The 52,363-nt window shown below is 44.1% G+C and overlaps 3 protein-coding genes across 3 annotated transcripts; all 3 read right to left on the bottom strand.

Moving 5' to 3' along the window:
- Positions 1–1,532: 1,532 nt before the first annotated feature.
- On the bottom strand, positions 1,533–4,409 carry LOC116753084 (PRAME family member 12-like). Its single transcript, XM_032630613.1, has 3 exons — positions 4,123–4,409; positions 3,101–3,673; positions 1,533–2,091 (listed from the first exon to the last, which is right to left on the bottom strand). The coding sequence occupies exons 1-3, from the start codon at positions 4,407–4,409 to the stop codon at positions 1,533–1,535; spliced, it is 1,419 nt and encodes a 472-aa protein (XP_032486504.1).
- A 20,065-nt stretch (positions 4,410–24,474) lies between these two features.
- On the bottom strand, positions 24,475–27,339 carry LOC116753028 (melanoma antigen preferentially expressed in tumors-like). The gene is made up of 3 exons (XM_032630487.1): positions 27,053–27,339; positions 26,047–26,619; positions 24,475–25,033 (listed from the first exon to the last, which is right to left on the bottom strand). The coding sequence occupies exons 1-3, from the start codon at positions 27,337–27,339 to the stop codon at positions 24,475–24,477; spliced, it is 1,419 nt and encodes a 472-aa protein (XP_032486378.1).
- A 15,057-nt stretch (positions 27,340–42,396) lies between these two features.
- Positions 42,397–45,300, bottom strand: LOC116752984 (PRAME family member 27-like). Its single transcript, XM_032630352.1, has 3 exons — positions 45,014–45,300; positions 43,990–44,562; positions 42,397–42,970 (listed from the first exon to the last, which is right to left on the bottom strand). The coding sequence occupies exons 1-3, from the start codon at positions 45,298–45,300 to the stop codon at positions 42,397–42,399; spliced, it is 1,434 nt and encodes a 477-aa protein (XP_032486243.1).
- Positions 45,301–52,363: the final 7,063 nt, after the last annotated feature.

Here is a 52,363-nt window from a genome sequence, read left to right as displayed (position 1 = left end):
CTCAGCAATCAGACGTACCCTGTTGGTTACTCAGGAGAACCCTGACAAATACAGTCTTACCACAGGCAAGGAGGTCACATACACCCACAAGTGTTTTGTTATACATTATACATCCTGATTATCTGACGGCAAAACATGCTATTCTACTCTTCCCTGTTGGTGAGAAATAGATTTTATGGGAATAACTTCAATCTCTCATTGATATAATCTAGCTCCTGAAAGGATATAATTTTTTTTTTAATAAATTTATTTATTTTTGGCTGTGTTGAGTCTTCGTTGCTGCTCTTGGGCTTTCTCTAGTTGCAGCGAGTGGGGCTTCTCATTGTGGTGGCTTCTCTTGTTGTGGAGCTTGGGCTCTAGGTGCACAGGCTTCAATAGTTGTGGCACACGGGCTCAGTAGTTATGGCTCGCAGGCTCTCGAGTGCAGCCTCAGTAGTTGTGGCACATGGGCTCAGTGGTTATGGCTCGCAGGCTCTCGAGTGCAGGCTCAGTAGTTGTGGCGCATGGGCTTAGTTGCTCCACGGCATGTGGGATCTTCCTGGACCAGGGCTCGAACCCGTGTCCCCTGCATTGGCAGGAGGATTCTAAACCACTGCTCCACCAGGGAAGTCCTGAAAGGATATAATTTTTAATGAGGTATAAAAACACTAAAACCACGTTACATGCCTGTATGATTTTAGTAGTTTGCTAAAGTAAATTTGTATAACTTCCCTGGTCCAACTGGATTAATTCAGGAAGGACCATTACTCACCATGGATCCAGAGGTTCAGCTTATCTGCAGTGTGGATGACCCCTTCCAGAACTGGGAGCCATGCCTTGTGCAGTAAAACCCATTCCCCCCACACTGAAAAGTCAAGAACTGAGAGTTATGGACCCACCAGGAGAACCGTGAGGACTGCTCATGTCCAGGGTCATGGCCTGAGCCAGCAGTGAGGGCCTTGCCAAGAACTCTTCACTCCAGTGGTTCATTGACCACTGAGTATGTTCCCCTTTGTTTGTATTAACCCACTGAACAGCCACAGAAATAAGCAAGGAAGTATGAGATGCTCCAGACTAAAGAACTGGTGGGAATGGTAAGATCAGAGATCATAGACAATTCAGAGCCATTGTTTTCTTCCATCAGTATCTGGATTCCTGCAGTATAAACTGAGAAATCAGGATAATACAGCATGGAGGGCAGCAGTCAGTTTACACTGAGGATCTCTTTATTTCTGACCATTCGTTTACAACAATCTACCCAGGGATAACTCCAACACGTGGGTCTCAAGACTCAATCCACCTCCAGAAATTTAGGTTCATATTTCTGACTCTATAAGACACATTTCCCCAAAACGCCTATTACCTGTCAGAGTCAACTTTTCCCTCTGCAATCCTGCACCCTCCCTTAATCACCTTCTCTTCTCCCATTCACATTGAGCAGATGTCTGAACCCATGGGTCTGTTTTCCCTTTATGATTCAACTATGTCCTAGATATCAGTTTCCAAGTGCTCAGAAGAAAGCTTTTAGACGTACCCAAGTAGTTAGGGGGATTTCAGCGGTATACGATGGGCTGGGGATGAGAGAATGTGTTATCTCCACAGTGCAGACAGGGGCTGGAACTAATCCAAATGATCCTGGGACGTCCTAAGACTCTCAGAATCTCAAACAGTTCAGCCCGACACTGTGCAAGTCTCCCAGGTTGGAGGATTCGCTGAGAGCTGTAACTCTCCTGAGGGACAGGATACAGCTCTTGACTTAAACTGGGCAGCCCGGAGGTGTGTCGCAGCAGCTTCTCCATGACGGCCATGGAGATGAGGTTTCCACGCAGGCTAAGGAACATGAGCTGGGAGCAGCGGCTCAGGGGCTGCAGGATGGTCTCGAGGTGAGAGTCCATGATCCCACATTGCTCTAAATACAGTTCCTGGAGGGTGGCTGCAACTTTCTCCAACAGAACCGGGAGGAGCTCAGGACTAGAGTAGGTCAGGGTGATGCCACTCAGATCCAGGCCCTTTAGCTGACTGATGTTCGGACACTGGGACAGATGGCTCAAGTCTGAATCCGAAAGGAGGCAGTGAGTTATCGCAAGGTTGTCCAAGGGGGTTGTCAGACACCTGGGGAGAAACAGAGCAATTAGGTCTTGGAAACTGAGGTGGAAGTTGACCTCAAGTAGGGAGACAACTGATTTGCCCAGCCCCAAGTTTAATCTGATCATCTGATAACGATCAATACCCAGAATGCCCAGTCTCATTTTAACCTGAGTCCTTTCACCTTCCTGTGTGACTGAGTCAAGTTGAAAGCTCTCTTTCCTCATCAGTCAAGCAGAGAAAAACTTACTACACTTCTTATGAGGATGAACGAAGATAATGGAGTACACTAGAACATGCTCAGGGGAGAGCCTGACACTTTGTCTCAGTAAAGAGTGGGCATCACTGAATTTTAATAGTAAGATACATACATAAAATGCTTCCTACTCAGGTTTCCTTCAGCCCACGTTTGGGCCACAGGCACGCATATCTCAGGCCAGGTAAGGCTTCTGGGTGATGTGCATAGTGGACCCACCAGGGCAAGATCTCAGGACATCAATTGAGGTTGCCAGTCTGCAGGGGCTCAGTTACATTCCTGCATCATCTGCAAACCATCTACCAGTTTTTATTCTGCTTCAGGCTCCTGCTCTATTACCAGCATCTCCAGAACCACGCATTATCCATATATTAATTACCTTATCAGGAGGAAAAAACAACCTTTTGCAAACAGGGAATTTGAGATAGGCTCATGTGGTCACAGCACTGGTGAGCACAGAGCTTCCATTTAGAAGTGCTCAGGCCTGATGGAGTTTTCCCTCTTCAATGCCCCCTTCCCTTAGTTATTTTCTTAATTCATCTAAACCAAGCTATCTCTTCCTAAAGAAGAAATCATATACCCACACCACTAGATCCTAACCCCTAGTCCATAGCTTCCTAGCAGGGTGTCCCTCTCTAGAGGCTCTATCCCAGTTTGGGTCCCTACCTTGATTTGCGCGGTTATGCGATACCACAGTTCAGGATAGAGAAGCAAAAGGGACAGTGCTTTGGATATTCTAGTGTTGTGTTCGCTGTTACCTGAACAATGGTGCACTCTCACCTGAGCATCTGGTCCAGGCATCCTTCAAGGAAGGAGTGAGATTCCAGATGGAGATCCCGGAGGTGGTGCAGCCTGAGGAACTGAGAGGTAATTTGGACAATGTGCCGCTGTTCCTGCCCCGCAAGTGCAGACATGTGGATGTTGGAGAGAAGGAGTCTCTGCACGTTACCCATCTGGCCCAGGAGAGGAGCAAACACGGCCAGGGTGGACAGATGCCAGGTGCAGTTCACTTGCACCTCCTGGATACAGTCCAACTGTACCATACTCAGGACCTTCATAATATTTTCTATGGGAAATGAAAGGATCCTCAGCTTCTTACAGCACAGGTGTATGGAAGCTTTTCTCTGCTCCACCCACCTGATGAGGTAGGTGAGGAATCCATCCAAGGTCCTTTCCTTGAGATGAAGTTCTATGAATACCTCCAAGGGAGCCCTGGGCTGTTTTGTCCTTGACCTGTCCTCAGCCACTTGTGCCATCAGTGAGCTTGAACATCCATGGACCCTGTATCCAGACCACATCCTCCAGAAGTCCTGGCTGGTATTTCTTAAATCCAGCACCCGCAGTTTGCACCTCCTGTGGGAAAACAGCAGATTGGCAGCTATGGCTTAAGATCCACACATAATGAAACCACAGTCTCAGCATTTAGGCAACACTCAGACTTCCCACCCGAGCTTTTACTTCTCATCCCTGACATCACCTGCTGTCTTGCCCTCTTCTTCCCTCTCTGCCTCACATTCCTCCATCTCCTTTCCCCTCCCCTTCCATCCTTCCTGGCTTTCTACACCTATTACCCTTACGCATCCCTGGCTGAGACATGTAATTTCAGGCTCCCCTGCATCTTAGGCTCTCATACACTGCTGGAAGGCATTTCCCCAAATGAGCTCAGCAATGGCCAAGTCTCTGTGTCTCTTCATTGGCATCATCGAAGCCTCTGTTCCATCCCTTGTCCAGCCACCCTCCTGACTTCAGCTTTCTCTTCAGAGCTGCCCAAAACCTTACTAGGCTCCCTTGATCAGACTCACCTGGGATGATCTTTCTGTGCAAGCAGGATATCAAGCCCAGCCAGCACTGCTTGTAAGGTTCCCAGATGAGGCACCTTCATCAGGCCCCCCAGAGGCAGGCGTACAAAGGGCCAGGCTTGCACCATGGCCTTCAGGGTCTCGCTGTATCTCCCATAGAAGGCCTCCATGAACACCGGGGGGAAGAGCTCTGTGGGCAGATCCTTCAGAGCCGTGATGGTCGAGGCCTCATCCCTCAGCAAGCTCATTCCCGCCAGGTCCAGGAGTCTCAGGGGGTTCTGGACGCTCATCGTGACTCTGCTCCTAAAGGAATCCTGTGGAAACTTGCAGGGAACAAGGCATCTTTCTCAGGTTAAGCATGAACACCCCTTACTCGGTCTCCCCACCCTTCAGAAGTACCAACTCAGAGCCAAAGTCACTGCTCTGGCAGTGGTGGAAGAGCCTCAGTTTCGCAGAATTCCACTCTGGGCTCAGTGGGCCCAAAAGCCACAGCTTTGCCCTTGTGGGTGCCAGAACAAGCTTCTCACAAGTACCAAGGAGGAAGAAACCCCACCACTCGTCCGTCCATTTCCATTCACTGCTTTGCTCAATTAGGTTGCACTGGGAAGTGGGTACCATGAGCCTGAAGGCTGACCCCAGTCTTTTTCGGGGGAAACCTTTCAGACCACCACTTAGGGCCCTAAAACTATGGGAATAAGAGCATCTTGTGGCCCAACACAGTCTCCAATCTCAGTTTCCACAGTTAACTGCACTGGGGAAGATGAAGCAGATATGCCTAAAATGAATGTCATTTGTGCAAACTAAATCTTTTTTTTCTTTTTTTAATCTTTTGGCCACACCACAAGGCATAGGGATCTTAGTTCGCCAACCAGGGATTGAACCCGTACCCCCTGCATTGGGGGCATGGAGTCTTAACCACTGGACCACCAGGGAAGTCCCTGTGCAAACTAAGGCTTTTTAATGTAAAAAAATAAAATTCCAAACAGATGTTTTCATTAAAAAATAAAATCTGGTTGGTTAAGAGATTTTTAAATGATATAAACCAAAGTACAAATCAAGATGTTTGGGATTAAGGCAAAATTACACTTAGAGGCAAAATCAAAGCCTTACATTTGTACATCTGAAGAGGAAGAAAAATCTCCCTGCCATCCATAGCTACATGCCATCATTCAAAACCTGCTGACCATAGATAAGATGAGAGTGTCTTTAGCGGAGGTCTGTAACTTACCAGCTCTGATGTGACAGGGTGCTCAGACCTCAGATGGGGTAGAGAACCCAGGCAGTGACTCCAGAGAAAGAAATTTCTGCATATCTTCTTTGATGCCTGAGGCTTTTATAGGCCTTTTTAATCACATCTTCCCCCTTCGCAACTACTGCCATCCAATCAGAATGCGATGCCTGGTTGGATTCCAGACTGTCCATCAGGTTAATCCTGATTGGATCTTTGCCTATAACCAGGTGAATTGATTGAATCTGGTATTCATTCAGGAGGGAATAAATGGGGGGAGGGGATTGGAGGACTCAATCATTGATTCACTGCACAAACGCTGATTGAGTTTTACTAATAGGGTCAGTTATAGCCAAGAGTGTGTGACAGGGAAGAGATTATTGGTTCCTGACATTGAAAAGATAAAACAAAACTTGAAAGCATCATTGTTGGGGAATCTTTGGCCAGATCAATGTGATCAAAATGTCCCACAATTAAAGCGACTTCAAAAACACATTGGGGTCATTCCCAAAGGAAACAACATAAACTCCCATCTGTATCAAGTTGTCACTTAGATTTTACATCAGAAACATAACAGATCATGAGCCTATTCAGGGAGCAAGGGAAATGCAATTGGAGATGTTCACGATCCCCCAGGCTAAAGTCAGGGCTCCTCTGAAAGACGTCAGGTCAAAATCACAATAAGGAGGAAGGGTGGGCACTGAGCAGTGTGGAGTAGGCCATTCCTAAAGGCACCCTTTGAATGACCCAAACAGTGTGAAATATTTTTTTTCTCTTGGGGAAGAGGGAGACTAAATGACTTTTCTCTTGGTGGAGTTTAGCAATTAAAAAGGGAAACAGTGTTTGGGGTGTTTCCTTACAGAAAGATGGGCTCAGCACAGCAAACTGGCATGAAAAGATTAAATATGAGAATGTGAGCAGAGGGAGAGGCTGGGAGCCCTGGGAAGTCAGACATTTCCAAGACTGAGACCCCTGAGGGTGGGCACTGTGGGCTGTTCGGGAGCTTGGATACAAGGGGAGACATGAACGTGGATAAGGTGCACCAAACCCTGTCCTCATCGTGGTGGCTGCTACCAGTAAACATTTTCTTTTAGGTTCTTCCCACAGAGGACGCTCCCAGATGGCAATTAGCTCCAGCCATTTTCCTGGGGGCTTGGTAGCCAAATCATAATCCCATTGGCCCCTTTCCACATATATTATGATAATTACTATTTCCTCAAAATTAGGAAAGTTCAGCAGAAATTCTGACCAAAGTGACATCATTAGCCACAGAAATAAAATTCTGCTCTTCTCATATTAAGCACTCTTCACAAATACCAACACCATTCCCTACAAAGTTCAGAAGCTATGTTTGGTTTTTAAGGATCTGCTCATGGGTGACACCCACCCTGGGCTTCATCACATGGAGATTGTTTTGCAGTTTCAGGATGCAAAGAAAGTGTGACCCTCCCTCCACCCCTAAGAGTTCTTCTTGCCTTCCTTTCCTCCATTCACTGCGATGTCCAAGTAATTCAATTGTAAAACTGCCAAAGAAGGCTAGGAGTTTTGAAGAGTGTTCCCCACCTTGGTATCTTTCCGGAAGATTCCTTTCACCACATTCCTGCTATGGGTATAAATGCCTTGTGCATAAAATTAGGTTAAACTGGATTGTACTCAATAGGTATTTTAACTCCCAGGCCACCGAACCCTTTTATTAATAAGCTGCAGTAGAGTGAGATTAGTAGCAATGATGATCACAAACCTCTCTGTTTATTGAACACGACGTGGTGAGCAATGGTGTCAGCACTTTTCATCCGCTACCTCGATTAACCTTCACAGGAAATGAAAGGTTCACTGCTCTTTTCCCATTTTTAGGCTGGTGGATTCAGGTGTGGTCTTGGGATAGAAACCTGCCCACTTCCACACTGTGAATAATTGGCAGATTCCCTCAGGTGACGGGTACAGAAGGCCCCCCGAGTTGTCAGACAACCTAAGTGGTAGGAAGGACTGACTGACGGACTTCAGGTTATGTCAGTGTAAATGGGCAAATAGCAGAGTCCAAGCCGGGGATGTCTCTATAGGATCATAGCTTCTGTGAGATCCAAGGAGCTATGAGGGGTCAAAGTGTTGGAATGTTCTAGAAAAAAGCCCAGACCTCTCCCTTCCCCCTGGGTAGAGTGTAACCTCCTCTGACCACCTCCACTCAGAGCCTGTTTGCTCAGGGGACACACTGAGCATCGAGGAGGAGGGAGCACAGGTGCCGTCCAGGGCTCCCAGGGTCAGGTGAGGAGCCTGGATTTAGCATTTCTACCCTGTGTTCATGACCTCATTTGCAGCCCAGGTCAGAGCAGCCCTCTGAACCCATCAGGGGTACGTCCTGTCCTGCTTTTCCAGTCACAGGATCTCAAGTGAGATTCCAAAACATTGCTCCAGGGTCTTTGTTCAGGGGTTTAGAATGTTTCTGTGCATCCAGTTCCCTTTCCAGGATGAAGCAACTCGGCAGTCCTCTCTTTCTGCAGCCCACCAACATCACCTCTTCTAGAAACTGGAGGCTGGCTACAATGCTGGCACACCCTTCCACTGGGATCAGCAGAAATCCAGGAATTCTGCTTTAATTCCTCTGAGTTATTTTGGAGTTTATGACTAACCCCAAGGCATAGAGTTCCCCTCTGGATCCATTGAGGCACCCAGGAATGCTGGGGGGAGACCCCCCCCCCCAGGTTACAGAGGAGGATCTTGACTCTTCTGGTCTTCCTAGAGATAACAGCTGATGGGAGGCCCTGGGGACCAGTCCCCTGCAGAGGCTCTCCCCTCCGTGGCTCTCTTGTTCCAGCCCTTGAGCTGACAAAGTTCTCCTCAAGCCCAGTACGTCTTTTTTCTCTCCCAACTCAGATCCCTTCTTGCCCTGAGATGTCTTGTCCTCTGTGCCTTTTTGAAAGTTCAGGTCTCTGTGTTGGCCTTCCTTGACCCCTCTAGTTCTCAACAGGCTCTGGTTCCACTCTAGATCCACTAATATCTTGCTATAAACAAGGAGCTGTTGATCTTTCTTCCTCATCAATAAAGGTTTGATGAGAACATTGCCCTGGGTCCAGGCAATTAATCCCGAGGGACAGGTTTGTAGAGCCATGGTGGGTGGGGAGGATGTCTGGGACCCTCTCCATGAGGGATTGGACCATAGGGACTGAAGGAAGGAAGAGGGAGAGGGCAGAGAATTTCCAGAGGACCTGCTGTAGGGCCCAGAATGAGGGAGGGAAAAGAGAAATGGCAGCTGAGCAGGAGACCATGTCCTTAGCACTCACAGGGCTGTGTCCCTTCAAGACTGGGGACTTGTGTCTGAGGCCATTGGGAGCACTGAGGGCCAGCGCTTGGGACTGGGAGTTCCCAAGAGACTGGATTTGCTTGGCCTGACCTGCCTTAGGCTCCAGTGGCTACCCCTACCCCCAGCCCAAAGTCACAGGGTCTGTCCAATGGGCAGTCTGGAGAGAGCGGGTAAACAGCAACCATTCTTGATGCAAAGACGACAAGCAAGTTAGGTGGGAAGTGGAGGGTCCCCGTCTTGGTATTTAGGCCAAGGAAAGGGATGCTCTTTGGAAATTTTGCCATTTAGCGTCGTCACGCAACACAGCGTCCATACTTTGAGAATTGTGCTTTTCAGGAGGAAATGAGAAAGGAGGTCTGACACTGTCTTTGTCATCCAAGCGACACCAGATTGTCTACTTTGACCCATAGAAAGGTCATGGGAAATAAAAGTCAAACCAGGATCCATTGCTTGCCCAGCACAAATGAAGGAGGAGCACAGGGACGACCTGCAATGGCCTCAGGGGCACTGGCCTCCCGTGTGTGGGAAAACTCCTCTAATGACCGGGTTGAGGACAGCAGGAACCCATCGAGGTGGGGACCCTGTGGGCACTTTCACTAGGAAGTGTCTAGCACACATGACACCCCCTAATACCCAATACTGCCTCCTCACTGCTTTCTACTTGATCCATTTAAATGTACTTATTTATTCTTCATATAACTGAAAATGTTTACCCTTCTCCCCATTCCCCCTGGCCGAGTGCCTGGCAACCACCATCCTATTCTGTTTCTGTGAAATTGTTCTTTTCTTTTTTGATTCTACACATAAAGATTCCATATAATAGTTGTCTTTTGACAGGATTTCCTTCTTTTTTTTTTTTTATTTTTTTTATTTTATTTATTTATTTATTTATTTTTTAAACATCTTTATTGGGGTATAATTGCTTTACAATGGTGTGTTAGTTTCTGCTTTATAACAAAGTGAATCAGCTATACATATACATATGTTCCCATATGTCTTCCCTCTTGCGTCTCCCTCCCTCCCACTAGGATTTCCTTCTTTTTATGGCTGCATAATATACCATTATGTACATATACCGCCTTTTCTTTATCCATTCATCCATCAAAGGACATTTAGGTGTTTCCACGTTGTGGTTATTGTGAATAATGCTGCAATAAACATGGGTGTTCAGTTTTCTCTTCAAAAATCTAAGACACACACAGTGACAATAGTTAATAGAACATTGTATACCTGAAATTGCTGAGAGTAGACCTTAAGCATTCTCACTCCACACACAAAAAGAATTAACTATTAGGTGATGGGTGTCTTAATTATCCTGATCTTGGTAACCTTTTCACAGTGTATGTGTGTAATATCTCACATCATCATCATTGCACAATTTAAATATCCACGATTATATTTGTCAATCAGAAAAATGTATTTACTTAGTATCTAGAGTGTGCCAGCTGCTACTCTGGATGTCGGGGAAGCATCCAATGAATGTGACCCACTCTTATGTTAGGTCACATGTAGAGACCTTACATTCTATTGAGGTAGGCAAAAAACACATAAGCTGAAAACATAAATTTAATACAAGCAGAACTGTACCTAGACCACAGTAGCGCAGGAGGGTGAAGGGATTAAAAACGCCACCCCCAAATGTGCCACATTGTTATGCATATTTTTGGAGCTATAGGCAATCAAGACACAGCCAATTGAAACAAAGAAAACCTTTTCCCTCTCTCTGCACTACCTAAAAGAATTTAGAAAGGGGGCCTGGCCAGAGAGAGAGAGTTATTACCAAGAGATAACTTTAACTGAATGAGGTACCTGTATGGCTGGACAAACATCTAATCACCAAACACCTGCTCTTCTGTGAATCACCCTCCTCCCCTTTGAAGCCTGGGGCCCCTCTCGCATTCTGTGTCATGAGATCACACGTAAGCCTCCATTGCTCAGCTTCTCCTGGGGTCTCACTGTGCTTGTGGGACTCCTGAACCTTCCCAATTAAACTTCTTTTTCTCTTGTGTTAATCTGTCTTATGTCAACTTGATTATCAGATCAGTTGAAGAAAGTAGAAGGTTAGAGGAATTATTCTTCCCCAACGATAATAAAAATGAATGTGCAAACTGAAACTACAACACAATCTTAATAATCAGAAGAAAAAATTATGGTTATCCCCTGACCTTTAAAACAGTTAAGAACTCTTGGGCTTCCCTGGTGGCGCAGTGGTTGAGAGTCCGCCTGCCGATGCAGGGGACACGGGTTCGTGCCCCGGTCCGGGAGGATCCCACATGCCGCGGTGCGGCTGGGCCCGTGAGCCATGGCCGCTGAGCCTGCACGTCCGGAGCCTGTGCTCCGCAACGGGAGAGGCCACAACAGTGAGAGGCCCGCGTACCGCAAAAAAAAAACAAAAAAAAATTAAGAACTCTTTTGCTGTGATTATAAATATACAGATAAATAAAAACTAGTCAACTACCATTGACTTAGCACACTGTAATTTAAGATGTTGAGAATTAAAGTGTTTTATTTCCTTGTGAGAAACTTATCAGAAGTAGTGTGAGCAGTGGCTGCCTCCTTCTCATAACTGATGACAGGACATCCGCATCTTTTCTATGCTTTGTAAATTGTCATCCTCCTTACTAAGTTGGTATCAGCCTCCCACATTTGATCCTTTGGACTTCCAATGTCATGAAATTCCCCCAGAGATCTGTGAGTGTGAACTTTCTGACCAGTGTCACCTCGTCTGGAGCTTCTTCATTCTTTTCTTCACACACTTTCCTCTTTCCTGCATCTCTGGGAGATACGGGCTGTGAGCCTGAGAGGAACAGAGACCATGGAGAGAGGGGATCCCTTGACTGGTTCAAGGTCACACATGGGAAAATGGAGGGAGAAGGGTCTGGATTTACCTGCATTTTATCCACATGAAGCACCTCACCAGTGCAGGTTGGCTCCATTTGAAGGAGAAAGGTCCTGGATCAGCAAGTCCCTGGAACAGCAGATGGGAAACATTCCTAACAGTATTAATATGGTGTACCTGATCAAAGCTGGTTTCTGTTTCCCGGCGGAAACTCATAAGACCGTGGGGATCAAGGACCAGATTGACCAGGGAGCTGGGAGGAGTTTGTTCTCCTTGGGCTGGGAACCCAGGGGATCGGGGTAAGGTTTGAGGCCACACCCACTGGACTCTGGATCTCGGGAAGGGAGAGGATGAGCTGCTGAGACCAGGACCCACACCAGGGCCTGCAGTGCAGGTGAGCCCTTTCCCTCTATCAGGTGCAGAGTCAGAGAACAGCTGGCTCTGGGTTCCTCACATATTCCTGTGTCCCTCCTCTAGAGAAGTCTCACCTGCAGGACAGCTGCACCTGTCCCTGTGCAGGAGAGGACCCCAGCACCCACCTGGGTGCAAAGTCCATAAGGGGACCAGAGGCATTTGGCAGTGGGTGGGGGAGTGTGGGAGAGGTTGTCTCCCTGGCTCTTCCCCCTGCCTTGAGTTCACGGCAGGTTTCCTTCCCTCCAAGTCCTCCTGGGATACTTGCACCTGGAAGTCAGGCAAGGGTCAGCCAAGGTCCAGTGTGGAGGAGAACTCTACTCAATATTCTTTCATAACCTATATGGGAAAAGAATCTGAAGAAGAATGGATGTATGTATATGTGTAGCTGAATCACTTTGCCGTACACCTGAAACTAGCACAACATTGTAAATCAACCATACTCCAATATAAAATAAAAATTAAATTCCCGAAAAAGATGAACTACTGACATAGTAGTAAATTATGTCCCAATAAAGAGTTTATATTTTTTAAATAAGACACTTCACATTACTTTAAAATTTTTTTTATTTATAGTTTTGGAAAACATAACAACTTTTGGTAAAAATGTGTCATTTATGTCACAGGTTGGTACTGTTATGCATAATTGAATTGATAAATGAGTTTTAAATATTTTCCCATTGTAACTAGATGACAAATATTGACAAATATAACCCAGATACTCAAAAGCTCTTTAGGATCATCGATATATTTTTAAAATATAAAGGCATCTTGAGACTGAAAATTTGAGAACAGTGGCTCTAGGAAGAGAATTTACCAATAATGAAAGCAGTGGTTTTTCCCTACTTGTGAGAAAAGTGAAGTTTCTTTCCCCCTTGTACTGTTATTTAATCCTGCACACACCATCCAAACATGCGAGTTATGGTCTGTGTGGTGAGGGTGAGCACAGGGTGGTACAGCCACACTCTGTCTACTGCTTCTCCGCTGGCTATCATAGTTCACACAGCTAAGTCAGTCAGACATGCAAATATTTGTGGGGTTTTTTTCTTTTTCACTGTAAAAGCCCTGTCTCCTTATTTTTTTTCATTTTTCTTTTGGCATATTTTCCTAGAAGAATTTTTCCAGTTTTATTGAGGTATAATTGACCTATAACATTGTATTCCTTTTCCAGTGTACAACATAACGATGTGACATGTATACATTGTGAAATGATCACCACAAGAAGTTTAGGTATCATACATCACATCACATAAATATGTTTTTTTCTCATGATGAGAATTTTAAAGATCTACTCTCTTAGCAACTTTCATACACAACACACAATGTTTTTAACTTTTGTCACTGTGCTACGACAGACACATTCCATCCCCTTGACTTATTTATTTTGTGACTGGAAGTTTGCACCTTTTAACCACTTTATGTCTTTCCCCATAGGTCTTTCTTTACTTATTTCACTTAGCACAATGCCGTCACGGTCCATCCATGTTACCGAAAGTGGCAGGACTTCTTTCTTTTTTATGGATTTATGGCTGAATAATATTCATATATATATATAAATATATACATTCATATTTTCTCCATCATCCATTGATGGACCCTTAGATTGTTTACATGTCTTGCTACTGTAAACAATGCTTCAGTGAAACTGTGGCTGCAGATTTTTTTTGAGATACTGATTTCATTTCACTCATATATACACCCAGAAGTGGAATAGCTGGATTATACGGTAGTTGTATATTTAATTTTTTGAGGAACCTCCGTACTGTTTTCCACAGTGGCTGCATCAACTTACATTCCCAGCAACAGTTTCAAGGGCTCTCTTTTCTCCACGTCCTCATCAACACTTGTTATCTCTTGTCTTTATAACAGCCATACTAAATATTCCGAGGTGATATCTCCTTGTGGAGTTTTTTCTCTTTTTTTAAATTTTTATTGGAGTATAGTTGATTTACAATGTTGTGTTAGTTTCAGGTGTACAGCAAAGTGATTCAGTTATACATATACATATACATATGTCCATTCTTTTTCAGATTCTTTTCCCATATAGGTCATTACAGAGTATTGAGTAGAGTTCCCTGTGTTATACAGTAGGCTCTTATTAGTTATCTTTTTTATATATAGTAGTGTGTGTATGTCAATCCCAAACTTCTAATTTATCCCTCCCTATCCCTTTCCTCCTTGGCAACCATAAGTTTGTTTTCTACATCTATAACTCTATTTCTGTTTTTAAAATAAGTTCATTTGTACCATTTTTTTTAGATTCCACATATAAGTGATATCATATGATATTGGTCTTTCTCTATGTGACTTACTTCACTCAGTATGACAATCTCTAGGTCTATCCATGTTGCTGCAAATGGCATTATTTCATTCTTTTTTTGGCTGAGTAATATTCCATTGTATATATGTACCACATCTTCTTTATCCATTCCTTTATCAATGGACATTTAGGTTGCCTCCAGGTCCTGGCTATTGTAAATAGTGTTGCAATGAACACTGGGGTACATGTATCTTTTCAAATTATGGTTTTCTGCAGATATATGCCCAGGAGTGGGCTTGCTGGATCATATGGTAGCTCTATTTTGAGTTTTTAAGAAACTTTTATGCTGTTCTCCATAGTGGCTATGCCAATTTACATTCCCACCAACAGTGTAAGAGGGCTCCCTTTTTTCCACATCCTCTCCAGCATTTATCGTTTGTAGATTTTTTTGATGATGGCCATTCTGACTGGTGTGAGGTGATACCTCATTGTAGTTTTGATTTGCATTTCTCCAATAATTAGCGATGCTGAACATCTCTTCATGTGCTTTTTGGCCATCTGTATGTCTTCTTTGGAGAAATGTCTATTTAGGTCTTCTGCGCATTTTTTGATTCAGTGATTTGTTTTTTTGATATTGAGCTGCATGAGCTCTTTGTATATTTTGGAGATTAATCCCTTATTGGTTTCTTCATTTGCAAATATTTTCTCCTATTCTGTGGGTCGTCTTTTCATTTTGTTTATGGTTTCCTTTGCCGTGCAAAAGCTTTTAAGTTTAATTAGGTCTCATTTCTTTATTTTTGCTCTTATTTTCATTACTTCATGAGGTGCATCAAAAAGATCTTGCTGTTATTTATGTCAGAGGGCGTTCTACCTGTTTTCCTCTAAGAGCTTTATAGTATCCAGCCTTACATTTAGTTCTTTAATCCATTCTGAATTTATTTTTGTGTATGGTATTAGGGAATGTTCTAATTTCATTCTTTTACATGGAGCTGTCCAGTTTTCCCAGCACCACTTACTGAAGAGACTGTCTTCTCTCCATTGTGTTGATATACTCTTGCCTCCTTTGTCATAGGTTAGGTGACCATTGGCACATGGGTTTATCTCAGAACTTTCTATCTTGTTCCATGGTTCTATATTTCTGATTTTGTGCCAGTACCATACTGTCTTGATTACTGTACCTTTGTGTATAGTCTGAAGTCAGGGAGCCTGATTCCTCCAACTCCGTTTTTCTTTCTCAGGGCTGCTTTGGTGATTTGGGGTCTTTTGAGTTTCTATACAAATTGTAAGATATTTTGTTCTAAATCTGTGAAAAATGCCATTGGTAATTTGATAGGGATTGCATTAAATCTGTAGGTTCCTTTGGGTAGTATAGTCGTTTTCACAATATGGATTCTTCCAATCCAAGAACATGGTATATCTCTCTATCTGCTTGATTTCTTTCATCAGTATCTTATAGTTTTCTGAGTACAGGTCTTTTGCCTCCTTAGGTAGATTTATTCCTAGGTATTTTATTATTTTTGTTGTGATGGTAAATGGGATTGTTTCCTTAATTTCTCTTTGTGATATTTTGTTGTTAGTGTATAGGAATGCAACAGATCTCTGTGCCTTAATTTTGTATCCTGCAACCTTACCAAATTCATTGATTAGTTCTAGTAGTTTTCTGGTGGCATCTTTAGGATTCTCTATGTATAGTATCATGTCATCTGCAAACAGTGACAGTTTTACTTCTTCTTTTCCAATTTGTATTCCTTTTATTTCCTTTTCTTCTCTGATTGCCGTGGCTAGAACTTCCAAAACTATGTTGAATAATAGTGGTGAGAGTGGACATCCTTGTCTTGTTCCTGATCTTAGAGGAAATGCTTTCAGTTTTTCAGCATTGAGAATGATGTTTGCTGTGGATTTCTCGCATATGGCCTTTATTATGTTGAGGTAGTTTCCCTCTATGCCCATTTTCTGGAGAGTTTTTACCATAAATCGGTGTTGAATTTTGTCAAAAACTTTTTCTGCATCTATTGAGATGATCGTATGGTTTTAATTCTTTAATTTGTTAATATCACATTGATTGATTTGCATATATTGAAGAATCCTTGCATCCTTGGGATAAATCCTACTTGATCATGGTGTATGATCCTTTTAATGTGTTGTTGGATTCTGTTTGCTAGGATTCTATTTTGTTGAGGATTTCTGTGTTTATGTTCAACAGTTATGTTCATCTGTAATTTTCTTCTTTTCGTGATATCACCGGTTATGGTATCAGGATGATGGTGCACTGTAGAATGAACTTGGGAGTGTTTCTTCCTCTGCAATTTTGTGGAATAGTTTCAGAAGGATAAGTGTTAACTCTTCTCTAAATGTTTGATAGAACTCGCCTGTGAAGCCATATGGTCCTGGACTTTTATTTGTTGGAAGCTTTTTATTATTATTATTTGTATGCTCTTATTTATTTATTTTTCGTATTGCACCAATATTTACTTTAAAAATGGTGCTAACCATTTTTTAAACATCTTTATTGGACTATAATTGCTTTACAATGGTGTGTTAGTTTCTGCTTTATAACAAAGTGAATCAGTTATACATATACATATGTTCCCATAGCTCTTCCCTCTTGCGTCTCCCTCCCTCCCACCCTCCGGGTTGGAAGCTTTTTAATCACAGTTTCAATTTCATTACTCGTGATTGATCTGTTCATATTTTCTATTTCTTCCTGGTTCAGTCTTGGAAGGTTGTACCTGTCTAAGAATTTGTCCATTTCTTCCAGATTGTCCATTTTGTTAGCATATAGTTGCTTGTAGTAGTCTCTTATGATCCTTTGTATTTCTGTGGTGTCAGTTGCAATTTCTCCTTTTCCATTTCTAATTTTATTGATTTGAGTCCTCTCCCTTTTTTTCTTGATGAGTCTGGCTAAAGGTTTATGAATTTTGTTTATCTTCTCAAAGAACCAGCTTTGAATTTGATTGATCTTTGCTATTGTTTTCTTTGTTTCTATTTCATTTATTTCTGCTCTGATCTTTATGATTTCTTTCCTTCTACTAACTTTGGGTTTTGTTTGTTCTTCTTTCTCTAGTTGCTTTAGGTGTAAGGTTAGGTTGTTCATTTGAGATGTTTCTTGCTTCTTAAGGTAGGAGTGTATTGCTATAAACTTCCCTCTTAGAACTGCTTTTGCTGCATCCCATAGGTTTTAGGTTATGTTTTCATTGTCATTGTGGTATTTTTTTTATTTCTTCAGTGAGCTCTTATTTAGCAGCATGTTGTTTAGCCTCCATGTGTTTGTGTTTTTTTACAGTTTTTTTTCCTGTAATTGATTTCTAATCTCATAGTGTTGTGATCAGAAAAGATGCTTGATATGAGTTCAATTTTCTTAAGTTTACCGAGGCTTGATTTGTGACCCAAGATGTGATCTATCCTGGAGAATGTTCCGTGTGTACTTGAGAAGAAAGTGTATTCTGCTGTTTTCTGATGGAATGTTCTATAAATATCAATTAAATCTATCTGGTCTAATGTGTCATTTAAGCCTTGCGTTTCCTTATTTATTTTCTGTCTGGATGATCTGTCCATTGGTGTAAGTGGAGTGTTAAAATCCTCCAGTATTATTGTGTTACTGTGAGTTTCCCTTTTTATGGCTGTTAGCATTTGCCTTATGTAATGAGGTGCTCCTCTGTTGGATGCATAAATATTTACAATTGTTATATCTTCTTCTTGGATGGATCCCTTGATCATTGTGTTGTTTCCTTCTTGTCTTGTCTCTTGTAATAGTCTTTATTTTTAAGTCTATTTTGTCTGATATGAGTATTGCTACTCCAGCTTTCTTTTGATTTCCATTTGCATCGAGTATCTTTACCATCCCCTCACTTTCAGTCTGTAAGTATCCCTAGGTCTGAAGTGGGTCTCTTGTAGACAGCATATATATAGGTCCTGTTTTTGTATCCATTCAGCCAGTCTGTGTCTTCTGGTTGGAGCATTTAATCCATTTACATTTAAGGTAATTATTAATATGTATGTTCCTATTACTTTTTCTTAACTGTTTTGAGTTTGTTTTTGTAGGTCTTTTTTTTCTTCTCTTGTGTTTCCTGCCTAGAAACTTTCCTTTAGCATTTGTTGTAAAGGTGGTTTTGTGGTGCTGAATTCTCTTATCTTTTGCTTGTCTGTAAAGCTTTTGATTTCTCCATGGAATCTGAATGAGATCCTTGCTGGGTAGAGTAATCTTGGTTGTAGGTTTTTCCCTTTCATTTCTTTAAATATATCTTACCACTCCCTTCTTGCCTACAGAGTTTCTGTTGAAAAATCAGCTGATAACCTTATGGGGATTCCCTTTGTTATTTGTTGCTTTTCCCTTGCTTCTTTTTTTTTTTTTTTTTGCAGTATGTGGGCCTCTCACTGTTGTGGCCTCTCCCATTGCGGAGCACAGGCTCTGGACGCACAGGCTCAGTGGCCATGGCTCACGGGCCCAGCCGCTCCGTGGCATGTGGGATCTTCCCGGACCGGGGCACGAACCCACGTCCCCTGCATCGGCAGGTGGACTCTCAACCACTGCACCACCAGGGAAGCCCCATCCCTTGCTTCTTTTAATATTTTTCTCTGTATTTAATTTTTGTCAATTTGAATAACATGTGTCTCAACCTGTTTCTCCTTGTGTTTATTCTGTATGGGACTCTCTGTACTTTCTGGATTGACTATTTCCTTTCCCATGTTAGGGAAGTTTTTGACTCTAATCTCTTTAAATATTTTCTCAGACCTTTCCTCTTTCTCCTCTTCTTCTGTGACACCTATTATTTGAACGTTGGTGTGTTTAATGCTGTTCCAGATGTCTCTGACTCCTCATTTCTTTTCATTCTTTTTTTTTTTTTAAATTCTGCTCCCTGGCAGTTATTTTCACCATTCTATCTTCCAGCTCACTTATCCGTTCTTCTGCCTCAGTTATTCTGCTATTGATCCCTTCTAGTGTATTTTTATTTTCAGTTGTTGTGTCGTTTATCACTGTTTGTTCTTTAGTTCTTCTAGGTCCTTGTTAAACATTTCTTTTCAATCTGTGCCTCCATTCTTTCATCAAGATTTTGGTTCATCTTCACTATTATTATTCTGAATTCTTTTTCAGGTAGATTGCTTATCTCCTCTTCATTTAGTTCTTCTTGTGGGTTTTTATTTTGTTCCTTCATTTGCAACATGTTTCTCTGTTTCTCATGTTTTGTCTAGCTTTCCGTGTTCATGGTTTCCTTTCTGCAGGCTGCAGGACTGTAGTTCCTCTTGCTTCTGGTGTCTGCCCCCTGGTGGGTGAGGTTGGTCCGTGGGCTTATGCAGACTTCTCAGTGGGGGAGGACTGGTGTTTGCCCTCTGGTGGGTGGAACTGGGTCTTGTTCCTCCGGTGGGCAGGCTGTGTCAAGGAGTGTGTTTTGAGGTAGTTGTGAGAACAGTACGACTTTATGCAGCCTGTTTGCTGATGGGTGGGGCTGTGTTCCTGTCTTGCTGGTTGTTTGGCCTGAGGGGTTCCAGCTCTGGAGCCTGTAGGCTATTGGGTGGGACCAAGTCTTGGTGCCAAAACGGGGACCTCTGGGAGAGTTCACACTGATCAATATTCCCTGGGGCCTCTGTGGCCTGTGTCCTTGTCCCCACAGTGAGTTACAGCCACCCCCCACCAACCTAGGAGACCCTCCAGGACCCCTAGTTAGGTCTACCCTGGTTCCTATGGAAGTATTTCTTTGTGCTGGGTCACGGTGCCTGTGAGTTCTTGTGTGCACCCGACAGGAGTGGAGACTCAGCTTCTCCCAGCCCTGTGGAGCTATTGCACTCAGGCCCCACTGGCCTTCAAAGCCAAATGCTCTGGGGGTTCTTCCTTTCAATTCCTGACCCCCAGACTGTCTTGGAGGGCATTTTTGTAGGTGGGAATGTCCCTGTGTAGTCAGCGTGGTTTTAATATTTTTGGGGGTGAGGGCTGTTTTTAATATGTATATCTGCCTCCTCTTTCCTCAGTGTATGCTGGCTATTATCCCATTGATAGGAGGTGTGACTGATGTTGTGGTGACCTGAGCCTGTACTGAATATTGAAAGGGGCCTCCTTTTTACTCTGTGGTTGTCACTACCCTGTCAGGGGCAGGGCTTGCTCCATAGTTGTTGGAGTAGAGGCCCCCAAATCTGTTTCTGAGCTATGTTTCTCATCTGTGATGTGAGGTAGGTGGGATTGGAGCACTCCCACTGGGAGAGAAGCCATGGAGTTTTCCTCCTCTGGAGGTGTTCACCTGTGAGGGTACTCTGTTGTCACTTTTCACCCATTGTGCTGGCCAACACATTACACTGCTTTTGGAACAGCTCTCAGCACCACCTAACTGTGGGTATGCCGGCAATTGGTCCTGATGTCTGTCAGGTGTTGTTTCTACCAGGCTACCAGTGCAGATCCACCAAAGTCAGGTCTCAGGACTGCAGTAATCATGCACCTGGACCTGCTGTGGGAGCTATGGTGGCAGCTCAGATTCTGGCCTGAACCAATCCCCATGTGTACATGTCCACAAAGACCACAGCTGCTAAAGCTTGACCAGTCTCAGCTGCAGGAGCACTCGTTTGTTCAGATGTTCTGCAGGCGCTGAGTTACAAAGCCGGCCGTGGGTGTGTAAATCCGTGGTTCCTACAGTTGCACAGAAAGATTTCAGCTCTTCTCCCTTAGCTGCACAGCCCCTGGAGCTCAGCTATAGTTTCAACCCCACCTCTGCTTGTCAGCCTCTCACCAGCATCTGCTCTAGATGCTGCCCCAGAGCACATGTGCCCACCCAGGTGGACATTGCAGGTGGCAGCAGGTGGGGAGTGTGAGCCTGCTCAGGTGGGAGCTGCTCCTTGTGCCCATGAAGGCAGGGTTCAGCATGTGGGGAAGAGGGCTCCCATGGAGGGCCTGCCCCTTGTGTGCAGCTCAGTAGTGGCACCCTGCTTTTATGGTGGTCCAGGCTTCTTCCACGAACATTCCTGGCTGTGGAGCTCCTTACTCCTGTGCCTTCAGGCTGTCTGTTTGCAACCAACAGCAGTCCCCTCACTGTGTTTGCTCTCCAAACCCCACGTTCCAGAACCCAGCTTCCATCCACAATAGCAGACACACATCTCAGGCTGGGGTGTGCAGGGCTGTGGCATGGACTTTCAGTGTAGGTCTTACTCTCTCCTGCCTGCCACAGACCAGTTGCTGCGCTGTCCTCTGAGCCCCCAAATCTTCCCTTCTGTCCCAGCTGATCTTCCCGTCAGTGAGGGGGCTTCCCTGGGTGTAGGAACCTGTCGTCTCCTTTAGGTTCCCCCCCAAAGGTGCAAGTCCCATCCCATTTTCTCTTTTCTTTTTTTTTCCCTTTTTTCATCTTACCCGGTTGCCTGGGTATTTTTCTTGTCCTTGTAGGTGTCCAAGTCCTCTGCTAGTGTTCAGCAGGTGCTCTGTGAGAACCGTTCCATTCGTAGATGTAGTCTTGATGTACTTGTGGGCAGAGGCGAACTCCACATCCTCCTATTCTGCCATCTTGACTCCACATCAAGAGGTTTTAAAGGTCCTTGAATTTGATTAATGTCTAAACTATTATTATTTGTCTTGCTTCACTGTTTCCCCATCTACAAATGAGAGGCAGGAGGAGAACATGGGGTGATCTGCCCTGGGACGGCCTCACAGTGTCCTGCTTAGTTACACTTCCATGTTCAATTCACACGTACAAATGTATTGACCACAAGGTCTGTTGCTTCCATATCCAATTAATTTATGTAATTGGTAGACAGCTAATGTTGATTTCCCCCAAATTTGCACTGCAGTGCAAAATAACATTTGCATACAAACTGATGTTAATGATGTCTATGCACCCCCAGTAAGAAGCATTTACTGCCACACCAGGCTTTTTTTTTTCAGTTGTGGGATCACAGGGTGATAGAGACACAGTCCCTGCCCTTTATGAGACAATCTCTAACAGGTAAAATTGTCAAAAGAGAAAAATAATTGCAATGCACACCTTTTTTATTTATTTATTTATTTTATTTATTTTTTTGTGGTACGCGGGCCTCTCACTGTTGTGGCCTCTCCCATTGCGGAGTACAGGCTCCGGACGCGCAGGCTCAGCGGCCATGGCTCATGGGCCCAGCCGCTCCATGGCATGTGGGATCTTCCCGGACCAGGGCACGAACCCGTGTCCCCTGCATCGGCAGGCAGACTCTCAACCACTGCGCCACCAGGGAAGCCCAATGCACACCTTTTTTATATGATCCAGCAGTCTCACTCCTTGGTATCTACCCAAATGTGTTGAAAACTTATATCCATATCAAATGTGCACACAGATGCTTATAGCAGCAAACCAAGGAAGCAACCAAGATGTCCTTCAGTAGATGAATGAATAAATAAACTCTGATATATTCAGACGATGGAATATTATCAAAACATGAAAAGACATGGAGGAAACTTACATGCTTATTACTAACTGGGAAGCCAATCCGAAAAGGCTACATACCGGATGATTCCATTTATATAATATTTTAGAAAAAGCAAAGCTCTGGGGAAAGCAAAAAGGTCAGTGGTTGCCAGGGCTGCAGGAATGGAAAGATAAATAGCAGAGTAAAGAGGATTTTTAGGGCAGTAAAACTACTCTATAGGACACTACAACTAAATATTTGCCAAAACTCATAGAATATACAACTCCAAGAGTGAACCTCAGTGTAAACTATGAAATTTGGGTGATAATGATGCCTCAGTGTATGTTCGAGAATTATAACAAATGTATTCCTGTGGTGGAGATGCCAATAGAGTGGCTGTGCATGTATAGGGGCAGCAGTTAGATGGGAACTCTTGGTACTTCCTGCTCAGCTTTACTATGAATCTAAAACTGCTCTGAAAAATAAAGTCTACTTTAAAAACTATAACTGTAATCCTTCCAGCTCTAAAATTTGATTATTCTAAATATTTTTAAGGGAGAAAAATAATCCGTGTTCATTGATTTTTAAAATCGGTTTTAAAATCCTATTTGTTTTGAGGCTCCAAACCAAATAAAACATTTTTTTAAATCCACATCTATTCTTTAAAAGTACTAAATATTTTTTATAATTTTAAAATGACACATATCTTTAACAGATAGATCACAGCCCAATGATTTAGTCAACTGACATTTACATAGCAGCAGGGTTTTGGTTTGTTTTTTGTGTTTTTAAAAAAATTAATTAATTTATTATTTATTTTTTAGATGTTGGGGGTAGGAGTTTATTAATTAATTTATTTATTTTTGCTGTGTTGCGTCTTTGTTTCCATGTGAGGGCAAGCGGGGGCCACTCTTCATCGCCGTGCACGGGCCTCTCACTATCGCGGCCTCTCTCGTTGCGGAGCACAGGCTGCAGACGCGCAGGCTCAGTAGTTGTAGTTGTGGCTCACGGACCTAGTTGCTCCGCGGCATGTGGGATCCTCCCAGACCAGGGCTCGAACCCGTGTCCCCTGCATTAGCAGGCAGATTCTCAACCACTGCGCCATCAGGGAAGCCCTAATTTATTTTTTTAATACTGAACTGTAGAGTCCTGCTTACCAAACTAATTTTTATCCTCTGGTCTGATCTACCAACAGGTGGCCTAGGAGACCTGAGGCTCAGAATGCCTATCACAAGAGATGACTCTGATCTCTCTTATGCCCTCCCCACGCCCTTCCTGCCCTGGCTGAGACATATGGACCCACAAGGAGAACCATGAGGGCTGCTCATATCCAGGGTCATGGTCTGAATGAGCAGTGAGGGCCCTGCCAAGAACTCTCATTCCAGTGGCTCATTGACCACTGAGTATGTTCGCCTTTGTGTGTATTAACCTACTGAGCAGCCACAGAAATAAGGATGGAAGAAAGAGATGCCCCAGACAGAATAAAGAACTTGCTCGAATGGTAACGTTTCAGATCACAGACAACTCAGTGCCTTTCTTTTTTTTTTCCCCATCAGTAACCAGGAGTTTGCTGAGTTATAAACTGAGAAAGCTGAATAATACGTCATGGAGGGCAGCAGTCAGTTTACACTGAGGGTCTCTTTATTTCTGACCATTTCTTTACAAAATCCACCCAGGGAGAGCTCCAACATATGTGTCTCAAGCCCGAATCCACCTAAGGAAACTTAGATTCATATTTCTGACTCTATAGGACACATGTCCGCTAAAGGCCTATTACCTGTCAGAGTCAACTTTTCCCTCTGCAATCCTGCACCCTCGCTTAATCACGTTTTCTTTTCACATTTACATTGAGCAGATATCTGAAACCCTGGGTCTCTTTTCCCTTTACGATTCAACTATGTCCTAGATTTCAATTTCCAAGTGCTCAGAAGAAAGCTTTTGACAGATGCACCCAAGTAGTTAGGGGGATTTCAGCGGTATACGATGGGCTGGGGATGAGAGAATGTGTTATCTCCACAGTGCAGACAGGGGCTGGAACTAATCCAAATGATCCTGGGACGTCCTAAGACTCTCAGAATCTCAAACAGTTCAGCCCGACACTGTGCAAGTCTCCCAGGTTGGAGGATTCGCTGAGAGCTGTAACTCTCCTGAGGGACAGGATACAGCTCTTGACTTAAACTGGGCAGCCCGGAGGTGTGTCGCAGCAGCTTCTCCATGACGGCCATGGAGATGAGGTTTCCACGCAGGCTAAAGAACATGAGCTGGGAGCAGCGGCTCAGGGGCTGCAGGATGGTCTCGAGGTGAGAGTCCATGATCCCACATTGCTCTAAATACAGTTCCTGGAGGGTGGCTGCAACTTTCTCCAACAGAACCGGGAGGAGCTCAGGACTAGAGTAGGTCAGGGTGATGCCACTCAGATCCAGGCCCTTTAGCTGACTGATGTTCGGACACTGGGACAGATGGCTCAAGTCTGAATCCGAAAGGAGGCAGTGAGTTATCGCAAGGTTGTCCAAGGGGGTTGTCAGACACCTGGGGAGAAACAGAGCAATTAGGTCTTGGAAACTGAGGTGGAAGTTGACCTCAAGTAGGGAGACAACTGATTTGCCCAGCCCCAAGTTTAATCTGATCATCTGATAACGATCAATACCCAGAATGCCCAGTCTCATTTTAACCTGAGTCCTTTCACCTTCTTTGTGTGACTGGATCAAGTCCACAGAACATTGAAAGCTCTCTTTCCTCATCTGCTAAAAGGGTACAACATACCCCACTTTCTTTTGAGGATGAATGAAGATAACGGAATGCACTAGAACATGCTCAGCGGAGAGCCTGACACTTTGTCTCAGTAAAGAGTGGGCATCACTGAATTTTAATAGTAAGTGACATCCCTAAAATTCTTCCTACTCAGGCTTCCTTCAGCCCATGCTTGGGCTACAGGCACCCATAACTCAGGCCAGGTGAGGCTTCTGGGTAACATGCATAGTGGACCAACATGGGCAAGATCTCACAACATCAGCTGGGGTTGCCGGTCTACAGGGTCTTAGTTACATCCTTGCATCATCTGCAAACCATCTTCCAATTTTTATTATCCCTTTGGCTCCTGCTCTATTACCATCATCTCCAGAATCACGCATTTTCCATATATTAAGTACCTTATCTGGAGCAAAAAACAACCTTTTACAGACAGGGAATCTGAGACAGGCTCAACGTGGTCACAGAACTGATGAGCACAGAGCTTCCATTTAGAAATGTTCAGGCCTGATGGAGTTTTCATTCTTTAAGGCCCCCTATTTTCCTAAGTCATCTAAACAAAGATATCTCTTCCTAAAGAAGAAATCACATACTCACACCCACTAGATCCTAACCTCTAGTCTATATCTTCCTAGCATGGTGTCCCTTTCCAGAGCCCCTATCCCAGTTTGGGTCCCTACCTTGATTTGTATGGTTATGTGATACCACACTTCAGGATAGAGCAGCAAAGCGGACAGTGTGTTTCACGTTCTAGTGTTGTGTCCATCATTACCTGGTCAGTGGTGCACTCTCACCTGAGCATCTCATCCAGACAGCCTTCAAGGAAGGAGGGAGATTCCATGCAGAGATCCCGGAGGTGGTGCAGCCTGAGGAACTGAGAGGTAATTTGGACAACGTGCTGCTGTTCCTGCTCGTCAAGTGCAGAGACGTGGATGTGGGAGAGAAGGAGTCTCTGCACATTACCCATCTGGCCCAGGAGAGGAGCAAACACGGCCAGGGTGGACAGATGCCAGGTGCAGTTCACTTGCACCTCCTGGATACAGTCCAGTTGCACCCTGCTCAGGACCTTCATAATATTTTCCATGGACATTGAAAGTATCTTCAGCTTCTTACAGCACAGGTGTACGGAAGCTTTCCTCTGCTCCACCCACCTGATGAGGTAGGTGAGGAATCTATCCATGGTCCTTTCTTTGAGGTGAAGTTCTATGAACACCACCACGGGAGTCAAGGACTGCTCTGTCCTTGACCTGTCCTCAGCCACTGGTGCCATCAGAGTGCTTGAGTACCCATGGGCCCCATCTCCACACCACTTTCTCCAGAAGTCTTGTCCAGTATGCCTTAAATCCAACACCCGCAGTTTGCACCTCCTGTGGGGGAAACAGCAGATTGGCAGCGATGGTTTAAGAGCCACACATAATGAAACCACAGTCTCAGCATTTAGGCAGCACTCATTTCCCACCTGAGCTTTTACTTCTCATCCCTGACATCACCTGTTGCCTTGCCCTCTTCTTCCCTCTCCGCCTCACCTTCCTCCATCTTGTTTCCCCTTCCATCCTTCCTGGTTCTCCACTTCTAGTACCTTAAGCATCACTAGAAAGATGTGGGGACGTGTTCCTTCAGGTGCCCTTTCATCTTAGGTACTCCTACATTTCTGGAACTCAGCAATGGCCAAGGCCTCTGAGCCTCTTCATTTGGCATCATCAGAAGCCTCTAGTCCATCAACTGGCCATCCACTCTTATGACACCAGCTGCCTCTCAAGGATGTCTAGGACTCTACCAGGATACCTGGATCAGACTCACCTGGGGCGATCCTGCTGGGCAACTAGGACATCAATACCATCCAACACTGCTTGTAAGGTCCCCCGGTGAGGCGTCTGCATCAGACCCCCTAGAGGCAGGCGGACAAAGGGCCAGGCTTGCACCATGGCCTTCAGGGCCTCACTGTGTCTCCCACAGAAGGCCAAAATGAACAGTGGTGGGAAGAGTTCGGTGGGCAGATACTCCAAAATGGAGATGACCGAGGTCTCATCCCTCAGCAGGCTCATTCCCGCCAGGCCCAGGAGTCTGAGTGGGTTCCAGGCACTCATGCCGACTCTGCTCCAAAAGGAATCCTGTGGAAACTTGCAGGGAACAAGGCATCTTTCTCAGTCAAGCATGAACACCCCTTAATCCGTCTTCTCACCCTGCAGAGGAACAAACTCATAGCCCAATCACTGCTCCCACAGTAGTGGAAGAGCCTCTGTTTAGCAGAATTCTACTCTAGTCTCTGTGGGCACAAATCCATAACGCTGCCTCTACAGGAACCAGAGCAAGCCTCCTTCCAAGGAGGTAGAAAACCAACGACTTGCCCATTCATTTCCATTCACTGCTTTGCTCAATTGTATTGCACTGGGAAGTGGGTAACATGAGCCTGAAGGCTGACCCTAATCTTTTTGGTGAAAACTTTTATAAAATCACTTAGGTCCCTAAAACTATGGGGATAAGAGCCTTATGTGGCCCAACACAGCCTCCATCCACAATTTCCACTGTTAACTTGGGCTGGAAAAGACGAAGGACATACGCCTAAAATGAGCACTCTTTTGTGTACAGACTAAATATTTTAAATGTCAAGAAATAAAATTCTAAACAGTTAGATGTTTTCATTAAAAGGAAAATCTTCTTGGTTAAGATAATTAAAAATGATATAAACCAAAGGACAAATCAAAATGTTGAGAGTGAGGCAAAACTACACTGAGAGGCAAAACCAAAGCATTAAATTTGTTCATCGGAAAAGAAATAACTAAAGAAACCACTCTCCCTGCCATCCTGAGCTACGTGGCACAATTCAAGACCAGCTGACCATACCTAAGAGGAGAGTGTCCTTAACTGAGGTCTATAACTTACCAGCTCTGATGTGGTTGGCAGGGTGCTCAGTCCTAAGACCGGGTGGAGAACCCAGACAGTGACTCCAGAGGAAGAAGTTTCTGCATCTCTTCTTTGATGCCTGAGGCTTTTATAGGCCTTTCTAGTCCCGTCTTCCCCATTTCCAACTACTAACAACCAATCAGAAAGCGAAGCCTGATTGGATTCCAGACTGTCCATCAGGTTAGTCATGATGGGATCTTCGCCTACATCCTGATGAATTGATTGAATCTGATTTTCATTCAGGAGGGAATAAATGGGGGTAGGGGATTCAAGGACTCAATCATTGATTCACTGCACAAACATGGATTGAGTTTTACTAATAGGGTCAGTTATAGCCATGGGTGTGGGAAGAGATTATTGGTTCCTGATATTGGACAGAAACAACGAAACTAGAAAGCATCATTGTTGGAGAATCTTTGCGCAGATCAAACTCATCAAGATGTCCAACAATTAAAACATTATAAAAATATGGTTATGTCATTCCCAAAGGAAACAACATAAACTTCTACCTGCATCAAGTTGTCCCTCAGGTGTTACATAAGAAACATAGCAGATCATGAGCCTATTCAGGGAGCAAGGGAAAGGCAAGGGGGGATATGCTTGGCACTCCGGGCTTAAGTCAGGGCTTCTCTGAAGCAGGTCAGGTCAAAATCACAATAAGAAGGAAGGGTGGGGACTGGGCAGTGTAGAGCTGGGCATTCCTAAAGGGACACTGTGAATTAATCAAGACAGTGTATGGTATGGGTAAATTCTTTTTCTCTTGGGAAAATGGAGACTAAAAGACTTTTCTCTGGCTGGAGTTTAGAAATTAAAAAGGGAACCAGCGTTTGTTTGAGGTGTTTCCTCCCAGAAAGATGGGATCAGCACAGCAAACTGGCATGAAAAGATTAAATATGAGAATGTGAGCAGAGGGAGAGGCTGGGAGCCCTGGGAAGTCAGACATTTCCAAGACTGAGACCCCTGAGGGTGGGCACTGTGGGCTGTTCGGGAGCTTGGATACAAGGGGAGACATGAACGTGGATAAGGTGCACCAAACCCTGTCCTCATCGTGGTGGCTGCTACCAGTAAACATTTTCTTTTAGGTTCTTCCCACAGAGGACGCTCCCAGATGGCAATTAGCTCCAGCCATTTTCCTGGGGGCTTGGTAGCCAAATCATAATCCCATTGGCCCCTTTCCACGTATATTATGATAATTACTATTTCCTCAAAATTAGGAAAGTTCAGCAGAAATTCTGACCAAAGTGACATCATTAGCCACAGAAATAAAATTCTGCTCTTCTCATATTAAGCACTCTTCACAAATACCAACACCATTCCCTACAAAGTTCAGAAGCTATGTTTGGTTTTTAAGGATCTGCTCATGGGTGACACCCACCCTGGGCTTCATCACATGGAGATTGTTTTGCAGTTTCAGGATGCAAAGAAAGTGTGACCCTCCCTCCACCCCTAAGAGTTCTTCTTGACTTCCGTTCCTCCATTCACTGCGATGTCCAAGTAATTCAATTGTAAAACTGCCAAAGAAGGCTAGGAGTTTTGAAGAGTGTTCTCCACCTTGGTATCTTTCCGGAAGATTCCTTTCACCACATTCCTGCTATGGGTATAAATGCCTTGTGCATAAAATTAGGTTAAACTGGATTGTACTCAATAGGTATTTTAACTCCCAGGCCACCAAACCCTTTTCTTAATAAGCTGCAGTAGAGTGAGATTAGTAACAATGATGATCACAAACCTCTCTGTTTATTGAACACGACGTGGTGAGCAATGGTGTCAGCACTTTTCATCCGCTACCTCGATTAACCTTCACAGGAAATGAAAGGTTCACTGCTCTTTTCCCATTTTTAGCCTGATGGACCTGGGTCTGGGCTTGGGATAGAAACCTGCCCACTTCCATCCACTGAATAATTGGTGGATTCCCTCATGTGAGGGGTTCAGAAGGTCCCCTGAGTGTTAGGAAGGACTGACTGACAGACTTCACATGATGTCAGTGGAAAGGGGGAAACTGCAGACTCCAAGCTGGGGATGTTTCCCAGTTTCTGTGAAATCGAAGGAGGTAGGAGGGGTCAAAGTGTTGGAACGTTCTAGAAATTATAAAAGCCCAGCCCTCTCCCTTCCCCCTGAGTAGAGGGCACCTCCTCTGTCCAACTCCACACAGAGCCTGTTTGCTCAGGGGACATACTGGGTGATAAGGAGGAGGGAGCACATGTGCACAGAGGTGCCATCCTTCCCACCCAATTCGGGGCCTGCAGGACTCCTGGGGTCTGGTGAGAAGCCTGGGTTTGACATTTCTACCCTGTCCTGATTGCCTGTTTCAAGACCTTGTTTGCTGCCCAGGTCAGAGCAGCTCCCTGAGCCCATCAGGGGGTTGTCCTTCCCACTTCTACTGTCACACAATCCCAAGTGACATTCTAAAACATTGCTCCAGGGTCTTTGCTCAGGGGGTTAGCATATTTCTGTGCATCCAGTTCCCCCTCCCAGCATGAACTGACTTGGCAGCCCTCTCTTTCTGCAGCCCACCAACATTACCTCTCCGGGAACCTGGAGCCTGGTTACAATGCTGGGACACACTTCCAATGGGATCAGCAAAAATCAAGTACTTCTTTTCTAATTCCTCTGCGCTATTTTGGACAAACTGACTAACCCCAATGCATAGAGTTCCCCTGTTGCTTCTCTGGATCCATCGACGCACCCAGGAATGCTGGGGGGCGACACATCCTGGGTTACAGAAGAGGACCCTGACTCCTCTGGTCTTCCTAGACATGACAGCTGATGGGAGGCCTTAGGGACCAGTCCCCTGCAGAGGCTCTCCCCTTTGTGGCTCTCTTGGTCCAGTACTTGGGCTGACAATGTTCTCCTCAGGTTCAGTAAGTTTTTTTTCTCTCCCAACTCAGATCTCTTCTTGCCCTGAAATGTCTCACTCTCTATGCCTTTTTAAAAGTCCAGCTGTCTGTGTTGGCCCCCTTGCCTGTTCCCCCAGTACTCAACAGGGTCTGGTTCCACTAATATCTTGCTATAAACAAGGAGCTGTTGCTCTTTCTTCCTCATCAATAAAGGCTTGATGACAACAGTCCCCTGGGTCCAGGCAATTAATCCCAAAGGACAGGCTTGCGGAGACATGGTGGGTAGGGAGGATGTCTGGGACTCTCTCCAGGTGGGATTGGGCCACAGGGAATGAAGGAAAGAAGAGAGAGGAGTGCAGAGAATGTACAGAGGAGCTGCTGTAGGGCCCAGAATGAGCAGAGGAGTAGAGAAATGGCAGCCTAGCAGGAGACCATGTCCTCTGGCTCTCACAGGACTGTGTCCCATCAAGTCTGGGGACTTGTGTCTGAGGCCACTGCAGACACTGAGGCCCTGGATTGGGGCCTGTGCGTTCCCAGGGTCTGGATTGCTTTGCCCTGACTGGCATTAGGCTCCAGTGGCTGCTCTCGCACTCACCGCAAGGGCGCAGTGTCTGGCCAGCGAAGAGTCTGGAGAGAGAAAGAGCGGTGAGCATCCAGTCTGGATGCAAATACCAGGGGCAGGTTAGGAGGGAAGGCGAGGACCCTCACCTTGACATTTATGCCAGAGGAAGGGATGCTGTTTGGAAATTTTGCAGTTTTGTCTCCTCACTCATCTCAGCTTCCAGACTTTGAGAATTGTGTTTTTCAGGAGAAAATGAGAAATAATGAGGTCTGTTACTGTGTCTCCGTCATCCAAATGACAGCAAATTGCCTACTTTAATCCTTATGAAGGTCATAGGAGATGAAAGTCAAAGCAGTACCCATTGCTTGTCCAGCACAAGTGAAGGAGGAGCGCAGGGACCTGTACTGGCCTCCCTCTTGTGGGAAAATTCTCTAATGTCCCAGGCTGAGGACCGGCAGGAACTTCTGGTGGTGGCGGTGGGGGGAGGGCTCTGTGGACAAGTTCACTGGGGTGTCTCCAGCACATGTGACACAGCCTAATACTCTTACCCAGTATTGCCCTCTCACTTTTCTCCTTGATTCACTTAAAAGTATTATTTAGGGCTTCCCTGGTGGCGCAGTGGTTGAGAGTCCGCCTGCCGATGCAGGGGACACGGGTTCGTGCCCCGGTCCGGGAAGATCCCACATGCCGCGGGGCGGCTGGGCCCGTGAGCCATGGCCGCTGAGCCTGCGCTCCGCAACGGGAGAGGCCACAGCAGTGGGAGGCCCGCGTACCGCAAAAAAAAAAAAAAAAAAAAAAAAAAAAAAAAAAATGATACGATGTAATATTTGTTTTTCTCTCTCTGGCTTACTTCACTTAGCATAACGTCCTCCAAGTTTATCCATATTTTCACAAATGGCAGAATTTCCTTTTTATGGCTGAATAATATACCAATATGAACATATACAACTTTTCCTTTATTCATTTGTCCATCAAAGGACTTTTAGGTTGCTTCCATATTGCGGCTATTGTGAATACCGCTGCAGTGAACATGGGTGTGCAGACGTCTCTTCAAGGATCTAGTTCACTCACAGTGACCATAGCTAATAATATAATATTGTATATTTAAAATTTGCTGAGAGTAGATCTTATAAGCATTCTCACCACACACACACACACAAAGAGTTAACTATGAGGTTGTGGATGTCTTAATTATCTCGACCTTGGTAATCATTTCACAGTGTATACGTATATCACATCACCACATTGCACACTTTAAATATCTACAATTATATTTGTCACTTATCAAATTAAAATGTGTTTCCTGAGTATCTACAGTGTACCAACTGCTATTCTGGGTATCAGGGAAACATCCAATTAATGTGATATGTCCCACTACCATGTTATCTCATACGTACAGACTTTACATTCTATTGAGGCAGACAAAAAGCACATAAGCTGAAACATGAATTTAATACAGGCAGATGTGTACCTAGACCACAGTAGTGCAGGAAGGTAAAGGTACGAAAAAAGAGCCCTTCCCAATGTGCAACACTGGTATACTTATTGTTTTGAGCTGTAGGCAATCGAGACACAGCAGACTGAAACAAAGGAAACCTTTTACCTCTCTCTGAACTACCTAAAAGAATTTAGAAAGGGGGCCTGGGCCAGAGAGAGAGCTATTATCAAGAGATAACCTTATCTGAGTGGTGTATCTGTACGGCAGGACAAACATCTAATTACCAAACAAATTACTAGCTCTTCTGCGAATCACGTTCTTCCCCGTTGAAGACCTGGCACTCTCTCCCATCCCGTGTCCTGAGATCACACATGAGCCTCAATTGTTTGGCTTCTCCTTGGGTTTCACTGCACTTGTCTGACTCCTGTAGGTTTGTAATTAATTTTGTTCTGTTTTTCTCTGATTAACTTGATTATCATACCAGCTGAAGAACGTTGAAGGGTACAGAAAACATTTTTCCTCCCCAGTAAAAATAAACATGCAAACTGAAGTTACAGCACAATATTAATAATCCATAGTAAAAATGATGATTATTACAAAACCTTTAGAAAAGTTAAGAACTCACTTGCTGTAGTTATAAATATATAGGTAAATGTAAAAACGGTAAAAGGAATATTTATTTAGTACACTGGATTTTAAAGCTTTGAGAATTAAAGTGCTGTATTTCTTTGTAATAAACGTATCAAGAGTAGTATGATCAGGGACTGCTTTCTTCCCATGGCATAATTGTCAACGGGGAGCCAACATCGTTTCTATGCTCTGTAAATTGTCATCCTCCTTTCTAAGTTTGTATCAGCCCCCAACATTTGATCCTTCATCCTTCTGACGTCAGGAAATTCCCGGAGAGTTTCGTTAGTCTGAAATTTCCAGCCCATGTCACTTCCTCCGGGGCTTCTTCATCTTTTCTTCAGGTGCTTTCCTCCTTTCTGAATCTCTGGGAGAAGAGGGGTGTGAGCCTGAGAGGAACAGAGACCATGGAGAGAGAGGGTCGCCCTTGACTGGTTCAAGGTCACATGCAAGAAAATGGAGGGAGCAGGGTCTGAATTTACGTGCCTTTTATCCACATAAGGCACCTCACCAGGTTGTCTCCCTGTGAAGGTTGGCTCCTTTGAAGGAGAAAGGGCTCTAGTCAGCAAGTTGCTGGAACAGCAGGAGGGAAACATTCCTACCAGTATTAGTGTGGTGTATCTGACCAACCAGAATAATATATATTGTATATTATTCACATTTTCTTCATCATCCATTGACAAGCACTTAGATTGTTTCCATATCTTGCTACTGTGAATAATGCTTCAGTGAACATGGGGGTGGAGATATCTTTCTGAGACAGTGATTTCATTTCCTTCCCAGAAGTGGAATTGCTGGATCAAATGGTAGTTCTATTTTTTTATTTAAAATTCACATCCATGCTGTTTTCCATACTGGCTGCACCAAACTACATCCCCAACAACAGTGCAGGAGGGCTCCCTTTTCTCCACACCCTCATCAGCACTTCTTGTCTCTTGTCCTTTTGATAACAGCCATTCTAAGTTTTGTGAGGTGATATTTCACTGTAGTTTTGATATGCATTTCCCTGATTAGTGATGCTGAGCATTTTTTCAAGTACCTGTTGGCCATCCATCTGCATGTCTTCTTTGCCAGAATGATATTTAGTATGAATTGTGAGGTCAGAAACATGCAGTCCCCTGCAAATAGGCAGACTGTAGAGAAATATGGGTTGCAGGTGAACTTGAAATGTGTTTTCTGTAGGATAAGGCAAACCAGGCAGAAACTTCTGGTCTGCGGTAAGAGGGTAACTCCCCCTGGAGGCCTCTCCATGGTGGGACCCAAGAGACTCTGTTCCAATCCCTTGGCTCTGACCCAGAACCACACACCTAGCCTGGTGGTGCCTGAACTAGTCACCTGCACTGCAATTTTATTATTGTGGATTACTCTTGGGACACACATTCCCTCCTGGAGCACCACCAAAACATCAATTCGACAAAAGTCACTGGTCTTGGGAAGTAAATTATGCCCCCTGAACCCCCTATTAATAGAAGCACAAATCCTCGTCTCTGTAAACGAAATTTCATCCTTAGCACCCCTAGATCTCACTGTGCACAGTTATTGAGGCCACCTCAGAACACTTCTCATCCATGTTCTCAGGACGCAGCTCTTCAGACTTTGGAAAAGTGGACACATGAGGAGTACTGGGATGCTGCAACACTGCTGACGAGTCAGTCCCAAACTCCCATCCTCCATTCCTGTTAGCATCATTGATCCCCTGTGTAGTATTCTGATGATACCTCTTTTTTCAGGAGCCCCTCATACCAGCCTCTGTCCATTGAAGAGAAGAACCTGCAGGAAGAAGGTGACTTAGAGCCCAGGACCCAGGATGTGGCTGACAACTAACCCAGACACAGCCCAGTGTGCTCTCCTGCATAGACATAAATGCTGCTCTGATGGAAGGTTCTGGAGAAGAGCTTTATATTGTTAATCAATAGTAACCCTGAGGCCAACTGCTCTCCAATTCCAGCTCTATTTCCATAACCCCAGCAATCTGGCACCATTCCAGAGGGGACTGAATTAGAGGTTCCTCACTCAGTAACACTCTTGGTCTTCTTCTAAGCTTTTGCTCTTCCAAGGCCTGTCCCTAGTCCAGTGTCCTATCCTCTCTCGTCTGGCTACCTCTGGGCTTCACCCCTTGCCCAGTTGTCCAGAAGATCTTGGGTCTCCAGCCAGAAACTAACACAAACAGATGTAAAGATATACCATGTTCATGGATTAGAAGAATCAATATTGTTAAAATGACCATACTTCCCAAGGCAATCTAGGAATTCAGTGCAACCCCTACCAAAATAACAACAACATTTTTCAGAGAACTAGAATTATTTTAAAATTTGTACAGAAACAGAAAAAGACCACAAATAGCCAAAACAACCTTGAGAAAGAAAAACAGAGCTGGAGGTATCATGCTGCTGCTTTAGACTACATTGCACAGCTACACTAATCAAAACAGTATGGTACTGGCAAAACAAACAAACCCAGAAACATAAAAATATGGAACAGAATAGAGAGCACAGAAAAAAATCCTACACACTTATGGTCAATTGATCTATGACAAAGGAGGCAAAATATACAATGGAGAAAAGACAATCTCTTCAATAATTGGTGCTGGTAAAATTGGACACCTACATGTAAAAGAATGAAATTAGAACATTTTATAACACCATACACAAAAATAAACAAAAAATGGATTAAAGACCTAAATGTAAGGCCCAAAATCATAAAACTCCCAGAAGAAAACTTAGGTGGAACACTCTTTGACACAAATCATAGCAATATTTTTTTGATATGTCTCCTAAAACAAAGGAAACAAGAGCAAAAATAAACAAATGTTCCCTAATTAAACTTAAAAGCTTTTGCACAGCAAAGGAAACCATGGACAAAATAAAAAGACAACCTGCTGAATGGGAGAAAATATTTGCCAATGATATGACCAATAAGGAGATAATATCCAAAATAACATATAAACAGCTGATACAACTCAACAGCAAAAAAAAAAAAAAATGGGCAGAAGACTTGAATAGACATTTTCCCGAAGAAGACATACAGATGGCCAACAGTCACATTGAAAGATGTTCAGTGTTGTTAATCATCAGGGAAACGCAAATAAAAAACACAATGAGATATCACTTCACACCTGTCGGAAGGACGATCATCAAAAAAACCACAGATCGCAAATGTCGGCCAGGGGTGGAGAAAAGGGAACCCTCATACACTGTAGGTTGGAATGTGAATTGGTGCAGCCACTGCGGAAAACAGGACAGAGGTTTCTCTAAAAACTAAAAATATCAGATGACTCAGCAATTTCACTACTGGGTATATACCTAAAAACCCCAAGTACAATCATTCCAAAAGATACACGCATCCCAATGTGCACAGCAACATTATTTAAAAAGCCAAGATACGGAAGCAGCCTAAGTGTCCATCAACATTTGAATGGATAAAGAAGTGGTATATTCCACACACACAATGGAATACTACTCAGTCATAAAAAAGAAAGGAATTTTAACATTTGCAACAACATGGATGGACTTGGAGTGTATTATGTATAATGAAATGTCAGACAGAAAATATAAATACTGTATGACATCACTTATATGTGGAATCTGAAAAATAAAATAAACTAGTAGATATAACAAAAGAGAAACAAACTCACAGATACAGAGAACAAACTAGTGTTCACCAGTAGGGAGAGGGAAGGGAGAGGGGTAAGATAGGGTTAGGGGATTAAGAGATACTAAGCACAATGTATAAAATAAATAAGCTAGGAGTATATATTGTACAGCACAGAGAATATAGCCAATGTTTTATCATAATAACTATAAAAGTAGTATAAACTTTAAAAATTGTGATTTAGTATGTTGTACACCTGAAACTTATATAACATTGTACTTCAACTATATCTCAATTAAAAAAAAAAAGTAAAGCAGCTCAGCCTACTGATAGAAGCACTGGAGGATGATTTGAAATCCAGTGACATTTTCTTTTCCCCCTTTTTGCTAATTAAAACAATAGAATATAGTGGTGAGCTTGACATAAGTTGAGGAAATTATCTTCTAAGAGGATGAAATGGATAATTCAGGAACAACAGGGCTGTATACAGGGAGAAAGCATTGAGAAACCAAAGAGAAGCTTTGGGGAGTACAAGGATTTTTATTACTCTATGGTTGGCAAGAACAGCAAAACATTGGAGCAACTTAAATTTACATAAGGAGACTAAGTGTTAAAATGTGGGCCATTCATTTTATGGACTACTATATGCCCGCTGATATGAATGAGGACTGATCCTTAAGACCCACCCTTAAACGTAAAAAAGCAAGATGATCTGAATCACTAAGACACCGTTTCTATAAGGGAAGCTGAACCAGATGTTAGCACATGCAAAAATAAATGTACAGAAAGTCAGAGAGAAGTCTGGAAAGTACACTAAACTGAACTCTCTGGAGAGGGGCCTGGGATGAAGAGGAAGTTCAGGGGAGATGTTTCTTCTCTCTGTATGGTTGGGATGTTTTACATTGAGAGTATAGTCCTGTCTTACTTGGGCAAAACCAACAGAAGTATGGGAAACAAATGAAGGTTTCTTTTGTTACTGAGCCAAACTCAGGTCCACTGATCTGTGTGCAGTGAAGCCAATCTACTGATACTGAGAGTGATGAAGGAAAGTGTAGCATTTATTGCAGGCACCAAGCAAAGAACAGGGGCAACTGTTGCTCAAAAGACCCTAATTCCCTGATGACTTTCTGGAGAAGATTTTTAAAGACAGGGTGAGAGAGAGTGTTGTAGGGTGTGATCAGCTCATGGACATTCTTCTGGTTGTTGGTGATGAGGTAATCAGGAATAAATATCATCAAACTTCTGCTTCCAACCCCTCTGGTCTCTATGTGCTTGCAGTCAGCCTGGAGTTCACTTCATTCAGTGTTTTCAAAGTAGCTCAAGGATATGGCTCAGAATGTTATCTATAGCCCTTGAAGAGGAACTAAGGGTCTTTGAATTTGTTTAATGGCTAAGCTATTATTATCTTATCCTGCTTGATTATTTTCCTTTGTTTCTGCATTTTGTCATATTTTCTGTGTATTCTTTGGAACTCAGGATAGGCCTAGGAGGATAAAGGTTTGCTACAAACAAGAGGCAGGTGCAGGACATGAGGGGGAGTCTGTCCTGGGAAGGGCCCACAGGGTTCTGCTCAGTTACACTTCCAAGTACAACTTATATGTACAAATGCATTGACCACAAGTGCTATTTCTTCCGTATCCAATTTATTTGTTCTTGGTAGACAGCTAGTGTTGACCTTCCCCAAATGTGCATTTCAGTGCAAAATAACGTTTGGCTATAAACCGTTGTTAAATATGTCCGTGCACCCACAGTTATAAGCATTTACTGCCACACCAGGCTTCTTGTTCAGCTGCAGGACAACAGGGTGATAGAGACACAGTCCCTGCACTTTATGAGACTATTAATGTTGCTGATGAAAATTCAATTAACCCTCCAGTTAAGAAGAAAAGAAAGGGAATTTTATTTGAGTCAAACTGAGGATTATAACCCAGGAAGCAGATTCTCAAAAAGCCCTGCGAACTGTTCCATGTGTTAGAAGTCAAAAGCACAGTAATATACATTTCTGAGTCAAAGGATCGTACATCAAAATGACATCCTGATATTGTACATAAAGTTCACCAAGGATACATAGTCCAGGTAAGCACGTACAAAGAGAGCAGCAAGTCACCATGAACCCCTGCAGAGCTGGGAAAGAACACTGTTCTTTTAAGAAGTTACATTGCTGGCATCAGAAGAAAAGAAATTGATCTTTAACGTTGAGCAGGCACTCCCATCTTTAAGGAGCTCATTGCATATTAGGTAGGCAGGAGGCCCAAACAAACACAGAGAGAGACTTTTCTGTTTAATTTTTTTCTTGACCTGCCTTAAAATATAAATTTTATTTCATCATTGTCTAACAGGTAAGTTTGTCAACAGAAAAAATTGTAATACTTACTCTTTTCATATGATCCAGCAGCCTCGTTCCTTGGTATCTATCCAAATGAGTCAAAAATGTATGTCCAAACCAAACATGCACATAGATGATTTTAGCAGCAAACCAAAGAAGCAAGAAAGCTGTCCTTCAGTATATGAGTGAGCAAATAAACCGTGGTGTATTCAGACAAGGAATGGGATCAAAACATGAAAAGACATGGAGGAAACTTAATAAGTGAAAGAAGTCAATCTGAAAAGGCTACATACTGTATGATTCCAGAAATATGACATTTTTTCTTTTCTAAAAATTTTTATTGGAGCATACATGATTTACAATGTTGTGTTACTTTCTGCTGTACAGCAAAGTGAATCAGTTCTACATATACATATATCCATTCTTTTTTAAATTCTTTTCCCATATAGGTCATTACAAAGTATTGAGTAGAGTTCCCTGTGCTATAAAGTGGGTTCTTACTAGTTATCTATTTTATATATAGCAGCGTGTATATGTCAATCCCAATCTCCCAATTTATCCCTCCCCCACCTTTCCACCCTGGAAACCATAACATTGTTTCCTACATCTGTAACTCTATATGACAATTTGGAAAAGGCAAAGCTCTGGGGAAAGCAAAAATATCAGTGGTGGCCAGGGACTGGGGGGTAGAAAAGATAAATAGGCAAAGAAAAGAGGATTTAAAAAAAAAATTTTATTGGAGTATAGTTGATTTACAATGTTGTGTTAGTTTCAGCAAAGTGAATCAGTTATACATATACATATATCCACTCTCTCTCTCTTTTTTTTTTTTTTTACATTTGTTTCCCATACAGGACATTGCAGAGTATTGAGTAGAGTTCCCTGTGCTATACAGCAGGTTCTTATAAGTTAGGACAGTGAAAATACTCCATATGATACTACACTAGTAGATACATGCAACTATACATTTGTCAAAACCCATAGAACGTACAACCCTAAGAGTGAACCTTGGTGTAAACGATGCAGTTTGGTTGATAAGGATGTCTCAATGTAGATTCATGAATTATAACAAATGTACTCTTCTGGTGAGAGATTTGGATATCCAGGGAGTCTGTACACGTGGGGGCAAGAGACGGGAACTCTCTGTACTTTCTGCTCAATTTCACTGTGAATCTAAAACTGCTCTAAAAAATAAAGTCTACTTTAAAAAATATAATTGTAATCCTAGCTCTAAAATTTTATTATTGTAAATATTTTTAAAGGAGAAAAAAATCTCATTCATTGATCTCTAAAATCAGTTTTCATGTCTTATTTGTCTTGAGATGCCAAAGGAAGTTCAACATTTTTTTAAAAATCCACATGCATTCTTTACAAGTACTAAATTACCTCTATAATTTTCAAAGAAATTTCATGTATTTAATATTCATATCAATGTGCAAATATTTAAACTCAACTAGTATTAACAGGACAGCAAAATTTTTAAAAAGTACTGACGCATACAGTCCTGCTTACAAAACCGATTTATATCCTCCTGTCTGATCTACCAGCTGGTGGCCTAGGAGACCTGAGGCTCAGAATGTCTATCACTAGAGATGAATCCAATCTCTCCTATGCCCTCCCTTCCTCCTCCCTGAACTGCCTGAGAGAGCAGCTTGAGTGAACTATGATTCATTGGTGTCCACATGTGAAAGGTGAGACACATTTCAGGCCCTGGGTTTGCTCTCCACCCTGTTGTAAGGAATAGAGGGTAAGCTAGAGGAATGTAGATACTGAGGCTTTTGCAAAAGGCAACCGAGGCTTTTGATTAATGTTCCTCCACCCCTATATCCACTCCATCCCTGGAGCACCAACACCCTGAATTTCCCATCAACTCCTTGAGTCAACTTTTCCCCTTCAACCTTTTTTTTTTTTTTCACTTTGAGACAATTATATATATATATATATATATATATATATATATATATATATATATATATATATATATATATATATTATATATATATAACATCTTTATTGGGGTATAATTGCTTTACAATGGTGTGTTAGTTTCTGCTTTATAACAAAGTGAATCAGATATACATATACATATGTTCCCATATGTCTTCCCTCTTGCGTCTCCCTCCCTCCCACCCTCCCTATCCCACCCCTCCAGGCGGTCACAAAGCACCAAGCCGATATCCCTGTGCCATGCGGCTGCTTCCCACTAGCTATCTACCTTACGTTTGTTAGTGTATATACGTCCATGCCTCTCTCTCGTCCTGTCACAGCTCACCCTTCCCCCTCCCCATATCCTCAAGTCCGTTCTCCAGTAGGTCTGTGTCTTTATGCCTGTCTTACCCCTAGGTTCTTCATGACATTTTCTTTTTCTTAAATTCCATATATATGTGTTAGCATACGGTATTTGTCTTTCTGTTTCTGACTTACTTCACTCTGTATGACAGATTCTAGGTCTATCCACCTCATTACAAATAGCTCCATTTCGTTTCTTTTTATGGCTGAGTAATATTCCATTGTATATATGTGCCACATCTTCTTTATCCATTCATCCGATGGTGGGCACTACAAATAGAACTACCATATGACCCAGCAATCCCACTACTGGGCATATACCCAGAGAAAACCAAAATTCAAAAAGAGTCATGTACCAAAATGTTCATTGCAGCTCTATTTACAATAGCCCGGAGATGAAAACAACCTAAGTCCCCTTCAATCTTGTACCCCTGCTGGGTCACCTTTCCTTTTCATATTCACGCTGAGCAGATGCCTGAAACCATAGGTCTGTGTTCTCTTCACAATGCACCTATTTCCTAGGTTTCAGTTTCCAGTGCCCAGAAGAAAGCTTTTCATAGAGGCAACCAACTAGGGAGGGACAAAACAGCAGTATATAATGGTCTTCTCATGACAGAATATCTCATTGCCCCAGCGAGGACAGGGGCTAGAGCTGATCCAGATGGTCCTGGGCCTTCCTAAGTTCCTCATAATCTCAATCAGCTCAGCCTGAAGCTGGGCAAGTCGCCCCGGGTGTAGAATTCTCTGAGAGCTGTAACTCTCCCTTGGGGCAGGATACAGCTCTAGAATTAAAGTGGGCAGTCCATCAGTATGACGCAGCAGCTTCTCCATGATGGCCATGGAGAGGAGGTTCCCACAAATGCTGAAGGTCCTGAGCTGGGAGCAGTGGCTCAGGGCAGGCAGGATGGCCTCAAGTTGACAGTCCATGATTCCACACAGATTTAAGTCCAGTTCCTGGAGCGTGGCTGCAACTTTCTCCAGCAGAACTTGGAGGAGCTCAGGACTAAAGCCAGTCAGAGGGACACCACTCAGATCCAGGCCCTTTAGCTGACGGATGTTCAGGCACTGGGACAGATGTTTCAAGTCTGATTCTGTAATCAGACAGTGAGTTATTGCGAGGTTCTCCAAGGGAGTCTTCAGGCACCTGGGAGAGAAACTGAGGAATTAGGTCTTGGAAACTGGGATGGAATGTGACCTCAAAGTGGGAGATAAGTGATTTACCCAAGGCCAAGGTCATTTTGACCATCTGATAACAATCAATACCCAGAAGGCCCAATCTCATTTTAGCCTGACTCCTGTCATCTTCTTTGTTCGGCTGAGATAAGTACACAGAATCTTGAAAGCTCTCTCTCCTCATCAGTCAAGCAGGGTACAACATACTGCACTTCCTTTTGCGGATGAACGAAAATAGTGGAATTCACTAGAACATGCTCAGAGGAGAGCCTGGCACAGAGTCTCAATCAAGAGTGGGCATCACTGAATTTTCACATTTAGAGTTGAAACAAACAAAAACTACTCTCAAATCAGGGTGCTTTTAGCTCACTACTTGAGCCCCAGGTGCCCATATCTCTGGGCCAGATGAGGCTGGAGGGAGACATGCACAGAGAACCAACCTGGACAAGATCCCACATCATCAACTGGGGTTTCCAGTCTGCAGGGGCTCAGTTACATCCCTGCATCATCTGCAAACCACCTTCCACTTTTTATTTTGCTTTTGGCTCCCCATTCCTTACCACCAGAAGCATGCATTTCTCGTATATTAATTACCTAATCTGGGGCACAAGCAACATTTTACAGATGGGGAATTTGAGACAGGCTCACTGTGGTCACAAAACGGTTGAGCGCGGAGTTCCTCTAGAAATACTCAGGTCTGAGGTTCTTTCCCCTCTTCAGTGCCCTCTTACCTGTTTTTTTTTTTAAGTCACCTGAACAAAGACATCTCTTCCTGAGAAAGAAATCACAAACACTGATACATCTGAACCCTCCAATCTATAGCTTCCTAGCATTGTGTCCCTTTCCAGAGCCTCTATCGCACTTTGTCCCTCTACCTTGATTTGTGTGGTTATGTGATGCCACACTTCAAGGTAGAGCAACAAAGGAAACAATGCATGTGACGTTCTAGTTTTGTGTTCTCTGTTACTCGTTCAGTGGTGCCATCCTCACCTGAGCATCTTGTCCAGGCGACCTTGGAGGAAGGAGGGAGATTCCATACGGAGATCCCGGAGGTGGTGCAGCCTGAGGAACTGAGAGGTAATTTGGACAACGTGCTGCTGTTCCTGCTCGTCAAGTGCAGAGACGTGGATGTGGGAGAGAAGGAGTCTCTGCACGTTACCCATCTGGCCCAGGAGAGGAGCAAACACGGCCAGGGTGGACAGATGCCAGGTGCAGTTCACTTGCACCTCCTGGATACAGTCCAACTGTACCATACTCAGGACCTTCATAATATTTTCCATGGACATTGAAAGTATCTTCAGCTTCTTACAGCACAGGTGTATGGAAGCTTTTCTCTTCTCCACCCACTGCATGAGGTAGATAAAGAATTCATCCATGGTCCCTTCATTGAGGCAAAGTTCTATAAACACCTCCAAGGGAGCCAAGGGCTGCTCTGTCCTTGACCTGTCCTCAGCCACCGGTGCCATTGATGAGCTTGAGGACACACGGACATTGGATCCAGACCACGTGCTCCAGAAGTCCTGGCCAGTATTCCTTAAATCCAGCACCCGCAGTTTGCACCTCCTGTGGGGGAAACAGCAGATTGGCAGGGATGGTTTAAGATCCACACTGAATGAAACCACAGTCTCAGAATTTAGGCAACACTCCCTTCCCACGTGTGCTTTTACTTCACGTTCCTGACGTCACCTGCTGCCTTGTCCTCTTCTTCCCTCTCTGCCTTTCTTTCCTCCAACTCCTTTCCCACTTCCATTCTTTCTGGTTTTCTACTTCTAGTACCTTTAATCATCACTAGAAGGCTGTGGGGGCATGTTCTTTCAGGCTCCCCTGCATCTCAGGCACTCCTACACTTCCAGAAGGCATTTCCCGAAGTGAGCTCAGCAATGGCCAAGGCCTCTGAGCTTCTTCCTTGGCATCATCAGAAGCCTCTGGTCCATCCCTTGGCTATCTACTCTTATGACACGAGCTGTCTCTTCAACAATGTCTAGGACCCTACCAGCCTACCTGGCAGACTCACCGGGGGCAATCCTTCTGGGCAAGCAGGACATCAAGCCCATCCAACACTGCTTGTAAGGTCCCCACATGAGGCATCTCCATCAGGCCTCCCAGAGGCAGGCGGACAAAGGGCCAGGCTTGCACCATGGCCTTCAGGGTCTCGCTGTGTCTCCCATGGAAGGCCTCCATGAACAGTGGTGGGAAGAACTCTGTTGGTAGATCCCCCAGAGGAGCAAAGGCCAAGGCCTCATCCCTCAGCAGGCTCATCCCCACCAGGTCCAGGAGTCTGGGTGGATTCCAGACACTCATTCTGATCTTTTCCAAAAGAAAACCTGTGGAAGCCATCAGAGAACAAGACATCCTTTTCATGCCAAGCATAAGCAAGCCTCCATTGTCTCCCCACCCTTCAGAGGGATTTAGCGCAGTGGTAGAAGTGCCTCAGTTTTCCCCAATTCCACTCTAGGTTCAGCGGGCACAGAGCCATAACTCTTTCCCTACTAGCAGCAGAACAAGTATCTCACAAGTACCGAGGAAAAGGAAAGGCAACCACTAGTCCATCCATTTCCACCCACTGCTTTGCTTAATTCATGTCCCACTGGTAAGTGTGTACCATGAGCCTTAACAATGTCCCTTATCTTCCTCGGGGGAAAACTTTCAGAGCATCACTCAGGGCCCCAAGACTATGGGAATAGGAGCATCGTGTGGTCCAGAACAGCCTCCATCCTCAATTCCCACAGTTCACTTGGCTGAGGAAGATGAAGGAGACACCCCTAACACGAATGCTATTTGCACAAAGTAAATATTTTAAACGCCAAGAAATAAAATTCCAAAGAGATACTTTTCATTAAAAAGAATATCTGTTTGGTTAAGACATTTAAAAATAATATAAACCAGGCTTCCCTGGTGGCGCAGTGGTTGAGAGTCCGCCTGCCGATGCAGGGGACACGGGTTCGTGCCCTGGTCCGGGAGGATCCCACATGCCGCGGTGCGGCTGGGCCCGTGAGCCATGGCCGCTGAGCCTGCGCGTCCGGAGCCTGTGCTCCACGACGGGAGAGGCCACAACGGTGAGAGGCCCGCGTACCGCCAAAAAAAAAAAAAAAAAAAAAAAAGAATATCCGTTTGGTTAAGACATTTAAAAATAATATAAACCAAAACACAAATCAAAGTATTTGGGATTAAGGCAAAATTACACTTAGAGGTAAAACCAAAATCTTAAACCAGTTTATCTGAAAAGAAATAAGAAACCTTCCATACCAAGCTACATGCCACCATTCAAGACACAGAGATCATGGGTAAGATGAGGGTGTCCTTTGCTGAGGTATGTAACTGACCAGCTCTGATGATATTGGCAAGGTGGTGCTAGGACCTCAGACTCCTCGGAAAATCCAGGAGGTGACTGGATTCTGCATCTCTTCTTTGGTACGTGAAGATTTTATATACCTTTCTAATCACAACTTCCTTCTTTCCAACTACTAACTTCCAATCAGAAAGCATACCTGATTAGATTCCAGACTGTCCATCAGGTTAATCCTGATGGGATCTTTGTCTATCTCAGGAGGAATGGATTGAGTCAGGTATTCATTCAGGAAAGAGAAAGAACGAAGGAGGGGTATTGGAGTCAAAGGCACGTTCCTTGATTCACTCCACAAATATTCACTGGGTTTGACCAATACCAATAGTTATACCTGTGGGTATGAGACAGGGAAGGGGCTATTGATTTGTGATATTGGATAGGAAAAACCAAAATTTAAAGCATCAGTGTTGGGGGATCTTTGGCCACATCACAATTATCAAAATGTCCCAGAATAAAAACAGCTTCATGAGGACAGTGGTGTTGTTCCCGACGGAAACACAATAAACCCATCCCTGTATCAAGTGTCACTTAGGTGTTACGTCGGAAACATGGGAGACCATGAATTTATTCGGGCAGCAAGGGAAGTTCTTTTGGGGATGTGGTTGGTTTTCCAGCCTTATGTCAAGGCTTCTCTGAAGGAGGTCAGGTCAAAATCACAGTGAGAAGGGTGGGGCTGGGCAGCATGGAGCTGGGCATTCTTAAAGGGACCATGTGAATGAGCCAAACAGTGGAAAACATAGTTGTTGTTTTTGGTTTTTCCCCTGAGAAGGGAGAAGATTTAAAGGCTATTCTCTGGGTGGAGTTTAGAAATTAAAAGGGAGTGGCTAAGAGGAGGCAGTGTCATCTCTGACGGTGTTTCCTCCCAGAAAGATGGTGTCAGCACAGCAAACAGGCATGAAAAGGTTAATCTGAGAATGTGAGAAGAGGGAGAGGCTGGGAGCCCTGGGAAGTCAGGCATTTCCAAGACTGAGACCCACTGAGAGTGGGCACTGTGGGCTGTTTGGGAACTTGGAACCAGGGGGAGACATGAACGTGGTCAGTCACAAATAACCCTGTCATCCAGGGGCAGCCGCTAAGAAGAGATGTTTTCCTTTAGGTTTTTTCCCTACAGAGGATAATTCCCAGATGGCAAATAGCCCCACCCATTTTCCAGGGGTCTTGGAAGCTGAACTATAGTCCCATTGTCCCCTTTCCAAGTATATTTTGATAATTACTGTTTTGTAAAGCTTAACTAAGTTCAGCACAGATTCTGATCAAGGTAATAGCAATGGGCACAGAAATAAAATTCTGTTTTTCTCTTCATATTAAGCACTGTTCACAAATACCAACACCTCTTCCAAACAAAATTCAGAAGCTGTATTTGGTGTTTAAGGATCTGCCACGTTCAGGTATGAGTTCCACCCCAGCTACAGCACACAGAGATTCTTTTGAAGTTTCAGGACACAAAGAAAGCTGGACCTTCTCTCCACCCCCAGAATTTTCCATGTCTCCCACCCCCCATTCAATACAGTGCCCAAACAATTCTTGTATACCACTGGCTGCCAAGGCAAGGATTATTTGAGATTGTTCTCCATCTTGGTATCTTTCCTGAAGATTCTTTTCACCATATTTCTACCATGGGTACAAATGGCTTTTACATAAAACTGGGCTAAACCAAATTGTACTCAATAGACTTTTAACTCCCAGGCCATCAAGCACCTTTACTAATGAGTTGCAGTATAGTGAGATTTGCAACAAGAGTAATCATAACCATCTCTGTTTATTGAACACAAACTGGGTGAGCACTGGTGCTGACGCTTTTTATCCACTAGTTCAGATAAGCTTCACAGAGAATCTAGAGGTCACTGCTATTTCTCTGCATTTTTAACTTGGTGGATTGGGGTTTTACTCAGTAGAGGAATCTGCCCACTGCCATGCAGTGAATAACTCGTAGATTCCCTTTGTTGATGGGATCAGAAGGAACCAAGGAACCCTGAGTTGTCAAACAACCTAAATTTTGGAGAGGACTGACTGAGAGACTTCACTCGAATGTTAGTGGAAATGGGGAAAGTGCAGTGTCTCAGGTGGGGATGTTTCTATGGGTTTGCAGCTTCCATGAGATCCAAAAAGACCACTGTTTTATTTATTTTTTTGCGGTACGCGGGCCTCTCACTGTTGTGGCCTCTCCTGTTGCGGAGCACAGGCTCCGGACGCGCAAGCGCTGAGCGGCCATAGCTCACGGGTCCAGCCCCTCCGCGGCATGTGGGATCTTCCCGGACCTGGGCACGAACCCACGTCCCCTGCCTCGGCAGGCGGACTCTCAACCACTGCGCCACCAGGGAGGCCCAAGGCCATTGTTTTAAAGTGGCAGGTTGTAACTAATTCTCTGAAGAAAACTCCAGGGATGAAATGGAAAGGTCCAAAGTGGGCAGACTCGAAGTTGAGCCTCTCTGGGATATTTGGGAATTTGCAGGATACTGGGAAGGAGCTTTCTTGCCTGAGCAGTAATCAACTGTGGGAACTGTGTCAGAGAAAACCAGAGACAGACACAGGTTTATACGGTAAAGGCAAATTTCATTCAGGATTATTGCAACAGAGGAAAAGATACACCAGTATGGAACTGGTCTCCATTCACAATACAATGAAGACATTTGGGGATTCACAACCAACAAGCAGGGGGTTCTGTGGCTGGAGAATTACTATGAGGAGACCTCAGCTCTGGGGGAAATCTGGCTAAACCAGTGTAACAGGATTCCTACCGAAGGCTGTCCAGGGTGATCAGACACCAAGAGTGGGGAGTCAGGAATTTGGATCAGATATTATTGGAATATCAGGTATCAAAATTGTGGATTCTTCTAAAACTGACTAATCAGGGTTCTTCCTAAAGCTGGATTTTACAAGGATGTGCACAGATGGGCCTAGCAGAAGGTCAGGAGACTGACTTAGAGTTTTCAAGTGTACATGCCAGTTGAGGGGATCGTGTTGGAGCCATGGGTGCATTGTGCAAATCCTGATGTAGTGAAGAGCTTGGCCAACTTGAGAACAGGAAGAAAGCCACTGAGGCTGGGCAAAGAGGTGCAGGCAGTTCAGGAAGGATCCATCGGAAGATTTTCATGATCTTATTAATTCTTTCCCTACTGGTGAAGAAAGTTAGGGGAAGATAGTTTTATTCTTATATTGTTATTTATTCTGGTACACACCATCCAAGCACACCTGGTATGGTCTGAGTGGTGAGGGTTAGCACAGGGTGATACAGCCACACTCTGTCTATTCCTTCTCAGTTGGTTCTTTTAAGTTTATACAGCTAAATCAACCCTAAGTGCAAATATTTGCTCTTCTCTTTTCCATTGTAAAAGCCTTGACTCTTTTCTTTTTTCAGTTTTCTTTTGGCATATTTTCCTGGAAGATTTTTTCCAGTTTTATTGAGATATGATTGACCTCTTTTCAGTGTACAACATAGTGATCTGATATGTGTATACACTGGGAAATTATCACCACAATAAACTTAGTTATCATCCATCACTTCACGTAGTTAAAATTTTTTCCTGTGGTGAGAACTTTAAAGATCTACTCTCCTAGCATTTTTTTTCAAGTACACAATACAGAATTGTTAACTTTTGTCACTGTGCTATACATTACATCCCTATGACACATTTATTTATTTTTTTTTTTTTTCTGTACGCGGGCCTCTCACTGTTGTGACCTCTCCCATTGCGGAGCACAGGCTCCAGACGCGCAGGCTCAGCGGCCATGGCTCACGGACCCAGCTGCTCCACGGCATGTGGGATCTTCCCGGACCAGGGCACGAACCCGTGTCCCCTGCATCGGCAGGCGGACTCTCAACCACTGCGCCACCAGGGAAGCCCGACACATTTATTTTATAACTAGAAGTTTGTACCTTTTGACCGCCTTTATTCATTTCCCCATAAATCTTTCTTTGACTTGTTTCACTTAACATAATGCCCTAATGATCTGTCCATATTGTTGAAAATGGCAGGATTTTCTTCTTTTTTATGGTTTTAATTCTGAATAATATTCATATATATACATATATGAATATATATGTATTATATATATATTCACATTTTCTTCATCATTCATTGATGGACCCTTAGGTTGTTTCCCTTTCTTGACTATTGTAAATAATGCTGCAGAGAGCTTAGGGCTGCAGATATCTTTTTGAGAAAGTGATTTCATTATCTTCATATATATACCCAGAACTGAAATTGCTGGATCTTATGGTACCTCCATACTGTTTTCCACATTGTCTGCACATTCTTGCATTCCCAGCACAGTGGCTACACAAGGGCTCCTTTTTCTTCACACCCTCACGTCACTCGTTATCTTTTGTCTTCTTGATAACAGCCATTCTAAAAGGTGTGAGGTGATATCTCCTTGTGGTTGTGATTTGCATTTCCCTGATTAGTGATGCTGAGCATCTTTTCAAGTACCTGTTGGCCATCTGCATGTCTTCTTGGCAAGAGTGAAGTCAGCAATGGACAGTCCCCTGCAAATAGGTAGAGTGTAGAGAAATACAGGATACAGGTCAACCAGAAGAGTGTTTTTTCTGTAGGATACGGCAAACCAGGTGGAGAACTTGGGGTCTGGGGTGGGGGGTAGTTCCCCTGGAGGCCTCTCAACAGTGGGGCTCAAGAGACTCAGTTCCATCCCCTGGCTTCAAGCCAGCCCGGGAGTACCTGAACGGCTCATCTGTTCTGCCCTTTCATTATCGTGCTTTACCCTTGGAACACACACTGCCTCCTGGAATGCCACCAAAAAAGCAAATCAACAAAAGTCGCAAGTGTCTTGGGAAGTAAATGCTGTCCCCTGAACTAATGAATAGAAGCACAAGACCTCATCTCTATAACTGGAATTTCCTCCCAAGCATCCCTGGTTCTCACTGTGCACGCTCACTGAGGCTGCCTCAGAACTCTTCCCATCCCCGTTCTCAGGACACAGGTCTTCAGATCTTGCAAAATCAGGCACATGGGGAGGGTTGCAACGTTGTCCTCAGGGCTGTCTCAAATCCCCAAACTCCCATCCCCCGTTCCTGTTACCATCACTGACCTTCTGTGTAATATTCTGATAAGGAAGGAGGTGATCAGTCCAAGACACAGAAAGTTCCTTGATAACTGACCTGGACACAGTCCAGTGTCCTCTCCTGCACAGACATGGGTGCTGGTCTGATGGGAGGCCCTGGAGAAGAGCTATAGGCCCATCCTGAGGCCAACGGCATTCTTGTTCCAGCTCCATTTCCGTAACCCAGAGAGTAGGGCCATCCCAGAGGGGACTCAGTTAGACTTTCCTCTCTGTCTGACGCTCTTGGTCTTCTCCTAAGCTTTTGCTCTTCCAAGTCTTTTCCCAAATCTACTATCCTGTCCTCTCTCACCTTTCTTCCTCCAGGCCTCACCCCTTGTCCAGCAGTCTAGATGATCTTGCATCTCCAGCCACCAGGGGACACTGTGGGCCCAGAATTGGCTGCAGTGCAGGGTTCCAGGAGGGAGGCGAGAGAGATTGCATGACCTTGAACTAGGGGGCAGCCAGGGAGTGGAGGCTGGGGTGATGGGGGGAGACTGCCCAGGCAGGGGCTTGTTAGGGGACCCTGGAATTTTGTAAGTAGGGTTGTGACATAACCTGATGGGTGTTTCCCAGCCCCCCTGGCTACAGTTGGTTAGTGTTCTGGGGGAGTTAGCAAGGAAGCAGGGATGCCAGAAAGAGACCCTTGGTGGCTCCTGGCGGCAGATCCTGGCTTGCACTTTAGGTACCTTGGGGACAACTTCAGGGATACTTGGAGGCAGAATCAACAGCACTTCGCTCTCAGAGTGAAGGTGGGGCATGAGGGTAAAACAGGGATTGAGGGACCTCCTAGAGCCTTGTGGTGACTTCTTAAAATTGGGAGGAATGGGAAAGGAGCAGGTATGAAAAAAAGGTAAAGAGTCCGCTGGGCCATGTTATTCTTCAGATGATTATGAAAAAAGATGAAGTACAGAGTAACACCTGAAATTATATATATATATATATATATATATATATATACAC

The sequence above is a fragment of the Phocoena sinus genome, chromosome 1, assembly GCF_008692025.1.
Source record: "Phocoena sinus isolate mPhoSin1 chromosome 1, mPhoSin1.pri, whole genome shotgun sequence".
NCBI classification, from domain to species: Eukaryota; Metazoa; Chordata; class Mammalia; order Artiodactyla; family Phocoenidae; genus Phocoena; species Phocoena sinus.
Note: the sequence above shows the minus strand (reverse complement) of the source record. Positions and strands in the feature narration are given on the sequence as shown.

What these genes read in the sequence shown, in the direction of transcription:
- LOC116753084 (XM_032630613.1), bottom strand. Translation starts at nt 4,409, where the DNA reads ATGAGCGTCCAGAACCCCCTGAGACTCCTGGACCTGGCGGGAATGAGC. An exon ending in GCACAGAAAGATCATCCCAG is followed by an intron (nt 3,674 to 4,122) that starts GTGAGTCTGATC and finishes GTTTTCCCACAG; the next exon opens with GAGGTGCAAACTGCGGGTGC. An exon ending in TGCCTGGACCAGATGCTCAG is followed by an intron (nt 2,092 to 3,100) that starts GTGAGAGTGCAC and finishes GTTTCTCCCCAG; the next exon opens with GTGTCTGACAACCCCCTTGG.
- LOC116753028 (XM_032630487.1), bottom strand. Translation starts at nt 27,339, where the DNA reads ATGAGTGCCTGGAACCCACTCAGACTCCTGGGCCTGGCGGGAATGAGC. An exon ending in GCCCAGCAGGATCGCCCCAG is followed by an intron (nt 26,620 to 27,052) that starts GTGAGTCTGATC and finishes TTTCCCCCACAG; the next exon opens with GAGGTGCAAACTGCGGGTGT. An exon ending in TGTCTGGATGAGATGCTCAG is followed by an intron (nt 25,034 to 26,046) that starts GTGAGAGTGCAC and finishes GTTTCTCCCCAG; the next exon opens with GTGTCTGACAACCCCCTTGG.
- LOC116752984 (XM_032630352.1), bottom strand. Translation starts at nt 45,300, where the DNA reads ATGAGTGTCTGGAATCCACCCAGACTCCTGGACCTGGTGGGGATGAGC. An exon ending in GCCCAGAAGGATTGCCCCCG is followed by an intron (nt 44,563 to 45,013) that starts GTGAGTCTGCCA and finishes TTTCCCCCACAG; the next exon opens with GAGGTGCAAACTGCGGGTGC. An exon ending in CGCCTGGACAAGATGCTCAG is followed by an intron (nt 42,971 to 43,989) that starts GTGAGGATGGCA and finishes TTTCTCTCCCAG; the next exon opens with GTGCCTGAAGACTCCCTTGG.